Source organism: Thermobia domestica, chromosome 12, assembly GCF_964235325.1.
Source record: "Thermobia domestica chromosome 12, izTheDome1.hap1.1, whole genome shotgun sequence".
NCBI lineage: Eukaryota > Metazoa > Arthropoda > Insecta > Zygentoma > Lepismatidae > Thermobia > Thermobia domestica.
Window position 1 is genome coordinate 52,257,681 of NC_137465.1, and position 72,089 is coordinate 52,329,769.

Sequence of the window (72,089 nt, forward strand, 5' to 3'; positions counted from 1 at the left end):
CGTATTCGATCAATATTTAAACGCAACATATCGATCTATAGTAATATCAGAAAATGAGAGTGTCATAGTATCAAAATTTCCGTGTACAAGGTCACATTCAGTGGTTCAAGGGTTGATCATATCGTCGCTAGCCCTCTAGTGTCAAACGTCAGTACTAACCGTCATTCTTATGTCGATGCTCTTAGTGATTTAGTTTCCATGGAATTGACCCTTCTTTTCGAAATAAAACCTAGTAAATATAATTCCCAGCCCAAATGCATATACAGTTAGGTTAAGTGACCCAAAATTAATGTTTTCTGAAAATTACAGCATTCTACTTAGTCTAGAAATCAAAATATTTAAGTAAATAAACAATACATAATTTCTTAACAGAAGTCGGGCGATATGATGCTAGTTCTTCGCTTTGAAATTATATTAAATGTTCATTTCTTTTTTTTTTTTTTTGTGGCTGCAGAATAATTTCATTGTTGTCAGAATTTCATAAACATTAAATAATATCGTGGAGAACTCTACTTTCGGTGAACATACATATATTTTTGTTTTGACGTGAAGCTACTAAGTATAACATAGTATTGTTTGTGTGGTGAAAGAGTCTTGAGTTCGAGTGAGGTTGTCGTGCAGTGATCGGAATGGGAAATGTTTGTAGTGACTATAGATTTTAAAGTATTATGATGAAATGTGTATGTAGGCTGGGCGTAGATAGAGGAGACAGGGTGTTTGTAAAATATAGCGTCGTAGTAAATGAAAAAGATGATGATATGAATATGATATGAATATTAATATGAATATTAATATGAAGTATATGAATATTATAGTAGATGAATATAGATGATAGGACACCCATATAGATATATATATAGTAGCTCAGTGCATACTTCACCACGTGTTGATATATATTCGTATACGTATTGAGTAGATACGTGTAGCTACAAACATCTCAGGTTCTGACCCCTGCACCGGAATATGACGCGGACAGGAGGGCGATATATAGTCGGACTATGGCAATACTTTGTAGTTTAATGTGATAGTAATGATCAACTATAATATCATCTGATGGCATGGGTAGCATCGTACAATCGCTGACTAGACATATTGAATAATCAATTATGCAAAAGACAATAGTAGCTGTAGAACTTGGGGCTATAGTGAATTATATTTTCTGATCGGTTTTAAAATAGAATATCCTGCTCCGTGAGATTTTTTTTTCTTTCTTCACGTTACCTACTCGGGCTAGCTTACAATATTCATGGAGGCGACAGCTCTGACAGGGTTGCAGAATCAAAACATTTAGTTATTGAAATTTATTATACTGTACCCGGGCATCGACCCCTCCCCCCTTGAATATTTTCGTTTTCTTCTCTTAGTTTCCAAACTAGATAATGATGGAAATTAATCGATGCCTCAGAATTTAGCGCATTCTGCGAAGGGGAGCTATCGGTGAAGTTTGGCAATAGAAATCACCGATCCAAAATTCAGTTTATTTAATTTTTTTTATTTTGGCAAATCACTAATTAGGGATATCTTAGCTATTACTCTAGTTTCATTACTATTCTGGAATCTTTTAGTTTCTGAGAGGTCGGATGATTTTTTCTTTCCTTTTGAAATTCTAAATTAACGCCTTCTCTAACCTTCCGGAGGATTCCGGGATCTGCAAGGGTGTTGACCGGATACGGTGAGTGGTGGGATTTCCCTAAAGCCTTTGTCTTTCCGAAAATCCCATCGGGGACACAGACTTGTCTCATCTTCGCAGACATCTTTTTCGGCTATTTATTTGGTAAGCCGAACCCCTTTTGCCATAAAAGAGAATATTTGGTTATATTATGTTGTATACGTAAATTCGACCACTTATCTTTCGTAGTTGTAGTGTTCTGTCTCCTCTCTCTTTACCTATACTTCTTCTACTTCTTCCCTAGATTTTTTTTTAATTTTTCAACCTTCCCCCCCCCCCAGATTTTGAACTTGTCGTTTACAATTTATTTAACGTACAACTCTGAACTGAAATTACCAGCTGAGACGTTGCAAGACACAATTCATGGATAGAGTAGATAGTGATTGGGTCCTCCATCACATTTTGACCTATTGCCAAAATGAATAACGACTTTATATTTGACGACACTTCAATTACGTTTTTTCACCGTCGTCTCGCTAAGTTTTTTTTTCATCGGTCACTTTCCTTCCGTTTTGGTTTTCGTTTATCTTGTAGTTAACCTGGGCCCAGAAATTGTATTTTGGTTTATCTATTTATATCTTTAGGAATGTTCTGTGTTACGTGCCTGCCTCACAAAGTTTTTTTTTTACGATTCATGCACGAATTGACTATATGAAATTTGAAATTTATAGATGCGCGGTATCAGGTAAAAAAAAACAATTCTTTTCTTCATATGTAATGTCGGAAGTCATTTGTTTTTTCTTGTACAATGTTTGCAACCTTATTAGAAATTATAGTTGGGGTTATTACTTTAAATGTGTGCGCATTTATTAAATATAAATATATATAGAGAGAGAGATAAATGAATACGTCGAAATGTACATGTGCTTAGTATGTGAATATGATGTTAAAGTAAAGTATGATATTGAATGTATTATATAGATATATGTCAGAGCGCTCGTGTCTGTCCCCCAAACGTGTATTGGTTGCTATAGTTTACCAGTAAGTTTTCCGACGAATATAAGAATATAGATTTTTGTCAAGAATACCGCCGTGCACTCAAATAATTTTCCTTTCTTCTGAATAGATGTAAATCATAACCCATGTAATTATTTAATGGCATGTATTAAGAAGTAACGGCAGGTCTAAATGTAACCCACGTCATAATGAATATTATTCCTGAGCTACCAACCTAAAACCATTGTGGAAAGTGTACCTTTAATCCCTCTCACCTGCATATGTATCCTATGACTTGACCAGTGTTTTTCCTTAATTTAAATCATTATACTCCTTACACCTGTGGAAGATCATCTCAAATCCGAACTATATATATGTATACACAAAAGTGATCCTGGACAAATGAAAGGTCTCATGACGTGTCCCAGTGAAGAACAAGTAACTTAAAATTACCTGATTAATAAATTGTGAATGGACTGACTAAGAGGAGAAGCATCCTCTGGCGGAAAGTGATTTTTCAAAATCCCTAGATGGGTATAAACGTTGTAGTACGCGAGTGCAGCTATAAACTGCTAATAGTCATAAACTAAATATAGTTGATGAATGGTTTTATAAACCAATAGTTATATATATATATATATATATATAGATATATAAACACAAACTAAGTTAAATGGAGCGAAATGTTTTGGACGCTACGAGTAGTGCGCGATTTGTGATTTGAACGCTTGGAATTATTAATATTTCATTGTTCAATGTGAAGTAGAGACTCATAAGTGCTATTACAGCCAAAAGCTTTATTTCTTTTCTTTTCTTTGTCTATTTTTTTTTTTGTAAAACAAGTGTCTTCTTTGCGTATGTCGCAAATCATAATTTTGCTTTAGCATGCCTAAGATATAATATATGTAATTATTTTTTTTCTTTTTCCATTTGTCAATATGATCAAATATATAAAAATTTACTAAAATATAACTCTATGTATTCTATTAATATATAACCAAGAACTTGTGCTTTGAAGATTTTCTTTGTAATTATTTTTCCCTTTCACTATGAATGTAATAAACTATTTGTACCCTTGTAGCTAGTTGGTTTCCTTTAAACATACATACACTGTCCTGAGTGAGTGAGCGAGTGAATGCATAATAGGTTTAATTTAAGTAATTTTAGTAATATCATTTGTCATATTAACATCTATAATATATGTGTCATATTTTAATATATGTGTTAAGGTAAATAACCTAGGTCATGAAAGACCGCTTCTAACAAATTTAAAGTCGGCTCTAGGAGTGAGACGAAAATAAGAGGAATGAGCCGGAAAACGACATTTTTTCCTTTCAGAGAAATTGAAACTCCTGTTGATGCAATATATACATATATTGAGTTTATAAGTTTATTTTTTTTTTCTTAGCTAATTCATATGTGTGGTCGATCCTAAAGAACAGAGTTCAGATGCTGGATGGTTATCAATCACCGGTTGGAATAACATTACAGAGAATGATTTCGATTTTCTCATTTCCTGGTCTAGGTCTGGGCAACCCCACGAACGTGGTGCCTGGAGCTAGGTCTGGGTGGTATGAGGGAACATGTGTCTATTCCGAAGCATTCCAAAATTGATTAGTCGTTAATAACGCTAAAAATGATTCATCTTTCAACGACCTTCCAACTTCTTACTATATTTCCGGAATTATCCAGTAATCTTTTTCTTATTAAAATACCCTATTTGTTTGTTTTCTTCTTTTTCTTCCTTTTTCTACCTCCTTCTTTTACCCTTCTACTTTCTTCTCTTTCTTTTCTATTTCTAAATGAAAGAAAACGTAATAATGACTAAGAGTAGTCGCTATTGGCACGGTCAATAAGTTGTTTCGATGAGTTTTCTTCGGGAGTCCGATATGGGATAATTAACCATGAGATGAGTATGCATGAATGGACGAATAATAACAAGAAAGTTTATTGAATTTTACTTTATTGGAAAATAATAATGATTTCAATTAGTAGGTGATGTTTCGTAATCGCCCTCGTTACAAGTTAATTTTAGCAACTTCTCTACTCTACATGCAGTTCCACTTCTTCTTCGTTTACTACTTTTTTTTACGTTTTCTTTCAACGCCCCTTGACGTTCAGGTATACACTAGATAAAATGGGCTTCAATCCTGTTTTACAGTGGATAAAGCGACAAACTATGGTTTAGTCCATCCCTTGATCATATCTTGGATTCGCCACTGTCACTATGTTTGTGTCTCTATACCTCTTAAACCACACAACCGATCTCCATCAAATTTTCCGTGTAGATGAGGTTCGGACTTGGGACGTTTTTTAATATTTCAATTTGACGCTACAACGTAAGGTGGGGAAAGGGGAAATATTTAAAATGATCGAACATGGCTGATATTAGTGTCGAATATGTCAAATCCATAGTTTTCAGTGGTCGCTTAGATGAACAGTAACACTTTCAATGTCGTTTAAATCCAAATTCAGCCCAGCAACTTGGGGGAGGGAAAGGGGGTGTAGTGATCCATCATGACCGACACTACAACTAAAATTTTCTAAAATATAATTTATCTTATTAAAATGTTAAATCTTCATGTTTATTCAATTTATTCAATGTTTATATGTTATTGCTTCAATATTTTTTCATTATTTATCAAGATTTCATGAACTGAAAAGCGAATTGCGCTATGGAAATAAATCGCGACACAAGAAGAAGAAGAAAAAAAATAATGTAGCGTCGAAAATATAAATCAGCTAGATATTGAATTTAAAATTTTAAAACGAAAACGTAAAAAGTAACAGTAAGAATTTAACCAAAATTCTGAGGAATTTAGATGTAGTTTGCAATCAAGACGTTCTTATCTACATTGTTTGAAATGATATACCCTGTATGTACAGTATGTTCAGAGGGCCAATCATTAGACAGCAGTAGAAAGTAAAACAGATTTTAAGGTATAGTCATTGTTACTTTTACAAAAAAAATGTTATTATAAAATAATAAAAATGTAAAATAAAAGATGATGATACTGATACTGATGATGTGTTTCTGTATGATGTTCACTTTCCTTAAGACTATGGCTGCGTAAATGTGTCACTGATTGATGACCGCGAACCCCCCGGGCCCAGACGGGTAAGCTGTCAACATTCACTGACCCATCCACTACACCAATCATCTTCGGAAAATAGAACTCAAATCGACCCAAAATATGAAGATTTCTAAGCCTCCTTCGTTCTCACTCGCAGTCCAGTATCCCGATCCGCAGTTCATGGCCTGCATCACATCACGAGATAGGTTACAAACCACAATCCGACAGAACAAGACACTGACCCAAGAGTGAAACTGACGGTGAGTGCTTCGAAAATCTAAATGTTCGTATTTACTAATCCAGAAAAAAATCTCAAATCGAATCTAAAACGCGCAACGGGACGGAATTTCGAGAAGAAAACTGAATGCCAAAAATGAATTTGGTTGATCTTATTAACGAAGTGAAATTTCCTGGCAGGTCTGTGATTCCAACCCCGGTCGCACTAAGTGAAATCGATTCTGTACATTTTCAAGATGCTATAATTTACTTCCGTTACACTATTCACGTACTGCTTTTGAAACTCTACATTCTAAGTACTAACAATACTACTGAAATTAATTTACTACGTAATTTTTAGTAATTAGCTCTGCACTGGATAATAAAAAAAAATTTGTTTCGACTCGCATACTTTATTTACACTAACTTCCTGTAAGATATGAAAACAAGCCAAACGAATCAGAAAACAAAAGTCGCAATAGTTATTCAATGCGAATTGAAACTTTACATAGCTGAATGGATAAGTCTATCATCGAATTACATATTCTCTTCACATCTCATGAACAATTCCTACATGCGTTTAGTTTAGTCGCTTAAAAAAACAATTTAAGTATAAGGATATTTACTACAATAATCACTTAAGCCTTGTACTACACATATATGCTACTTATTAGGGCTGTGTGCTATATACTTTATTTTCTTTCCTTCGTATTTTCTCTCTTTAGTTACCGTTGTGCAAGTGGGGTCAGCGCGGAGGATTTACACCAATAGGGTGACCTCCCTTGTATGAGCTCAGACCTATCCACTTTTATTTTCACAACAAAACATTTCTATTGAGACAATACGTACATTTAATAAATTCACATGGAAAGGAAAATATACTTAACCTAAGTCCCTAATCTAACTATCTAAACTAGCTTAACCTAAGACATATAAAAATCACTTTTATCCAACAGATTCGTAATATATAGCACACACACTGCCTATTACCGAGGACGTATTGGACGCTTACCATTCAGCTTTAATTTTCTACAATGTTAAAAAAATCCTAAATATGTTCTTAAAATGTTTAGCTTTTGTTTTCTGGTGAAAGGAATTCAAAATACAGAGCGAACGTGTCACAGCTGATGAGCATCTCCCATTATCAATAGTTGTACTAGCACCCTTGTTATTAATGTGAGCCGAAACTTTGTAAACATTCGTCTCATCGTATTCAACCTAAAGTGAAGGTGAGCACGAAACCAGAGAATGGATTTAATTCTGTGATATAGCAGTACGGAAAAATAATAAATAAAAAAAGAATATACGAGATTACATATTCAAAATATAATTTTGGGGTGAAATGTATGTACACGAAAGTACACACATTTCATGGACTGTTTGTAACAATCGCCCACACTGAAACTCCAAAAGAACAATTCCCCCCGTTGAACGAGTGATTTATGTCACATCTCAAAGTTTATATATTGTATAACTTAGGGGAAACTATGCAGCGTTTAGCACATATTAGGCATCACAACACCAAAAGAATAAGCCATAACGAAATCCGACGATATAAGAATTTAGCAGGTTAGTTCGGCCGAAAACAACAACTTGGATTTTACTTCTTACACACTTATTTGTCAATATCCTCCATGAAAAATAGAATAATGTTTACTCTCCTACCTTGTCAGTCCTGGTTGGGTTTTCTCAAAGAAATATCTTGCACCACTACTCTGGCTGAGTAGTTTCGCGGTGCGTTCTAAAAATTGGAGTTCTGCTTCAAATCCAGACAGCTAAGCTTCACCAACACAATGGCTTACGTCAGCCACTCACGCCCTGGCGTATGAATTTGCTCTCACAATCGTATAACTTATCGTCCTTTGAGCACAGCAAACACACCCTGCATACATAGACTGTCCAAAGACATGAAAGGTATCAATTATTTCGTGTTGTTACTTTTAAATACTTCTATTTTTCCACGTTTTTATCAACGAAGATAATTGTACGTCCATCACTTAACAACGCTTCTGGTAAAAGACAAAGACAATGGGAAGACGATCCCTAATTGGAGGTTCATTGTGACGTAACTATACGATGATAGGTGTATATCTCAAGATCAAAGAAGCCGAAAAATCTCAACCATACCTGTGATTGCGGAAGATCCAATCACAGATAATTTAGATTAAACAAAGAGATGCTTCACGAAGCTACTATGGCTGACTTTACAAATGTGAAATTTTAAAGAAGATTTTTTGAGATAAAAATTTTGAATTCTTTTGAAGATCCCCTAAGCCAAAAATATGAATGAAAATTGACTGGAAAGGATTAAAACGACCAGATATAACCTTATTTCCTAAAATAATATTATATTTTAGCTAAATATACGAATATTGTTCAATGTAAATATATTACCATATATTTCCCTCTAAATATACTAAAATCATTAGTTCCAGGAACTTAACGCAAATTTTGCGATCTACTTAAAATCGTGTCATCGATTAATTATATATTTAAAAAAATAATAAATATTTAATTCATATATATACTGGTTGCCCAAAACTTCCGGGCCATGTTACATTATACTATGTATAAGGTAACATCCTCCGGGAGCTTCGGGGAAAAAATCTAACTTAGAAGTTCCAAGTTAAGCTCCTTTTTTTCTCTCTCTCTCTCTCTAACCTAACATTTTAGTCAGAAAATACTCTAATGCAATGCAATCAATATAAGAAATGTTTTAGAAAATTTTGCAGAGACCTTAATCCTAACAAAGAATTTATAACTACTCTATATGAAAGAAATAAAAAATGGACACAAAAATTGACACAAAACAAACAAAAATTACCTTAATCTAAAATTAACCTACGATTCTCTTTCTCCTTTTTCCTTTTTTTTACTATGTTTTGTTTCCGTTCAACCACCCAACAGCTCTCTCCTCTTTTCTTCAGAGCATCGAAATAAATTTAGGTTGTCGAAACTCTGAGCACCAATATTTTCTCCTTTTAAACTTTGTAATCTAGCTGAATTTCTAGTTATAGCGGAACAATGTATGGTTCCAGATAGGTATCCATAAACTTTGCAAATACTTTCTTTGGTATGGATGACACGTGATGTGTTTTAACCATTACCAATGAGCCTTCAGTAATGGTGTCCTGATGTTTCTGCTGTTTTCGTTCTTTCTTGGGCACAGTTGCTGGACTAGATATGACAAGCTTCTTGTCTTCACTGACGGGGAGTGATTCTTTTGGCCAGATAAAATTCTCTTTGAAGCTCTTGGACGCAGAGTATTATAGGAAACGCTCTGCCCGTGTGCATCCAAGTGCATCACACCAAGAATGGTTACACAAATCTTGGGCGGCTTTTAGAAAGGTACTCCATTTGGATTGATTCTCGCTACAATAGAGGCGGAGAATGCGGTGGACGTCACGATGTCCGCGTTCGATAATGCCATGGGAGGAAGGATGGTATGGCGTGGTAATTATGTTTGATTCGATGTTTTTGACAAAATTCTCGCCAGACGCGCGACAAGAATTGCGGACCTTGGTCACTCACCAAACACTTAGGATAAGATAGCTGATAGTAATATCTTTTCTCAAGGACAGCCACAATCTCCCTCGTGTGAGCCGTCCTGAGGGGAAAGAAACACACGAAGCGACTGTAGACGTCCAAGATAGACAAGATATACTTGTAACCCTGACTCCTAGGAAGGGGCCCGACCAGGTCGAGGCATTGCTCTTGTCAAAAAATTTATAAAATGATCCTCTTCTGCCTCAGGAATTTCTGGAGGATAACGGCTCAATAGGTCAGCGATTTCATTATCAGAGCCCTTGATGTGAACAAATTGCAGATCGAAACGTTGCAGTTTGAGCAGAAGACGAGTAGTTCGAGCATCGAGATTTCTCAAACTGAAAGCATATGTGACTGCAGCATTGTCACAGTGGACCGTAGTCCGTCGACCCAAAATGAAGTAGGAGAACTTCTCGCAGAGGAAAAGAACAGCTGCCAACTCTAACTGAAAGACTGATAAGGAGGCCTCATGCGGCTTTATTCGCCGACTCGCGTACGCCACAACCTCCGGCTCATCCTGTCCCGGGGAAAATTGAGCCACGTAGCCAGCAAATGACTCCGCCGAGGCATCACTGAACAGATGAAAATTCAAATTGAAATCAGGTTGAGCAAGAGCAGGAGGACTACTTAGAAGTTCTTTTAGATGATCGAACTTTCCTAATAACTCCGAAGAGTATTCTACCTTCCGGTCCTTCCTGGGAAGATCGTAAAACGGAGCAGTTAAACCTGCGAAGTTTTGAAAATGTCGCTTTCGCCATCCCACGAGACCAAGAAATCTCCGTAGAGCCTTCTTAGTTCGTGGAAGGGGAAAGTGACGGATGGCCTCATTACTTTTAGGATGTATTTTCACAGAAGATCCTGAAACAAGATGACCGAGAAAAGGAATTTCGAATTTGAAGAAGTTGCATTTCCGAAAATTGAGAGAAAGATTAGCCGAACGAAGAGTGTTGAAGACCTTTTCTAAATGCTGGAAATGTTCGTCTATGGAAGATGAAAAACGAAGAACGTCGTCAAGGTAGACTATAAGAAAATTTTTGAAGGTATCTAATCCAAAGAAGGTGTGCATGACAGACCGAAAAACCGCTGGTGATGATTTCAAACCCATTGTTAAACGAGTCATTTGATACTGGCGTCCTTTGTAAACAAAACTAATATATTTGTAAGAGTCTGGATGGATCGGGACACTATATGATTGCGTACAGTCCAACGAGGTGAAAATGGTTGCACCACTGACTCGCGCGATTAGATCGGAGATCGGCTCGACCTGAATCTTTGGTGCCATCACAGACTCGTTGATACCACGCAAATCAATCACGGGCCTTAGCTCTCCAGACGCCTTGCACACAATATGTACAGGCAATCTGTAAGGTGAAGGACCTTTAACAATAATTCCAAGTTTTACCCACTTATCTAAGACTTCCTCGAACTCTTTCTGAAGATGAATAGGTACAGGATACAACCTTCCTACCACCGGGACGTCGTCGGAAAGCTGTATTCTATACGGCTCGACCTTTATGATACGGGGATTCTCTGTGAAGAGACACCTGAAACGAACTAATAAAGAAAATAACATCTCCTGAGTATCCGAATCGAGATCGGTTCTCTGAGAAACAAAGTCCCGAAGTTCCTTCTTCGTAACCGATGGCCGAAATAAAGAGTCGATCTCTTTATCTGAAGTTAGTTCTGCGACAGTAACCTGGCAACAATGCTGCTGTTCCATGTCAATAGAAATGATCTGTCCCGAGTCTGATTCAAGCGAAATTTCTTTAGATTTACAATTTAGAGAAAGGTTATATCGAACGAAAAATGGAAATCCTAAAATACAGTGTGCTTTTAATTTTTGAACAACATAGACTGGGACTTCAAAAACACAATCTCGGATAGTGAAGTTTAAAATCTGAAAACCTTTAACTTGGAATGATTCGTCTCCTGCAAAACCTTTTAAAGAGATATTAGTTTTCGGTCGAGGTTTGGCAGAAGGATAGATCTCTTTTATTCGTCTCCAAACATCTCCTGAGAGCAAATTCGTATCCGCTCCAGAATCTAGGATACAAACCAAAGATAACTCTCCTACCGAACAAGTTAGAGTGGGTGAGGGATAGGACAAAAGAAGACCCTTTTCCGCACTGGAGTCACACTCCCTCTTGTCTATCACGAAACGAACCGAGAACAGAGGCGTGCCCGATTTGTTTCCCCGAATTCCGGACGTTACCAAAACATCTAATTTCGAATTTTGAGGTTCGAGATTAACTTCTGGACAGGTTGACGCCAAACAAAAAATTTTGATGTTCCGTTATCGAACTTTCTTCCTTTTGGGGAGTCGAGGAATTCATATCGCAGTCCACAGTCTCCCCTAATGAGGGCTGCGACATGCATTTCCCGAACTATTCCCATTCGCTTCAGATGACTGCGCCATCGGCGGCATGAACGTCGTATACGGTGAAGGCGAACCAGTGGACATAGCCATGTTCACCGCTGTGGAAGGTGTGGATGTGGGAGTTGCCACTCCTCCTCCAGGAGGCAAATTCGGCATGTATCCCGGATAGGCTTGCGCTCCCGGTATGTGGTTCGAACTCGGCGCGCACTGTTGGGATGCACCTCGATGACATCCAAAGTTCATCGCTCCCGATCGGTAGTGAGGGTTGGAAACATATGGAGCATTCTGGTTTCCGTTCCCCCAGTTTTGTCTTCGGTTGTTGTACCAGGGTCTTCTGGCCGGAAAATTTCTTCTCCGACCTCGGTTTCCCAAGAATCGATTGCCATTTCCATTTCCCTTGGAATCACCACTCTTCTTTCCTTCATCCTCCTCCGTCTGCGACGAAGTGTCTTTAGTCTGTTGAGACTTCCCGTTCTTTTCGGTCTTTTTCCCCATCTTGACCTGCCGAATATTTAGACGCTTGAATTTCTTATCCGTCACTGGTTCCGGATGACCTTCTATTTCGGCTATCTTGACAATGAGATGCTGGATATTCTTGGGCTCCACGGCTCGCAACAACTTAGCATCTCCAGCTGGCAGACAATCTAGGACAATATCAATGAGTTCTGTCTCGTCTGGATGTTGTGCCACAGCATAATATTCGGCTATGACCTTCCAGGCAAAGTCAGTTAGCCGGTTATACTTGGACCGGTCAAACTTCATCCTTTGGATGAATTTTTTTGTAGGCGTTCCATCCTGGCCGAGAAATAGTGCTCCTTAAATAGACGCACAAAGTCAGCATAACTATTGATGTCTTTGCAGACCGTTTGGTACCAAGTCTTGGCCCCAGCCGACAAACAACACGGTACCAAAACCATGCGTTCGTATTCCGACGCGGAGATTATCTTAAGTGCCTGTTCTAAGTTTTCTAGAAAAGACCTGGCCAAACCATATTTTCCAGCGAAGTTCGGTAAGTGATTTATTTCCGACAGCCTTAGATTTAACGCTCTATTTCCAGAACATCCCTCATATCTGCTGAGATTCAGGGGAGAGTTCCAGCCAATCACAGGGCTCTTTGCATTAGAATAATTTTGACCAAAATTCGTATAAGAGGTATAATTTGGTCCAAAAGGTAAGTTGCCTGGCATTGATACCACTGTGACTTCATACTCCCTCCGGAATTCCAACAAACGAAGGAGTCCTATCTGCAACAGTACTGGACACTACATTACTTAATCTACATATATTGGAAGTCGAGACCGAAGCCTGAGACCACGTCAATAATGGATTTAAAACCCTAGAGGCAACCTGACCACTCATGATATCCCCACAAGTGGGACTGGAATTGTTCGTGACCAAAGAATGTGAATTTAAGTCAAACGGCCAGACATTCTTAGTGTGAAAGTCGGTCGGCTGACAGACAGAGACTGTCCCCGTTGGGACAGTACGAGTCTCCCCAACCGAAGAGACTGGTACATCCACTCGGGTGTCAGAGTCTGTTCCGTCAGAGTCATCCCCCTCACAACCAACAAAGTCACGTGACCGCTTGCGACCAACACGACCTGGTTTTCTTTGCTCCTGATCCTTCACCAAAGTTTGGATCTTAGCCTCGAGTACGTCATAGGATTTCTGGGTGCTCGACTCGAGATGCGATAGCTCTTTGGCGATCTGATCACATCTGCGATTTTGTTTTTCCACTGACAACCGGCGATTCTCCTCGACGGTGTCTACCCGCGTTGTTATCGTATCTTGAAATTCCCCCACCGAAGTGTACAAATCGCGAACTTCGTTCCGGAGGTCCGATACGTCCTTGTTTACATTATCGACTTTTTCGTTTACAATCTGCATAATTTCCGACTTTAACATATCAAATTTTTGATTCATCGTGAACAAGTTATTGTCTACTCTTTCAAATCTCTGGTTCATAACACTGTCAACCTTTTCAAATTTCTGATAAAAGTTAGAGTCAAAGTCCGACTGAAACGCTCTAGCATTTCCGCGAGGTCTACTACGGGTGCAGTTGGACCTGCAGTTCCCGTAATATCTCCACCATCATGCAAAAGTTTCTCTCCCGAGTCGTGTGTCGTGGTGTTCCGTTCACTTCCACTTTCCTGTGACTTTAAAAACGAGCGCACAGTCAGCTGTTTGGCCACACACGTTTTACAAAACCATGGCTCACTACACTTATTTAATTCTTCTACCTGCTCATCGGTTATATCATAGCACTGTGCATGCACCCATCCAGAGCAACCGTCACAATACACACTGAAGCCCTGTATTTCCTCACTACAACACACGTATTCATCCCGGCTACGGGATTCAGTACTTGACCTGCTACCAGCAGACATCTCCATTTCATAAAATTGTTTTCCCCAAGTTACACATATACAAACTCAAGAGAGACTACACATCGTTCAAGGAGTCGATTATCACAACAGTCCCCATTACATTACACTACTCTTTCAATGTGATTCACTTAGCACTCGCGAAAGATTGAAATAACAGATCCTGGCTGGATCGCCAATTTTACAAAAAAAAGTTATTATAAAATAAAAAATGTAAAATAAAAGATGATGATACTGATACTGATGATGTGTTTCTGTATGATGTTCACTTTCCTTAAGACTATGGCTGCGTAAATGTGTCACTGATTGATGACCGCGAACCCCCCGGGCCCAGACGGGTAAGCTGTCAACATTCACTGACCCATCCACTGCACCAATCATCTCCGGAAAATAGAACTCAAATCGACCCAAAATATGAAGATTTCTAAGCCTCCTTCGTTCTCACTCGCAGTCCAGTATCCCGATCCGCAGTTCATAGCCTGCATCCCATCACCAGATAGGTTACAAACCACAATCCGACAGAACAAGACACTGACCCAAGAGTGAAACTGACGGTGAGTGCTTCGAAAATCTAAATGTTCGTATTTACTAACCCAGAAAAAAATCTCAAATCGAATCTAAAACGCGCAACGGGACGGAATTTCGAGAAGAAAACTGAATGCCAAAAATGAATTTGGTTGATCTTATTAACGAAGTGAAATTTCCTGGCAGGTCTGTGATTCCAACCCCGGTCGCACTAAGTGAAATCGATTCTGTACATTTTCAAGATGCTATAATTTACTTCCGTTACACTATTCACGTACTGCTTTTCAAAACTCTACATTCTAAGTACTAACAATACTACTGAAGTTAATTTACTACATAATTTTTAGTAATTAGCTCTGCACTGGATAATAAAAAAAAAGATTTTGTTTCGACTCGCATACTTTATTTACACTAACTTCCTGTAAGATATGAAAACAAGCCAAACGAATCAGAAAACAAAAGTCGCAATAGTTATTTAATGCGAATTGAAACTTTACATAGCTGAATGGGTAAGTCTATCATCGAATTACATATTCTCTTCACATCACATGACCAATTTCTACATGCGTTTAGTTTAGTCACTTAAAAAAAACAATTTAAGTATAAGGATATTTACTACAATAATCACATAAGCCTTGTACAACGGTATGTTGTACTATTATTTACCTGTACCGGTCTTAGAAAGATGATCAGAGGTGCGACAACGGAGCATATTTTGTAAAGAAGAAGAAAAATTGTATTGTAAAGATTATTAGTGCTCCTTAGTTACCAAAAAGTTGTAATATAAATGAGAGAGGTTGTTGGGTAAAAAGATTACGAAGTTCTCCGAAGGATTGATATCCAAGAAATTAATGGTTTGTAATAGGAATATTAAACGAAGGTATAAATAAATAATATTTACGTTTCAATGTTCTGTTATAGTTATTGTGGCTCAAGAAATACTTATTAAGAACCAGTTACATAATTAAATGGTGCCTTCATACCGGGAGTTAGTGTATCATTCTGAAGTACAGTAACAACGGACACAATTGAGCCCAATATTTATGTTACTATATTAAGAAGCGGAAAACGAATAAACCGAGGTATGTCGGAAACTGAAGGTATACAAGACCGACCTATGCAAAGTGGTAGTCATGCTCCTGATACCGTGACAGACCTTTTAAAGCAGATATCCTGTCAAATGAACCAACTTCAAAAGAATCAACAGGAGTTCCAACAAAAAATGGTTACTCAACAACAATTTGAGGAGTTCCAGCAAAATATGGTGACTCAGCAGCAGTTTGAGAAGCAATTTGAGGAGTTCCAGCAAAAAATGGTTACTCAACAACAATTTGAGGAGTTCCAGCAAAATATGGTGACTCAGCAGCAGTTTGAGAAGCAATTTGAGGAGTTCCAGCAAAAAATGGTTACTCAACAACAATTTGAGGAGTTCCAGCAAAATATGGTGACTCAGCAGCAGTTTGAGAAGCAATTTGAGGAGTTCCAACAAAAAATGGTTACTCAACAACAATTTGAGGAATTCCAGAATGTAACCCATCAACAATTGGAGGACTCCCTAAAGCAATTACAACTTAAAATTGAGGAACGACTGGAAGATAAAATGGATCAATTACAATGTAAAATAGAAGGTCAATTGGAGGAACAGATTTCCACGAGATGTAAGCAGTATGACCAAAAGATGGAACGAATATCCCAAAATTACACTGAGATGCAGGATGTGGTCAAAGCCATGGAATCGGTAATTAACGAACACACTTTTCACATCCGAGAACTCCGGGAGGATATGAATTGTTGCCAAGAGTGGTACCATACTACTAAGGAAGAGCACGACGGTGGACATAGACATCAGTCTCACAGTGGACATAGAAATCAGGTCATGTATAATGGATTAGAACCAGTAATCTCTCATGATGGTGGTTATAGAAATTAGTCTCCTTTTAAGGAACCAGAACCAGTAACACCTCATCGAGTTTTGGAGGATAGTGAGTCTTCGGGATACAGTGAAGGAAGTACCGAAGTTGGAAGAAGAAAGAAATATTCACCCCGTAGGAATTCAAAATGTTACGGTAAATATTCAAAATCACATAATAATGACAAACCTTTGCGATTTAGCGAGGTAAAATCATTGACTAAATTTAGCGGTGGACCTGATGATATTCCTGCACGAGTATTTATTGAAAAGTTTGAGGATGAGTGCGACTTAATAGGCATCAAAGAGTCGAAATTCTTGAAGATACTTCCACACGTCCTACAACCCCCATGCTTAACGTGGTTCAAAGCCATTCGAGAAAACCTACATGCTTATTCAGATTTTAAAGCTGCCCTTCTGTCTAATTATGAAAACGACTTTATGCTTGCTAATAGGGATGCTTTATTACGTACCAAAGTTTTGGATCCACGAAGCCACAAGAATGTTACGGAATTCGTAGTATCAACATAAAACGAATTAAAAGCTTTAAATCCTAATCATCCCGAATCGCGCATAATTGCTTCGATTCGCATCCTATTGCCGTTCAGATTGCAACAAATGTTAATGTCTGCACAATGTGTCAATTTCAGTCATATGGTCATGTTAGTGCAGAACTTCGAGAGTCAATATTTGATGCAGAAAAACAATAAAAATCCCAACAGAGGTCAGGGTAATGTTAGCCGCAATCCTATTAATTATACTCATATTCGCAATATAAGTGTACAGAATGGAAATGGCTCCAACACACAAGGAAATGGCAATCGTCGTTTTAATGAACGAGCGTGTAATCTAAATAGTACCGGTAATTCAACTCAACCTAATGGAAGATATAATAATAGGAATTTTAGAAATAATCACCGGAATTATAATCGAAGTAACAACAATTACCATAATTTTGCACAAAATCGTTTTGCAAATGACAGGAATTTCGTAAATAGGAATCAAAATATGGTAACATCCTGTGAAAGACAAAGAAGTACTATAGATTGTGCTATCCAATGCTGCTTAAATGCGCCCATTGAACGAATAACTTGAACCATTAATAAGGCGTCCGACAGATGTGTATTAGATCGACTTTGCTTATGTCTATGGTTAATGTGTTCTTTATTCAGTTTATTATTTTGGCAGCCTACCGAAAACACTAAAAAGAAATGGATGGACTTAGTCAAAAATGTAGTCCCTCCTGAGATCATAAGTAAAATTAATATAAATAATGTATAATAGAGAGAACTCAATCTCAAAACGAGATAAACATCGTATTTCATAATTATATAACTTATTTATTGTATTTTTCTTCATGTTATTTTATCTTCAACTATTTTTCTAGTGTAACAATTATTTTCTTCAATGTTAAAGTATGCTATATTGTTTTATTGTGTTCACAACACTATAATTACTCATTAAGCCCTTTATGCGTTCTATATGTATATTCACGTAGAATGTTTATTCCCTGTTTACATTTGGATCAATTCTATTAGAGAACAAATTTATATTTAATTCAGTGCAATTATATTTAACTTCATGAATTAAACTATACACATTATAGTAAAAATATCCTAGTGAATCTAAAAATAATTGTGGACCGTATTATTATAGTTATTTTCTGTTGATGCACCTTGTTATTTATATTATAATGTAAGGCCAAAGAATATGCTTAATTATGTGATTAGTTTATGATACTGATGTAAAATGTAATTCTATGTATATACAAGGGCTGATCAAAATGTGTATTCTTATACGGTCCAGGATTCTTTTCATTTATTGTTAATAAATAAATGAAATCCATGTTCGTGGCGCCAGATAAAACGGTATGTTGTACTATTATTTACCTGTACCGGTCTTAGAAAGATGATCAGAGGTGCGACAACGGAGCATATTTTGTAAAGAAGAAGAAAAATTGTATTGTAAAGATTATTAGTGCTCCTTAGTTACCAAAAAATTGTAATATAAATGAGAGAGGTTGTTGGGTAAAAAGATTACGAAGTTCTCTGAAGGATTGATATCCAAGAAATTAATGGTTTGTAATAGGAATATTAAACGAAGGTATAAATAAATAATATTTACGTTTCAATGTTCTGTTATAGTTATTGTGGATCAAGAAATACTTATTAAGAACCCGTTACACTTGTACTACACATATATACTACTTATTAGGGCTGTGTGCTATATACTTTATTTTCTTTCCTTCGTATTTTCTCTCTTGCAAGTGGGGTCAGCGCGGAGGATTTACACCAATAGGGTGACCTCCCTTGTATGAGCTCAGACCTATCCACTTTTATTTTCACAACAAAACATTTCTATTGAGACAATACGTACATTTAATAAATTCACATGGAAAGGAAAATATACTTAACCTAAGTCCCTAATCTAACTATCTAAACTAGCTTAACCTAAGACATATAAAAATCACTTTTATCCAACAGATTCGTAATATATAGCACACACACTGCCTATTACCGAGGACGTATTGGACGCTTACCATTCAGCTTTAATTTTCTACAATGTTAAAAAAATCCTAAATATGTTCTTATAATGTTTAGCTTCTGTTTTCTGGTGAAAGGAATTCAAAATACAGAGCGAACGTGTCACAGCTGATGAGCATCTCCCATTATCAATAGTTGTACTAGCACCCTTGTTATTAATGTGAGCCGAAACTTTGTAAACATTCGTCTCATCGTATTCAACCTAAAGTGAAGGTGAGCACGAAACCAGAGAATGGATTTAATTCTGTGATATAGCAGTACGGAAAAATAATAAATAAAAAAAAGAATATACGAGATTACATATTCAAAATATAATTTTGGGGTGAAATGTATGTACTCGAAAGTACACACATTTCATGGACTGTTTGTAACAATCGCCCACACTGAAACTCCAAAAGAACAATTCCCCCCGTTGAACGAGTGATTTATGTCACATCTCAAAGTTTATATATTGTATAACTTAGGGGAAACTATGCAGCGTTTAGCACATATTAGGCATCACAACACCAAAAGAATAAGCCATAACGAAATCCGATGATATAAGAATTTAGCAGGTTAGTTCGGCCGAAAACAACAACTTGGATTTTACTTCTTACACACTTATTTGTCAATATCCTCCATGAAAAATAGAATAATGTTTACTCTCCTACCTTGTCAGTCCTGGTTGGGTTTTCTCAAAGAAATATCTTGCACCACTACTCTGGCTGAGTAGTTTCGCGGTGCGTTCTAAAAATTGGAGTTCTGCTTCAAATCCAGACAGCTAAGCTTCACCAACACAATGGCTTACGTCAGCCACTCACGCCCTGACGTATGAATTTGCTCTCACAATCGTATAACTTATCGTCCTTTGAGCACAGCAAACACACCCTGCATACATAGACTGTCCAAAGACATGAAAGGTATCAATTATTTCGTGTTGTTACTTTTAAATACTTCTATTTTTCCACGTTTTTATCAACGAAGATAATTGTACGTCCATCACTTAACAACGCTTCTGGTAAAAGACAAAGACAATGGGAAGACGATCCCTAATTGGAGGTTCATTGTGACGTAACTATACGATGATAGGTGTATATCTCAAGATCAAAGAAGCCGAAAAATCTCAACCATACCTGTGATTGCGGAAGATCCAATCACAGATAATTTAGATTAAACAAAGAGATGCTTCACGAAGCTACTATGGCTGACTTTACAAATGTGAAATTTTAAAGAAGATTTTTTGAGATAAAAATTTTGAATTCTTTTGAAGATCCCCTAAGCCAAAAATATGAATGAAAATTGACTGGAAAGGATTAAAACGACCAGATATAACCTTATTTCCTAAAATAATATTATATTTTAGCTAAATATACGAATATTGTTCAATGTAAATATATTACCATATATTTCCCTCTAAATATACTAAAATCATTAGTTCCAGGAACTTAACGCAAATTTTGCGATCTACTTAAAATCGAGTCATCGATTAATTATATATTTAAAAACATAATAAATATTTAATTCATATATATACTGGTTGCCCAAAACTTCCGGGCCATGTTACATTATACTATGTATAAGGTAACATCCTCCGGGAGCTTCGGGGAAAAAATCTAACTTAGAAGTTCCAAGTTAAGCTCCTTTTTTTTCTCTCTCTCTCTCTAACCTAACATTTTAGTCAGAAAATACTCTAATGCAATGCAATCAATATAAGAAATGTTTTAGAAAATTTTGCAGAGACCTTAATCCTAACAAAGAATTTATAACTACTCTATATGAAAGAAATAAAAAATGGACAAAAAAATTGACACAAAACAAACAAAAATTACCTTAATCTAAATTTAACCTACGATTCTCTTTCTCCTTTTTCCTTTTTTTTTACTATGTTTTGTTTCCGTTCAACCACCCAACAGCTCTCTCCTCTTTTCTTCAGAGCATCGAAATAAATTTAGGTTGTCGAAACTCTGAGCACCAATATTTTCTCCTTTTAAACTTTGTAATCTAGCTGAATTTCTAGTTATAGCGGAAACAATGTATGGTCCCACATAGATATCCATAAACTTTGCAAATACTTTCTTTGGTATGGATGACACGTGATGTGTTTTAACCATTACCAATGAGCCTTCAGTAATGGTGTCCTGATGTTTCTGCTGTTTTCGTTCTTTCTTGGGCACAGTTGCTGGACTAGATATGACAAGCTTCTTGTCTTCACTGACGGGGAGTGATTCTTTTGGCCAGATAAAATTCTCTTTGAAGCTCTTGGACGCAGAGTAGCATAGGAAACGCTCTGCCCGTGTGCATCCAAGTGCATCACACCAAGAATGGTTACACAAATCTTGGGCGGCTTTTAGAAAGGTACTCCATTTGGATTGATTCTCGCTACAATAGAGGCGGAGAATGCGGTGGACGTCACGATGTCCGCGTTCGATAATGCCATGGGAGGAAGGATGGTATGGCGTGGTAATTATATGTTTGATTCGATGTTTTTGACAAAATTCTCGCCAGACGCGCGACAAGAATTGCGGACCTTGGTCACTCACCAAACACTTAGGATAAGATAGCTGATAGTAATATCTTTTCTCAAGGACAGCCACAATCTCCCTCGTGTGAGCCGTCCTGAGGGGAAAGAAACACACGAAGCGACTGTAGACGTCCAAGATAGACAAGATATACTTGTAACCCTGACTCCTAGGAAGGGGCCCGACCAGGTCGAGGCATTGCTCTTGTCAAAAAATTTATAAAATGATCCTCTTCTGCCTCAGGAATTTCTGGAGGATAACGGCTCAATAGGTCAGCGATTTCATTATCAGAGCCCTTGATGTGAACAAATTGCAGATCGAAACGTTGCAGTTTGAGCAGAAGACGAGTAGTTCGAGCATCGAGATTTCTCAAACTGAAAGCATATGTGACTGCAGCATTGTCACAGTGGACCGTAGTCCGTCGACCCAAAATGAAGTAGGAGAACTTCTCGCAGAGGAAAAGAACAGCTGCCAACTCTAACTGAAAGACTGATAAGGAGGCCTCATGCGGCTTTATTCGCCGACTCGCGTATGCCACAACCTCCGGCTCATCCTGTCCCGGGGGAAATTGAGCCACGTAGCCAGCAAATGACTCCGCCGAGGCATCACTGAACAGATGAAAATTCAAATTGAAATCAGGTTGAGCAAGAGCAGGAGGACTACTTAGAAGTTCTTTTAGATGATCGAACTTTCCTAATAACTCCGAAGAGTATTCTACCTTCCGGTCCTTCCTGGGAAGATCGTAAAACGGAGCAGTTAAACCTGCGAAGTTTTGAAAATGTCGCTTTCGCCATCCCACGAGACCAAGAAATCTCCGTAGAGCCTTCTTAGTTCGTGGAAGGGGAAAGTGACGGATGGCCTCATTACTTTTAGGATGTATTTTCACAGAAGATCCTGAAACAAGATGACCGAGAAAAGGAATTTCGAATTTGAAGAAGTTGCATTTCCGAAAATTGAGAGAAAGATTAGCCGAACGAAGAGTGTTGAAGACCTTTTCTAAATGCTGGAAATGTTCGTCTATGGAAGATGAAAAACGAAGAACGTCGTCAAGGTAGACTATAAGAAAATTTTTGAAGGTATCTAATCCAAAGAAGGTGTGCATGACAGACCGAAAAACCGCTGGTGATGATTTCAAACCCATTGTTAAACGAGTCATTTGATACTGACGTCCTTTGTAAACAAAACTAATATATTTGTAAGAGTCTGGATGGATCGGGACACTATATGATTGCGTACAGTCCAACGAGGTGAAAATGGTTGCACCACTGACTCGCGCGATTAGATCGGAGATCGGCTCGACCTGAATCTTTGGTGCCATCACAGACTCGTTGATACCACGCAAATCAATCACGGGCCTTAGCTCTCCAGACGCCTTGCACACAATATGTACAGGCAATCTGTAAGGTGAAGGACCTTTAACAATAATTCCAAGTTTTACCCACTTATCTAAGACTTCCTCGAACTCTTTCTGAAGATGAATAGGTACAGGATACAACCTTCCTACCACCGGGACGTCGTCGGAAAGCTGTATTCTATACGGCTCGACCTTTATGATACGGGGATTCTCTGTGAAGAGACACCTGAAACGAACTAATAAAGAAAATAACATCTCCTGAGTATCCGAATCGAGATCGGTTCTCTGAGAAACAAAGTCCCGAAGTTCCTTCTTCGTAACCGATGGCCGAAATAAAGAGTCGATCTCTTTATCTGAAGTTAGTTCTGCGACAGTAACCTGGCAACAATGCTGCTGTTCCATGTCAATAGAAATGATCTGTCCCGAGTCTGATTCAAGCGAAATTTCTTTAGATTTACAATTTAGAGAAAGGTTATATCGAACGAAAAATGGAAATCCTAAAATACAGTGTGCTTTTAATTTTTGAACAACATAGACTGGGACTTCAAAAACACAATCTCGGATAGTGAAGTTTAAAATCTGAAAACCTTTAACTTGGAATGATTCGTCTCCTGCAAAACCTTTTAAAGAGATATTAGTTTTCGGTCGAGGTTTGGCAGAAGGATAGATCTCTTTTATTCGTCTCCAAACATCTCCTGAGAGCAAATTCGTATCCGCTCCAGAATCTAGGATACAAACCAAAGATAACTCTCCTACCGAACAAGTTAGAGTGGGTGAGGGATAGGACAAAAGAAGACCCTTTTCCGCACTGGAGTCACACTCCCTCTTGTCTATCACGAAACGAACCGAGAACAGAGGCGTGCCCGATTTGTTTCCCCGAATTCCGGACGTTACCAAAACATCTAATTTCGAATTTTGAGGTTCGAGATTAACTTCTGGACAGGTTGACGCCAAACAAAAAATTTTGATGTTCCGTTATCGAACTTTCTTCCTTTTGGGGAGTCGAGGAATTCATATCGCAGTCCACAGTCTCCCCTAATGAGGGCTGCGACATGCATTTCCCGAACTATTCCCATTCGCTTCAGATGACTGCGCCATCGGCGGCATGAACGTCGTATACGGTGAAGGCGAACCAGTGGACATAGCCATGTTCACCGCTGTGGAAGGTGTGGATGTGGGAGTTGCCACTCCTCCTCCAGGAGGCAAATTCGGCATGTATCCCGGATAGGCTTGCGCTCCCGGTATGTGGTTCGAACTCGGCGCGCACTGTTGGGATGCACCTCGATGACATCCAAAGTTCATCGCTCCCGATCGGTAGTGAGGGTTGGAAACATATGGAGCATTCTGGTTTCCGTTCCCCCAGTTTTGTCTTCGGTTGTTGTACCAGGGTCTTCTGGCCGGAAAATTTCTTCTCCGACCTCGGTTTCCCAAGAATCGATTGCCATTTCCATTTCCCTTGGAATCATCACTCTTCTTTCCTTCATCCTCCTCCGTCTGCGACGAAGTGTCTTTAGTCTGTTGAGACTTCCCGTTCTTTTCGGTCTTTTTCCCCATCTTGACCTGCCGAATATTTAGACGCTTGAATTTCTTATCCGTCACTGGTTCCATAGGTTCCGGATGACCTTCTATTTCGGCTATCTTGACAATGAGATGCTGGATATTCTTGGGCTCCACGGCTCGCAACAACTTAGCATCTCCAGCTGGCAGACAATCTAGGACAATATCAATGAGTTCTGTCTCGTCTGGATGTTGTGCCACAGCATAATATTCGGCTATGACCTTCCAGGCAAAGTCAGTTAGCCGGTTATACTTGGACCGGTCAAACTTCATCCTTTGGATGAATTTTTTTGTAGGCGTTCCATCCTGGCCGAGAAATAGTGCTCCTTAAATAGACGCACAAAGTCAGCATAACTATTGATGTCTTTGCAGACCGTTTGGTACCAAGTCTTGGCCCCAGCCGACAAACAACACGGTACCAAAACCATGCGTTCGTATTCCGACGCGGAGATTATCTTAAGTGCCTGTTCTAAGTTTTCTAGAAAAGACCTGGCCAAACCATATTTTCCAGCGAAGTTCGGTAAGTGATTTATTTCCGACAGCCTTAGATTTAACGCTCTATTTCCAGAACATCCCTCATATCTGCTGAGATTCAGGGGAGAGTTCCAGCCAATCACAGGGCTCTTTGCATTAGAATAATTTTGACCAAAATTCGTATAAGAGGTATAATTTGGTCCAAAAGGTAAGTTGCCTGGCATTGATACCACTGTGACTTCATACTCCCTCCGGAATTCCAACAAACGAAGGAGTCCTATCTGCAACAGTACTGGACACTACATTACTTAATCTGGGGATTTAAAACCCTAGAGGCAACCTGACCACTCATGATATCCCCACAAGTGGGACTGGAATTGTTCGTGACCAAAGAATGTGAATTTAAGTCAAACGGCCAGACATTCTTAGTGTGAAAGTCGGTCGGCTGACAGACAGAGACTGTCCCCGTTGGGACAGTACGAGTCTCCCCAACCGAAGAGACTGGTACATCCACTCGGGTGTCAGAGTCTGTTCCGTCAGAGTCATCCCCCTCACAACCAACAAAGTCACGTGACCGCTTGCGACCAACACGACCTGGTTTTCTTTGCTCCTGATCCTTCACCAAAGTTTGGATCTTAGCCTCGAGTACGTCATAGGATTTCTGGGTGCTCGACTCGAGATGCGATAGCTCTTTGGCGATCTGATCACATCTGCGATTTTGTTTTTCCACTGACAACCGGCGATTCTCCTCGACGGTGTCTACCCGCGTTGTTATCGTATCTTGAAATTCCCCCACCGAAGTGTACAAATCGCGAACTTCGTTCCGGAGGTCCGATACGTCCTTGTTTACATTATCGACTTTTTCGTTTACAATCTGCATAATTTCCGACTTTAACATATCAAATTTTTGATTCATCGTGAACAAGTTATTATCTACTCTTTCAAATCTCTGGTTCATAACACTGTCAACCTTTTCAAATTTCTGATAAAAGTTAGAGTCAAAGTCCGACTGAAACGCTCTAGCATTTCCGCGAGGTCTACTACGGGTGCAGTTGGACCTGCAGTTCCCGTAATATCTCCACCATCATGCAAAAGTTTCTCTCCCGAGTCGTGTGTCGTGGTGTTCCGTTCACTTCCACTTTCCTGTGACTTTAAAAACGAGCGCACAGTCAGCTGTTTGGCCACACACGTTTTACAAAACCATGGCTCACTACACTTATTTAATTCTTCTACCTGCTCATCGGTTATATCATAGCACTGTGCATGCACCCATCCAGAGCAACCGTCACAATACACACTGAAGCCCTGTATTTCCTCACTACAACACACGTATTCATCCCGGCTACGGGATTCAGTACTTGACCTGCTACCAGCAGACATCTCCATTTCATAAAATTGTTTTCCCCAAGTTACACATATACAAACTCAAGAGAGACTACACATCGTTCAAGGAGTCGATTATCACAACAGTCCCCATTACATTACACTACTCTTTCAATGTGATTCACTTAGCACTCGCGAAAGATTGAAATAACAGATCCTGGCTGGATCGCCAATTTTACAAAAAAAAGTTATTATAAAATAAAAAATGTAAAATAAAAGATGATGATACTGATACTGATGATGTGTTTCTGTATGATGTTCACTTTCCTTAAGACTATGGCTGCGTAAATGTGTCACTGATTGATGACCGCGAACCCCCCGGGCCCAGACGGGTAAGCTGTCAACATTCACTGACCCATCCACTGCACCAATCATCTCCGGAAAATAGAACTCAAATCGACCCAAAATATGAAGATTTCTAAGCCTCCTTCGTTCTCACTCGCAGTCCAGTATCCCGATCCGCAGTTCATAGCCTGCATCCCATCACCAGATAGGTTACAAACCACAATCCGACAGAACAAGACACTGACCCAAGAGTGAAACTGACGGTGAGTGCTTCGAAAATCTAAATGTTCGTATTTACTAACCCAGAAAAAAATCTCAAATCGAATCTAAAACGCGCAACGGGACGGAATTTCGAGAAGAAAACTGAATGCCAAAAATGAATTTGGTTGATCTTATTAACGAAGTGAAATTTCCTGGCAGGTCTGTGATTCCAACCCCGGTCGCACTAAGTGAAATCGATTCTGTACATTTTCAAGATGCTATAATTTACTTCCGTTACACTATTCACGTACTGCTTTTCAAAACTCTACATTCTAAGTACTAACAATACTACTGAAGTTAATTTACTACATAATTTTTAGTAATTAGCTCTGCACTGGATAATAAAAAAAAAGATTTTGTTTCGACTCGCATACTTTATTTACACTAACTTCCTGTAAGATATGAAAACAAGCCAAACGAATCAGAAAACAAAAGTCGCAATAGTTATTTAATGCGAATTGAAACTTTACATAGCTGAATGGGTAAGTCTATCATCGAATTACATATTCTCTTCACATCACATGACCAATTTCTACATGCGTTTAGTTTAGTCACTTAAAAAAAACAATTTAAGTATAAGGATATTTACTACAATAATCACATAAGCCTTGTACAACGGTATGTTGTACTATTATTTACCTGTACCGGTCTTAGAAAGATGATCAGAGGTGCGACAACGGAGCATATTTTGTAAAGAAGAAGAAAAATTGTATTGTAAAGATTATTAGTGCTCCTTAGTTACCAAAAAGTTGTAATATAAATGAGAGAGGTTGTTGGGTAAAAAGATTACGAAGTTCTCCGAAGGATTGATATCCAAGAAATTAATGGTTTGTAATAGGAATATTAAACGAAGGTATAAATAAATAATATTTACGTTTCAATGTTCTGTTATAGTTATTGTGGCTCAAGAAATACTTATTAAGAACCAGTTACATAATTAAATGGTGCCTTCATACCGGGAGTTAGTGTATCATTCTGAAGTACAGTAACAACGGACACAATTGAGCCCAATATTTATGTTACTATATTAAGAAGCGGAAAACGAATAAACCGAGGTATGTCGGAAACTGAAGGTATACAAGACCGACCTATGCAAAGTGGTAGTCATGCTCCTGATACCGTGACAGACCTTTTAAAGCAGATATCCTGTCAAATGAACCAACTTCAAAAGAATCAACAGGAGTTCCAACAAAAAATGGTTACTCAACAACAATTTGAGGAGTTCCAGCAAAATATGGTGACTCAGCAGCAGTTTGAGAAGCAATTTGAGGAGTTCCAGCAAAAAATGGTTACTCAACAACAATTTGAGGAGTTCCAGCAAAATATGGTGACTCAGCAGCAGTTTGAGAAGCAATTTGAGGAGTTCCAGCAAAAAATGGTTACTCAACAACAATTTGAGGAGTTCCAGCAAAATATGGTGACTCAGCAGCAGTTTGAGAAGCAATTTGAGGAGTTCCAACAAAAAATGGTTACTCAACAACAATTTGAGGAATTCCAGAATGTAACCCATCAACAATTGGAGGACTCCCTAAAGCAATTACAACTTAAAATTGAGGAACGACTGGAAGATAAAATGGATCAATTACAATGTAAAATAGAAGGTCAATTGGAGGAACAGATTTCCACGAGATGTAAGCAGTATGACCAAAAGATGGAACGAATATCCCAAAATTACACTGAGATGCAGGATGTGGTCAAAGCCATGGAATCGGTAATTAACGAACACACTTTTCACATCCGAGAACTCCGGGAGGATATGAATTGTTGCCAAGAGTGGTACCATACTACTAAGGAAGAGCACGACGGTGGACATAGACATCAGTCTCACAGTGGACATAGAAATCAGGTCATGTATAATGGATTAGAACCAGTAATCTCTCATGATGGTGGTTATAGAAATTAGTCTCCTTTTAAGGAACCAGAACCAGTAACACCTCATCGAGTTTTGGAGGATAGTGAGTCTTCGGGATACAGTGAAGGAAGTACCGAAGTTGGAAGAAGAAAGAAATATTCACCCCGTAGGAATTCAAAATGTTACGGTAAATATTCAAAATCACATAATAATGACAAACCTTTGCGATTTAGCGAGGTAAAATCATTGACTAAATTTAGCGGTGGACCTGATGATATTCCTGCACGAGTATTTATTGAAAAGTTTGAGGATGAGTGCGACTTAATAGGCATCAAAGAGTCGAAATTCTTGAAGATACTTCCACACGTCCTACAACCCCCATGCTTAACGTGGTTCAAAGCCATTCGAGAAAACCTACATGCTTATTCAGATTTTAAAGCTGCCCTTCTGTCTAATTATGAAAACGACTTTATGCTTGCTAATAGGGATGCTTTATTACGTACCAAAGTTTTGGATCCACGAAGCCACAAGAATGTTACGGAATTCGTAGTATCAACATAAAACGAATTAAAAGCTTTAAATCCTAATCATCCCGAATCGCGCATAATTGCTTCGATTCGCATCCTATTGCCGTTCAGATTGCAACAAATGTTAATGTCTGCACAATGTGTCAATTTCAGTCATATGGTCATGTTAGTGCAGAACTTCGAGAGTCAATATTTGATGCAGAAAAACAATAAAAATCCCAACAGAGGTCAGGGTAATGTTAGCCGCAATCCTATTAATTATACTCATATTCGCAATATAAGTGTACAGAATGGAAATGGCTCCAACACACAAGGAAATGGCAATCGTCGTTTTAATGAACGAGCGTGTAATCTAAATAGTACCGGTAATTCAACTCAACCTAATGGAAGATATAATAATAGGAATTTTAGAAATAATCACCGGAATTATAATCGAAGTAACAACAATTACCATAATTTTGCACAAAATCGTTTTGCAAATGACAGGAATTTCGTAAATAGGAATCAAAATATGGTAACATCCTGTGAAAGACAAAGAAGTACTATAGATTGTGCTATCCAATGCTGCTTAAATGCGCCCATTGAACGAATAACTTGAACCATTAATAAGGCGTCCGACAGATGTGTATTAGATCGACTTTGCTTATGTCTATGGTTAATGTGTTCTTTATTCAGTTTATTATTTTGGCAGCCTACCGAAAACACTAAAAAGAAATGGATGGACTTAGTCAAAAATGTAGTCCCTCCTGAGATCATAAGTAAAATTAATATAAATAATGTATAATAGAGAGAACTCAATCTCAAAACGAGATAAACATCGTATTTCATAATTATATAACTTATTTATTGTATTTTTCTTCATGTTATTTTATCTTCAACTATTTTTCTAGTGTAACAATTATTTTCTTCAATGTTAAAGTATGCTATATTGTTTTATTGTGTTCACAACACTATAATTACTCATTAAGCCCTTTATGCGTTCTATATGTATATTCACGTAGAATGTTTATTCCCTGTTTACATTTGGATCAATTCTATTAGAGAACAAATTTATATTTAATTCAGTGCAATTATATTTAACTTCATGAATTAAACTATACACATTATAGTAAAAATATCCTAGTGAATCTAAAAATAATTGTGGACCGTATTATTATAGTTATTTTCTGTTGATGCACCTTGTTATTTATATTATAATGTAAGGCCAAAGAATATGCTTAATTATGTGATTAGTTTATGATACTGATGTAAAATGTAATTCTATGTATATACAAGGGCTGATCAAAATGTGTATTCTTATACGGTCCAGGATTCTTTTCATTTATTGTTAATAAATAAATGAAATCCATGTTCGTGGCGCCAGATAAAACGGTATGTTGTACTATTATTTACCTGTACCGGTCTTAGAAAGATGATCAGAGGTGCGACAACGGAGCATATTTTGTAAAGAAGAAGAAAAATTGTATTGTAAAGATTATTAGTGCTCCTTAGTTACCAAAAAATTGTAATATAAATGAGAGAGGTTGTTGGGTAAAAAGATTACGAAGTTCTCTGAAGGATTGATATCCAAGAAATTAATGGTTTGTAATAGGAATATTAAACGAAGGTATAAATAAATAATATTTACGTTTCAATGTTCTGTTATAGTTATTGTGGATCAAGAAATACTTATTAAGAACCCGTTACACTTGTACTACACATATATACTACTTATTAGGGCTGTGTGCTATATACTTTATTTTCTTTCCTTCGTATTTTCTCTCTTGCAAGTGGGGTCAGCGCGGAGGATTTACACCAATAGGGTGACCTCCCTTGTATGAGCTCAGACCTATCCACTTTTATTTTCACAACAAAACATTTCTATTGAGACAATACGTACATTTAATAAATTCACATGGAAAGGAAAATATACTTAACCTAAGTCCCTAATCTAACTATCTAAACTAGCTTAACCTAAGACATATAAAAATCACTTTTATCCAACAGATTCGTAATATATAGCACACACACTGCCTATTACCGAGGACGTATTGGACGCTTACCATTCAGCTTTAATTTTCTACAATGTTAAAAAAATCCTAAATATGTTCTTATAATGTTTAGCTTCTGTTTTCTGGTGAAAGGAATTCAAAATACAGAGCGAACGTGTCACAGCTGATGAGCATCTCCCATTATCAATAGTTGTACTAGCACCCTTGTTATTAATGTGAGCCGAAACTTTGTAAACATTCGTCTCATCGTATTCAACCTAAAGTGAAGGTGAGCACGAAACCAGAGAATGGATTTAATTCTGTGATAGAGCAGTAAGGAAAAATAATAAATAAAAAAAAGAATATACGAGATTACATATTCAAAATATAATTTTGGGGTGAAATGTATGTACTCGAAAGTACACACATTTCATGGACTGTTTGTAACAATCGCCCACACTGAAACTCCAAAAGAACAATTCCCCCCGTTGAACGAGTGATTTATGTCACATCTCAAAGTTTATATATTGTATAACTTAGGGGAAACTATGCAGCGTTTAGCACATATTAGGCATCACAACACCAAAAGAATAAGCCATAACGAAATCCGATGATATAAGAATTTAGCAGGTTAGTTCGGCCGAAAACAACAACTTGGATTTTACTTCTTACACACTTATTTGTCAATATCCTCCATGAAAAATAGAATAATGTTTACTCTCCTACCTTGTCAGTCCTGGTTGGGTTTTCTCAAAGAAATATCTTGCACCACTACTCTGGCTGAGTAGTTTCGCGGTGCGTTCTAAAAATTGGAGTTCTGCTTCAAATCCAGACAGCTAAGCTTCACCAACACAATGGCTTACGTCAGCCACTCACGCCCTGACGTATGAATTTGCTCTCACAATCGTATAACTTATCGTCCTTTGAGCACAGCAAACACACCCTGCATACATAGACTGTCCAAAGACATGAAAGGTATCAATTATTTCGTGTTGTTACTTTTAAATACTTCTATTTTTCCACGTTTTTATCAACGAAGATAATTGTACGTCCATCACTTAACAACGCTTCTGGTAAAAGACAAAGACAATGGGAAGACGATCCCTAATTGGAGGTTCATTGTGACGTAACTATACGATGATAGGTGTATATCTCAAGATCAAAGAAGCCGAAAAATCTCAACCACACCTGTGATTGCGGAAGATCCAATCACAGATAATTTAGATTAAACAAAGAGATGCTTCACGAAGCTACTATGGCTGACTTTACAAATGTGAAATTTTAAAGAAGATTTTTTGAGATAAAAATTTTGAATTCTTTTGAAGATCCCCTAAGCCAAAAATATGAATGAAAATTGACTGGAAAGGATTAAAACGACCAGATATAACCTTATTTCCTAAAATAATATTATATTTTAGCTAAATATACGAATATTGTTCAATGTAAATATATTACCATATATTTCCCTCTAAATATACTAAAATCATTAGTTCCAGGAACTTAACGCAAATTTTGCGATCTACTTAAAATCGAGTCATCGATTAATTATATATTTAAAAAAATTTTAATAAATATTTAATTCATATATATACTGGTTGCCCAAAACTTCCGGGCCATGTTACATTATACTATGTATAAGGTAACATTACTGATTCTTATTTATATGTCTAGGGAGAAGATGAAAATAAAAATGTATCATTGAAGGAATTACCGGTTCAGGAAGTGGAATCTTTATTCCCTCCTCTTATCTGCTATCCACTCGTAAAATGAGGTAAATTATACATACTCATCTCGATCAACAGATCAACTAAATTTGCTGCGACTGAATACCTCGTTCAATTCTGTTACTTATTTACATTTGATTCTTACTGTTTAGCAGTTAAAAATGATGGCACTGACAAAGATTGTGGCATACAAATTTAGCTAATTCCACTTGTTTGGTTACTATAATATGCACGTAGCAATTCAAATCTAAATACGCATAGTAATAATCAATATAAATGCTTCTTATGTATATTTCTGTCCACTTCTGACTTCTGTAGTTTCATTCTTACTTCAGCGTATCATCTGAGTTAGCTGCGTTAACCTGTAACACGACATTGAGAAATTCAATTAATAAAAGGATACGGCGAGATATAAATAAATAAATAAATAAATAAAGGAATAGATACATATATGTAAATAAGTACGGCAAAGCTATGTAAAATAAAATTTATAATAAATTAGTTGATAAAAGTAAAATAATAGAATATAAATAAAAGAAAGGATATAAATGGTAAATAAATAAAAGAATACTTACAAGTCGTGGTTAAACAGCATAGTATGTTGAGTATGGGATACCTGAAACGAAGATGAGATTTATAACAAATATGGTTACAAATATATAATATTCGACAAAAGATACTATATTTACTACTAATTGTACATAAACTACGTGAAACATCTAGTATTACTATATACTTAATATCCTACACTACTGTGCAAATATGCGTTAACATACTATAGCTAAATCTAAGCACATTAAATAAAGAAAGGTACTACCGTATGCCAAAGCTCACAATCTATTCTACTTAATTACAATTAAAGAAGATACAATATTAATCTTGTGTGTTTTATGTTTTATTATGTTTATGGATAATCGAAGGCAATATAAAATTACATAAAATTCACAGTCATATATTATTTTAATGGTAATTGTATGTTTACTGTTTTACTTTTGAATTAATTAGCTAATAAATAACATATGATAAGTTTATCTGTATGAAGTAATCCAAATATGTTCACTGTCGGCATTTATCTTCGCGACTACGTTCTTGGACAACATACTTTTAATTTTCCGTGGCGATCGCTGCGGTGGCGACTAAGAACACTGGGCCAAATTAGATTAGTTTCACGCTATGGACAGGTAAACTGAAAGAAAATAAAAGGTCAACGTTGCGCGGGAATATGAAGTTTTAGTACAGGGAAGATATATAAATATGATCGAAAATAGTGTTGAATTCAGGCATGTCCAAAGGGGGCTAAGCCCCTCTAGAATACATATGCGCCCATCCTAGAATATCTGTACACATGCATTGAAACATTTGCTTTTTTCTGATTTTTTTGGGAAAGAAAAGCAAAGATTTTTTAAAACAAAATTAGTTTTTTTCTTTTGCGCAACCTAATTGTTCTAATTAACAAACCGCGTTCTCGTATAAAGCCGAAGTTAAATAAAAACTTGGGTACTAAATACAGACACATACAAACGCTTTACAACGTTACTTAGGGAAAAATTGCAATATGTTGCTAATTGCCACCAACTACACAATAACAAGTTGCGAGTTTTGTTGCGACAGATTTCTGTTGCTCTATTGCAATCTAGAACGGAGCCTTCCCTTAAATTTTTATTGTCCTCCCTTGTGCAAAGTCTGAATTCAACACCGATCGAAAATGACCAACATGAATGTCGAATCCATAGTTTTCGAGATCGCTGAGACGAACAGTGACACTTCCGATGTCGTTTAAATCCAAATTCACCCGATAAGCTATAAATGAAACATATTCTCCCGTGCGAAGAACGGGTATTCTGCTAGCTTTATATATAGAGAGATTGTGGTAGTGTTACCAATCAAATTCATATCATGTGATAAGTTGGTCAACTTAGATAGATAAATACTTAACAATAATAAGACTGCTTCTATTTTGGAAAAGAAATTTTTTTTTAAATATTGGGAGCGCGGTGGCTCAGTGGTACAGCGTTCACCTCCGGTGCTTGAGGTCCCTGGTTCGATCCCAGCTCGCGCCGTGTGGACCTTGTGGTGGACAAACACCGTGCTCGCGGGTTTTCTCGGAGTTCTCCCGTTTCCTCCCACTTTCTTCATTTCACAAACCTCTCATTATCACTGTCTCCTTTAGTCTAACCGGCATAATCGTGGGACGTTAAACTCAGATTTCATTTCATTTTTTTTAAATATTAGATATATTTATTGTCTACCTAGGTATATACATGGGTCAAATGTGGCATTTCGTTGGAGGGAAAAGGGGGAAGAAGACGAAAGGTGTTCAAATATTCCAAGGGTTATAGCACACAAAGAAGCCCGTTCTGGCCAATACATTTTGTAAATGTACTCTTATTGGCTTAGACGAAACAGGATTTCTTACTAGATCGTACTCATGCGTCTCCATCGATTTACGTATTGAGAACATTTATAGTACATATTCGGTGAATATTTGTCCATTACTTAATGCATTTTAGAAAAAAATTGAACTTTCAACATGTTTATGGTGTAATTTTGGTTTACACAAGGAAAAGTGATATCTTTTTTATTTGCCTATTACATAGAGGAATAGTTCTCTTTCATTTTGTAATATGAAACAGTTTATAACACACTATCGAAACGTTTACTGACATTCTATGTTGAAAAGTTTATTTCTGCGTGCGGTAATCCATTTCAATTTTAAATCTAAAAGTTTGGAAAATGGTTTATTGTCATAGTGTGGCCTTTAAGTGAAAATATCTCAACCTCATTTCTCTATTCTAAATGGTGTGTAAAAGTAGCGTGATTGAATTTTCTATACTAATAGTACCCGAAGTGATGCAAATTAAACTGAATAATTTCTCGGATAAATTCTTTTCATATTTACACAAAAATAGATGTTCACACTTCTTACCTAATATTGTATACTAAATATTGAACAAGTGTTATTTTTCATATTAAATTCTCAAATTGATCGCTGTTGTATTACTGTTGAGTGAAATTGGAAGTTAACGATGGATACAATTTGCTTCTTATTGCAAATATTTTACTGCAACGCTACCATATGTTACTGTTTATGGAGAAGTCTATTATCAGCTTCATGCAACATAAAAGTGGAAACTAAAAGTGCAATTTACTGCTTTAGAAGCCATATTTGGACGCAGGGTCAAAATTAAGGAAGTCCTAAAGAGTCACGTCTCTTTCAAGAAATAACTTCCTTCATAGGCGCCATTTTTCGTTTATAAGCAAGTTAAAATGTCAGATTAACTTGTTACAGTGTGGAATGATTCATACCAATGTTTACAAACTTTTTACCTTGATGCAATAGTTGCTCAAATGTACTAAAAACATGTAGTAACATTGTTCTCGCTGTTTTACGTTACTATCACTAATTATACGTATTTAAATTTTAAAATAAAAGATTGCAATAAAATGTTGATCATGAAAATATGGTGTCAGTATTATTACTGTTATTTTATGAGAAACGTGTTATTGTTGTAGCATATATGTGTCCTTCGACGCATGTAGATGTTATTAGGTACCCATAATTCCACTGACATTCAACAACAACAAGTTACTGTACTGGATTTTTAAAGCTATGCCAAACTTTTAGGTTATTTTATGGGCTCAACTCTGTCGCAAAACACATCCAACATTTACTTTCATGATCTTAGTCAAGATTTTGGGCCTGCACAGCGCAATCACCGCCCACCGTTTCTATGAAGTGGGAAAGATAAGAAGATTGGACAAGTCCATGGTAATACATGGAATAACATCTGGGAAACATATACAGCATAGTATGGTCAAATGTAGAAATCTTAAAAAAAATAATTGTACATAAGTGTATGTTGGTCTATTTTTTTAATAGAAATGAAATTTGCACTATAATTATGGTTAACTTTGGTTAATAATCACTTAGATCGTCACAATACTTCATAGATCGTCACAAATACAGGTAAGTAATAACTTCCATAATATGTTTAGCTTTCGTTATGTTTTCATTGAAATCTTAGATGTATGATTCCATTACCATAATACATTTACTATTCCTAAGATTTCTAAAATACATATTTCTAGTTCTAAGCATTGCATTAGTTCTAGATTGGTTTTTATTAAATAACATATATATTTTATATTTTAATAATCCTTTCACCTTCCAGCTGCATTAAGATTCTGCACATCGCATCCTTCCAAAAATATTATTAATGAGGTAAGTATCGTAAATATTCAACATTCCCTGCAGAACAATTAATTAACGTATTATTTATTCATCTTATACCGTATATATATATATATATATATATATATATATATATATATATATATATATATATATATATATATATATATAATATATGTGTGTGTGTGTGTGTGTGTAATTTCTTTCTTCTGTATTCTCTTTTATTATTATATTATTAAAATTCTTTTTCTTTAATAGCAGGTTTGTTGACTGCAAAAGACAATATTACTAAATATATTTTAAGAAGTAACTTATGAAGAAACGCGAGGCTTCATGTGTCATATTCAAGAAGATCACACAAAATGTATGTGTTTGGAACCATTAAAATAAATTTGTTCCAGAAAATGATATCCTAGTAATGTTACATCACTATTGTATCATAGAAACCCAACTTTAGAACTCTTTGCTAATCACAATATATATATATATATATATATATATATATATATATATATATATATATATATATATATATTTATTAGCCCTTAAGAGATCCGGGGTTTTTGGGCTATTTTTTAGACTTTCAGACAAGCAGCTACTGCATCGTCACTATTTATCCTAGAATGATGGTTCATACCTCATTCTCTTCAGAATAGAGCTGACTTTCAAATGATACCACTTGCATGCTCATACCATATACCAGGAGCGGGAAAAATGATGTCAAAGGGAAAATTTAGGAGGAAATTTTTTTCTCGCACTTTGCGCCCTCCTGGAGCGACCCTGTGTGAACGTAGCCATCTAAAAATATCTGATAAATAGTACTTGGTATACTGAATGTGTGTGTGCCAAATTTCAAGTTTCTATCTTGAAACCAAGGGCGGGAGAAATTTTATTAGGAATTTCCACCATTCCCCAAATTACCGTAAAACACCATGATCTCAGGTAAAACATTTCCTGAGACATCCCTAATTACCCTGTCATGTTTCGCCCATCATTCTCTTCAGAATAGAACTGCCTTTCAGGCGGTATGACTCACGTGTCTCCATCATGTATCTAAGGCGGAAAAATGAGGAAAAACGGGATTTTTGGGGTATAAATATCCTTTTTTCAACTTTTATCCCCCCTGCGTTCAACTTAAACGCAGAGATCTGAAAAAAATCTGGTAAATACTACTCGGTGGGCTGAATGTTTATGCACAATTCCAATTTTCCAGGCGCAAAAGTAAGCCCGCCAAAAAAAAAAAAAATACCGTCCATGTCCCATATTCCGTATACAGAGGGAAATTTTTAAACATTCCCTGAGACATAATTACCCTAGGGTCATGTTTCGCCCATCATTCTCTTCAGAATAGAACGGTCTTTCAGGCGGTATCTTTCACTTGTCCCTATTATGTATCTAAGGCGGGAAAATCTCGTGAAAGGGGTTTTATGGTAAACATTTCTCTTTTTCAACGTTTAGCCCCTCTGTACCCCCCTGTTTTAACGCAGAAATCTGAAAAAATCTGGTAAATACTACTCGGTGGACTGCATGTTTGTGCAATATTTCAATCTTCTACGTGCAAAAATAAGCCCGCCAAAAATACTTTACATAAACCCCCACAAAATGTATTACACGAAAATATAAATTTTAGACTTATGACGTCATCACCTCCCATGTCTCGACACAGGAAGGTGTGAAACCATCCGTAATGTCCTCTGCAATACCTCTGGACTTGAAAAACAAAAAAAGCCGGATGAAAAAGCTCAAATAGAAGAGTTATAACGCAATGTACCATGAAACACCCCATATGGTACAAATTGTACCATGGGATCCCCAAGAGAGTTAGCGCATAGAATCAAATTCATTTTACTTTGCTAGTAAGTGTATATGGATGAAGTACTAAATTTTAGAGGTATTGTTCGAAACATAAAAATTTTGAAGAATAAGCTCGGTTTTATGTTCTAAAATTTACATAATCATTTTATCGATAGTCGGTAGCAGAACGGTTCATGGGGAGAGAGAAGTCTCCCCGATCTGATATTTTAAAAAAAAAAAAAAAATGCAACTTTATTTATTTCTTATTTTCTGCGCAAAACAAATAATTTAATACTATACATATTTTTACCTTCAACAGGTACATTTATCTCTGGACAGCTATTCTTGAAGGAGATATTTTAATTAATCTTCTTAAATTCATCAACTATTTTATCTATATTTATCGATTAGAACATTTTTTCCAGGTAATTTTTGATTCTTCCAAAATTAATACTTGTTTACCTATTTTCTTTGTGAAGGCCTTGTTTGTATATTGGTACACTTCTGTTGTAGTGTAGTATGTATTTGTTGTTAATGTTCCAAAGGCAGTGTATTCGAGTGTGGTAAATAGCTCTTGCAAAGGAATGGATGTGAAGAACATGTAAATTTTGCTTTATGGTGATAAATGTTCATCATATACAGTTACTGTATATCAGTTATATTATTTTATATTAATTTAAATTAACAATAAGATTCAAAAAATATTAATTTATGTAATTTTAATTTTAGTATCTGGTGGTACAGACCACAATCCAAATTGCCCCTTGTCCAAATATTAAGTAATGCGCTGAGGTGTTGGTATAGATTAGCAGCGCATTACAAACATTTTCTAAAAACGTATACTATCATGAAAGCAATATCGAATCAGATAAACATTTTGCCATCCATCCTGATCTTGTATTAAAACAAGGTCAGACAATTTAATTTGATAGGTTTACCACGCAAAACTCAGTCATCTATAAACTGGCGCAAATCCCGGGAGATGAAGGGGACATGTCCCCATCAATCTTGGAACTGAGGAACTGTTCCCCCTCAATAATCTGATTTGAAATGTGTTTTGGGGGGAAAATGTGATGATTTGTGTCCGACTGCTAGAAAGGAATATGAGATAAAATTGATGTCCACTGGCTTGTTTCATTTTTTTTAAAAAAGAATCGTATTCTTTAACTCTTCCTCCAGAATAAGCCTGAAATCTGCCCGCCTCCAAATGTTGAAGACAACTCTGCTCTCTGCTCCCGTAATCCTCAATAGCATTGATTTTCAACTTTAGAAATATTTTGAATATCGCTTTAAAAATTACAGGAAAGGTCTTACCCGTTCCCCTCCCCGCAGTGTTAAAGAAAAATTTGCGCCGCTGATCTTGAGGTTACGAGGATCCTATTTACAAAGATATTTGAGCAAGCAAGTCATTAACAAGTGGTTGTATACTTTTGACGACGGAGACATAGGTTCTCTACTTCTAGATACCCTAGATACTCTACTTCTTGAACAGTGTAACATCGACTGGATCGTAATCTGAAAATACTTATTCAACAGAGAGAGAGTGGTTGTTTCGTACTTGAAAAGACCGTAGACAAAGAAACATTTATTGGAAAAAACTGAAAATACAAAAAAAAAATAAAAATAAAAATAAAAATAAAAATAAATAATAATAATAATATGAACAAAATATCGATTATTGTTACATAAATTTGGTTTTAATTCGTCAATCGATCAAAGCTATCACTACCTTTTGAGCATAGAACTGATCCGGTATAATGTTGCAAAACAAGTCAACTGCTATAAGTCCGTCGTAAGTTAGAAAGCAGTAAAATTGCGAAAAAGTATAACTCTCAAAAATTACTTAAGTTTTAATCGAAAACACTGAAGTGACTTCTTAAGTGAAGGAGGAGGATAGGAAGCTAGATCGATTCGACTCTCTCTCTCTCTCTCTCTCTCTCTCTCTCTCTCTCTCTCTCTCTCTCTGAGCGGTATGCTTGACGCTTCATTCGGGGAAGAAGTTCACTGAAGTAAAAATAGACACTGTAACGACCTGATTTCGTTATAGTTTCTTTTCGTTTATTTTATTTTATTTTGCTTGATTATTTCCTGATCAGTCAAATGGTGTTATAATTTTCCAACGTTAAATAATTAATTTTCATTATATTTCTAGTGTGTTGCTATTTTCTCTATCTGCACCACATAATAAGAATTGGACTCTATAGACTATGAATTTAATGCCAATTTTGTTCTTCTTTTTAACTATGATTTGTATAATAAGTGTACTCAATTATCATCAAATAATAAGATTTCCTAAAATATTTTGTTTCGGTATAATTATCGTTATCTATTTAGATTATTTAGACCACATAACATTGGAAGATAATAATTAATTGTGCTTAGATCATTATTTCTTTAAAATATGGATATAGTATACGTAAGACCGTCTGAGTTCCAGAAGAAGCTGGACGCTCATACTTTTAGGGATTATTCATTGAGTATCTACGAACTTAGAAAGGGGGTAACAAACCCACTTTCATTTACTTATCCAATGATACGAAAATAAAAAAGAACGTACCTATTTGCCCTTGTACTTTATATGCTATAGCGCATTACATTATATGCAACAAGGATTTTGGTCTGCATCATGATATAAATTTAAAAATATTTAACATTTTTCGAATCGAAATCAACAAAATTTATTCTAGAAAGTAAAAATAGAATGTTAAGCACATATAATGAAGACAACGCAGTGATTTAATTTGGTAACGTATAAATATATAATATGAAGTATCCTCGCGCACGACAGGGTGTTCTCATGTATACTATTACCTAAAATATCTTGAAACTAAAGTTATTTTGTATTATTAGTTGACATATCTAGTGAAATGATCAACTTCAGCTAAGTTTCTTGGGCTCATTCTCTTTGATGAGCTAGAAATTGTAAATTCCTTTAACGAGTCATGTTCAACTGACCGTTCGAATACTACATTAAAGTTATAGATATTCAAACTGATAAATTTTGTGCAACAGTAAGCGGAAAAGTTTATATAATGGGCATGAATAGCATAATAAATGAATTAAAGATCTTGAAATCTGGGATTCAAATGCAAAAGAATGACATCGATTACGGTCAGTTGTTTCAACATCTCTCTTCTTGTACATAAAGTCTATCACTTCTGTAACATCTCCTTATCTGTGTCTTCGATCCGATGCTTTCCCCTACTGCAACGTAGCTGCAGATGCGTAGCAATGTGACAGGACCTCGAGGAACGAATAGTGACAACGTACCCGTTTAATGATAGATTGGTACACAACAAGACAGTCTTACTCATACACAGTTAACTGCATCTCTTTATAATGCAGAAATGGAACTTTTCATTGATAAGGCATTTTCATGAGCACTGCCCAAATTAACACTTTTCTACGGGACACTTGGGCGCAAAAACATGTACAAAAATAATATTTCTTTTTTTTCTTTTCTTACATAGCCGAGCTGAGAGATGTTTTCCTGTTTGGAGAATAAAACTCAGTTTCCCAGATCAATAGTAATCACAAGAAGCGGATTACTGATCTGTTACGAATGAGCGAGGGAAAGCTTCAAGTAATTTCCTGCACGCACGACAGATGTGGCAAGAACTTTTGCCTTTATAATATTCATATGACCAGTGACCTGTCTTGGTGCCAGATTCACACAAAGTCTTCTCTTTTGGTCAATCTGCTAAGGCAAGCCTCAACTTGTATACCCCTGTTGTTAGTATTTCATTCTGTTATTGATATATCATCCTACTAGATTTCCGAGTTAACAAAAATAAAGCAATTCCAGGTATGCGTATAGTGTAGGAATATCACGCTTACATCTTACGAACCTTTTAGACATAGCTCAAAGAAATACAGAGATATAGCTCCAATCTCGCAGTTATCCACGTTAGTGTCCTGTCAGAGAATAGGGTTGGATCTTTGTCTATAACAGTACCACAGCTAACTCTGTAAACTCCACCTGCCGTCATTAACTTTACAAGTCCTTTATCATCATTCAGATGTTATTTCTCGTCACGCGTTATCACAGGCTGTATCTTTGCCTAAAGTCCATTTCATGGGGTACTGACATGAGTACTGTTATGAGGAAACTTGACGAAAGATGAAAACACGACTATAATTTTTCCTTTTTGTGGTTTTCGAAAGGTTTTAGCTTGGTTATGGAGGATTCCTGTTTGAAGAAAAAATACTCATGATCTTACTAAATTCATCGTGTGAAACAGGAACCAAAATTGAGTGATCTGCGTGGCATTCGGCTGCGATGATACTTAAGCTATTCATATCATTTATTAGGACGACTTCAATGCGATGTTCAGTTGGTATTATAGGCAAAGCCACCTGTAACCACATTGTTTCAGACATAACTTAAAATTTCCTAACTTTTTGGTGTATAATTTTAACAGGTCAGTTTTCTTTATCTATTTTAACATTAGGTTTAGATGCCACCTGCAACGTCACAGTTTCTTGATCGTATTCCCAGTAAACTAGACAGAGAGAGCAAGGGGAATGCAGCATACCCTGCGCTCATAGAAACCAGTGGTGTTAGGCGAATAGTGTAGTCGGTCGTATTGCTGATACAACACTCTTGAATTTCTCTTGTATTGCTGATACAACACTCTTGAATTCACACTGCCAACTTGTTTCAGTCCCTCCCCAACCAATAAGTTGTGGTGGACAACATCCTGTCTGTGGGTTTCCTCGGGGTACTCCTGTTTACTCCAACATTCTCAATCCACTAATTCTTCCATTATCATTCACTTCCCTTAATCATCCGTCTTCCTTAGCCTAACGGGCACAAATGTAGGATGTTATACTCAGAAGAAGATTTTGCTTCAACCTATTCAACCTACTCGTTTCCTCCCGTTGTTGATCAACCTGTCTTCTTGTTCCTTCAGTCTAATCATAAAAACCCACATTTAGTCCTATAAAGGAAACCAAGTAGTATGTGTTCCATTGGCCCTCACACAGTCAGTTGAATGCGAATGGAAATAAGGCGAAGGTCAGTTGTTGGTGTGGGTATATCCAACGTACTACTTGGTTGTGGCAGTTCACTTACACCGTGAACTTGCATAAAGACAGAATGAATATGGGACCTCCACAGAGCGTCATAAGGGCGTGTAAGCTCTACGAGTTCAAACTGGGGTCAAATGATGCTGCAGAGGGGCGGAAGATATGCCAGGCCTTTGGTGAAGGTGTCGTGACTACCCGGACAGCACAGCGGTGATTTGACAAGTTTAAGGACGGTGGCGAAATACTCGAAGACGCACCAATTGCCTTTAGCAATTGAGGCGAACAGTGGCAGACATGCAAGGAACTGGAACTACAATTTCATGTAAGTGAAGAAACCATTCGGCAGCACCTCCATCAACTTCGGAAGCACTACAAGTTGGGTTGATTGGTAACACATGATTTGACTCCATGCCAGAAGGCGATGCGAGCAGACACCTGTATTTCTTTGCTGTCTCGTCTGAGGAAGGAGCCATTTCTTGACAGAGTGTTGACATGTGATGAGAAGTAGGTCTTGTACGAAGCTCCACGGGGACGTCATCATTGATTAACATTCCATGAACCGTTTCCAAAACAGCCGAAACCAGCACTACACCAGAAGAAGGTCCTCCTGTATGTTTGGTGAACTGATCGCGGCATTGTGCATCGGAAACTGCTACCAGATGGTCAGAGTATCAATGCAACTGTGTAGTGTCAGCAGTTGATCCGTGTTCAAGAAAAACTCAAAACTCTCAAGTCAGAACGTTTGAATTGCAAAGGGTTCCCCTGTTACAGGACAGCGTGGCTAGGATGATCCGGGACACCATTCTGCGCCTTAGATTGGAAATACTATTGCATCCGCCATATTCCCCGGACATTGCACCGTCCGAATATCACCTATTCTATTCCTTGGACATCCACATTAGTAGAGGTGATTCAAATTCTTAGTAGAGGTGCAAAATGTACCTTATACCTTCTTTACTTCACGGCCCACTAAGTTTTACAGCGTTGAAATCCATGGCTTTCCAGAACGTTGGCAGGTCATCTATACCGATGGTTACTATTTATGATCTACCAGGTACCCTTAGGTGACATATCGATGTTCGAAGGTTATGGGTGAAAAAGCGACACAACTTTCTTGATTACCTTTATACATCGGCGATTTAGATATGACTAAATTGATATGTCATTTGGCCCCCTCGAATCTCAAAAATTTAAGTTGAGTTTAAGATGGAGACCAGTGATTATATTCTTTTTCTACGTATGGCCCTTGGGACTTTTTCTGTTTCCCAAAGTTTCGATGTAATCTAACCAGTAATCCAAAACGATAGAATGTTTGCAATGCCCCATTCTGTATATCACAGACGACAGATTTCACATTTTAAAGAACTAAACACAGAACTAACGAAGTAAAGATAAATAACTCAATGTCTGATTATTATTTTCTTAACAGAGTACAAAAGTGATTTTTATTAGTACTGGAAAATTTAGGAATATAAAAAATTGAAATTTTCTTCGCAATATATTCTACATTGCTGGTCTTTGTTTAGTTTTGCTACTAATTTCTTTTATAGTGGCGAGTACCTATATACCACTATAGTTACCTTACAGATCACTTACATTAACTAAATTAGTTTTAAAAAAGTGGTTATCTTAGTATTGCTCTGCACTTATTGCAAAAAGTTATACTGACGATCTGTTACATCGCTATGCAAATGACGAAATATGCAGTAGTCGCAATCATCACCATAAATAATCAATCAGTTATCTCGTGTGCGTGCATTTCCTCGGGGTTCTCCCGTTTCCTCCCACTTTCTTCATTCCACCATTTCATTAATTTCTCATAATCACCGTCTCCTTTAGCCTAACCGCCATAATCGTGGGACGTAAAACTCAAAAATTTCATTTCATTTCATTTCAGTCAGATATCAATAACTCATTATCTGCAAATTAAGTAGTTCGTACCTAGGTACACTTGTGTCCAAAATTGTTGTCGCATGTCTTTAGAAATTACATAAATAGAAATAACTCTCTTTCTTGTGATAGAAAATGTCACATTTCTTCTTCGAAATAAGCAGAAAAACAAAACACATATTTCCAAAAAATATTTCAATAAAAAATTAAGAAATAAGCAAGTTATAATTAAAAAAAGAAATCTCCGAAACTTTCATCGAAAAATTCTAAGTTCCATTTTCGTAAACGTGGCAAACGCGCAGCGAAATTTACAAAGAGGGAGGGAATTTTATGCTTTGTTAGAAATACAACGTAAATCTGTCATAAGGTTAGTTATTATACATGTGGCACAGATCTAACAATCATTGCTATTAAGCATTTTACATTTAAACAAACGACTAAATAGAAATAAGCTACAAAATGTGCGAAGCGATCAGGCATTTTGTGTTAGTGGTTTCGTCACATAGTCTGCCAAGCTATAGTCTTTACCATGCCGTTGTAGAGTAGTCGGTTAAAGCATCTTCTTTATATACTTTATTTTTCCACGATCATCACTTCGAATCCCATACCCTATAGTAACTTTTTTTTTTTTTTTTTTTTTTTTTTTTAGAAAAGCTTGATTCTGTGAATTCCTTAAGGAACAATGTTTTGTTCTAATAATGCTCCTTAGTATTATTCTCTTCATTCTAGTTTATTTGAATATTTCCAAATAATTTAGAATTATGTCTTTAAAAACATTAAAACTGTCAAGAATTTTATAAAAAGTGGAAGCTTCATTTATAATCATTTTCATAACCGAAATGAGAAACTTACAAATAGTGGAATTTTAATTAACGTATGACTAAACTTTCATAAAACAGTAATTAAATAAAACATAGTTTCTGCAAGTAATATGCAGGTAATAGGCAGAAAAATGAACGTAAAATATTAGATGTTGATAAAAAATTAGTAGGGATAGTTCTAAAGCCAAGTAGAAAATTATCTCTGCTTCATGAAAATAATAAACATTTTATAAAAATAATGGTATTTTTGCTATATCGAAAATGTGTTTAGTAAATTAATAAATAAAATACAATTATATAATTCAATCACTCTTACTCGATAGCTTGAAGAGAAACTGTCGGCCACGACCCTTCGGTTTTCTTCATAGCACACGAAGGGACACGAAGTTGATCCGAACCAAGGGAAAAGGTGTAGAAAAAAGTAATGGCACTCAGGGCGGGATAGGTATTGCCTGTCACATAAGAAAATGCATGTTCGCAGGATAGCATCTGTTGCTTCTTGATGCGATGGAAAATACGGGAAAATCGGTTCAGTTAATGTAATTGACCATTAAAACTTTTAAAAGCTGTGGATGCTGGTAAATTAACAAAATATATTACGTTTGCAGATGCAATTTACACAACAAATAACACGAATAGTGTGAGAAGCAGGGAAACCAGAGAAACTGTTATATGGTAAGACAACAGAAACAAAAATCACATACTGGATATTTAAAGTATATAGAAAAAAAAAGCACCTGAGTATGTGGCGTAGTAGATAACGTTCTAATCTACCAATCAGTTGATCCATGTTCGAGTCTTCGTCAAGTGCATGGGCGTCTTTGGCGGGGGGTTGAAGGGGACGCGTCCACCTCAATATTTTGAAGTACAAAATATTCAATATTTTATTCTAATTTATTTACTAACGACAGAATAACATATAAATAATAATTACACTATTTGGAATATAATATTTTGGCTATGAAAGAATTATAACAGACTTGATATACCTCAGGGGTCCGTGAAGGTAATCAGAAAGCTAACAAATGGAATCGAAGATAATAAACAGGTTGGGCTTGGTAGTACCATTTAAATCACTTTTCTTGATATGCCAGAGACGCCAGTGGTCAAGTGTGTTTTGTTTTTTCTCGCCGAAGAAACAGCCATTACTTGTAATATTTACATTTTTTCTTTTCGTCAAAGGAACAGCCATTACTTGTAGTACTAGAGTTTTATACAGGGTGTTAATGAACTATACCGACAAACTCTAAGAGGTGATTCCTTACATCAAAATAAGAGGAAAAGTTCATATGGACCTGTGGGGAAAAGTGCATAGTTTCAGAGCTAGGGCTGTCCAAAATCGCGAAAAAGCAAAACTTCAATATGTCCTCTTTCGAATTCCAGAAATTGTAGATGGTGGTCCTTATCAGGTAAAAGAAGTCACACATACGCAATCCAGAAATGCATATTTCATTAATTTTCAGTGGGTGTACAAAGTATTCCATACAGGGCAAAATACATTCAATCAACCGAATTTGGGATTTGACTGACTTTATGATTGGTCCAACGTAGGCAAAGATAAGCCCTGATAGCAGTGAACACAGAAACCTTTAGCGCGATGTCGAAAGTGTTAAGGATCGTCAGCAACACGGTTTTTCGTATTGGGAAAACGCATGTTGTAATGTTTTCTTTCACACTTATAAGTGAAGAGAACGTGAAATATACAGTGAGGAAATCCATCGAATCACACATTAAACACAAAAAACATGGAGCTGCCGGTTCTTAACACTTCCGACTTCCCTCCGAAGCAGTGGATGTCCATTATTGTTAAGGCTTATATTCTGCCTACTTTGGACCCTCCTTGACATCAGCGTATATCTGAAAACTCTATTGAGAGCATATCTGAGAATTGCACCCTGTAGTTTTTTTTTTTATCATTTTGCTTTGACGGCAGATTTTAGGGAAGGGGGAGAGCAGGAGGGGAAATATATGGAAATGAAAAAAACTTAGTAACTCTTGAACTACTCGAGAGATCTCGATCAAACTTTCAACATAGATTAGGTTCGGGCCTGGGATGTTATTGCCATTTCACGTTTACGATGCAACGTAAGGGATGGGCAGGGGTAGATATATGTTAAAAAATGAAAATAAAAGTTGTGTCTTTGTGACTTCATCACGCTTAAACACCCTACCGATTTTAATCAAATTTTCAACATAGACGAGGTTCAGACCTGGGGTAGTTTTATCATATCAATTTGACGGTAGAACAAAGAGTTAGGGGGAGGGGAGGGGAGAGATGTATGAAAATGAATAAAACAACTCTTGAACCACCCAACTGATCTCTATCAAATTTTTAAGATAGATGACGTTCGGTCCTTCGATAATTTTTATAATCTAATTTTGACGGTGCAAGGTGGGGAGGGGGAGATATGTAAAAAAATAAAAATAAAACTGGCTGTCTTTGTGACTTTATTACTCTTGAACCACCCAACCAATATCGATCAAATTTTCAACATAGATGCGATTTGCGCCGGTATTTACTGGTATCTATTTACTTTGACGATAAAAAATAGGGGAGGGGAAGGAAGGAGTTAAAAAGTAAGTGAAACTTAACTCTTGAACCAAACGATCAATCTCGGTCGAATTTTTAAACATAGATGAAGTTAGGGTCAGAGATTTTTTTATCATTTCATTTTGACAGTAGAACTTAAGGGAGGGGAGGGGATACCTAAAGTAAATAGAACTTAATAACACTTGAACCACCGGACCGATCTCGATGAAGTTTCCAACCTAAATGAAGTTCTAACCTAAGATGGTTTTCGTCATATCATTTTGACGGTGTAACTTTAGGGAGGAGGAGGGGAGACATTTAAAATGATCGAAAATGACCGATATTAGTCATCTATAGCTTTTGAGCTAGCTGAGATTAACAGTGACACTACCGATGCTGTTTAAATCCAAATTCAGCCCCACAGTTTGAGAGAGGGAGGAGGGGGAGATATATAAATACGATATAAAATGACCGATATTAGTGGCGAATCTATAGATTTCCAGGTTGGTGAGACGAACAGTGTTACTTCCGATCCCGTGCCCCGCAACATGGGGAGAGAAGGGGGATATATAAAAACCATCGAAAATGACCAATATAAAAGAGCGCTTTAGTAATAGTAAAAAGTGACTGACTAGCGGAACTATGTTTTCTTAATTTACCCCAGCGAAGCAAATAATTGATGCTAGTGTATTCTAAAACTCAAAAATAGAATTTACAATTCGTTTAAAAATATAGGCTGGAGCAGTCTTTAAAGGTTAGGTACCAACTAGTGAAATAGCCATTTATCGAACGAAAAGAATATGTTTATGGAAATATTATTTGCGAAATATTCAAACCTGTTCCCCAATAGAATAACATATCAAGCGAAGTGAAATGAAAAAGATCCAAGTGCATCCAACTGCTATCTTCTAGATTTAATTTAAACAGCTAAAATGCTTACTCACTTTGGCCAGTTTATGAACACAAAATGGGAAATTAAAATATTGTAGTAGTTGCCTTACTTTCTTTCCTAGAGTTGGAATTTCCAAAAAACGATGGATCACGTGGTCACAGATTTGTAAGGAGGAGTTTAAATGTTGAGTTTCATCTCCTTATGATGAGACATTCATCAGAGTCTTTTTTGGAGTATATTTTTAATATTTCCTTTCCTCGCTTAGAACATGTATTGTATGAAAGTAACATGAGAAAAGCCCGGCCAGAGTTAACTAACATGGGAAAACCAGAGTTTGGTAAATGAACTTCGTAGCCATCCTTCGCGAGGCAGTAGTGCACATTTAAAATGTTAATATAACAAACTGGAGGAGCGCAATAGTCAGAAATAGTGGAGGAAAGGCGTCCTAAAGATTCTAACTCAGCGCATGTATGACACGACGTATAAAGTTCTCAAGTGACGGCGTGGCAGAGTTAGGATGATCCATGGCTCCCGTGCAAAGAGTCCTGGGTTCGATTCCTGCTCGAGTGAATTTTATTTGTTTTTTGCTTTAACCAATAAAGTAACCATTTTAAACTACAAGTAAAGATATTAATTCATCATATGTTTATAATACATAAAACAATAGAATTGTTCAAATCAGTTGTAAAATCTTTGAATATTCTATGTTAACTAGCAATAGAATATAACCTATTCCGCGTAGTATATTGATGCCACGGGTTGTATTATAAAAAAAACATGACATTTTTGAGTTTTACGTCCCACGTTTATGCCGGCTAGGCTAAAGGAGACGGTGAAGATGAGAAATTAATGAAATGGTGGAATGAAGAAAGTGGTAGGAAACGGGAGAACTCCGACGAAACCCACGCACATGGTGTTTGTCCAGCGCAAAGTTCACTTGGCGGGAGCAGGGTTTGAACCCGAAACCCCATGCACCAGAGGTGAACGCTCAACCATTGAGTCACCGCGGCCCGGAGTTATATTATGGTTAGCAGAGTCGTTGTGTAAAAAAATGTTCTTGACGCTTCGTGTCGTATCTGTAAACAGTGTGCGAATTGACCGGACATTTGCAAGGGAGGATGGATTGTACTTCAGACGACAATAGCATGACAAAGTATGACAGTTGTAGCCAGGGGCGTCATTTAGGGAGAGCAGGAGGGGCAATTACCCCTCAAGAGTTTGAGGAATAAATATCCTTTAATCGATTGTCTACTAATACACTAGAACTAAACGTAAAAACCTTATGTCGGTGGTGCTCTTGCCCCCTCAATTGAAGTCTGAAATGACGCCGCTGATTACAGCATATATCCAGTATTACCAAAGGGAATTTCTCCCTCATTACCCTTGTAATTCGCACAATGTTCACAAATATATACACGAAGCGACAAGAACATTGTTTGCACAACGACTGTGCTAACCATAATATAATGCGTGATATCAATATACAACGCGGAATAGGGTACAATTAATTGCTAGTTAACACAGAACATTGAAAGATTTTATAACTGATTTGAATATTTCTATTGTTTTATGCATTATAAGCATATGGTAATTAATATTTTATGGCTACTTTATTGGTTAAAGCAAAAAACAAAAAAGTTGAATCGAGCGAGGATGCAACCCGGAACCATTTGCACGGGGTCATAGATGCTCCTAACTCTGCCACGTCGTCACTTGATAACTTTACGCGTGGTATCATATGCGAGAGTCGGAATCTTTAAGACGCGTTTTCTCCACTATTTCTGGCTATTGTGCTCTCCCAGTTTGTAATATATACACTTAAATATGCACTCCTACCTCGCGAAGGATGAACCTGAAATTCATTTACCAAAGTCTGCTTTCCCCTTATTAGTCTTGTGAGATACAGTTTTTTAAGCATAAATTTTTCCACTCTCTTTCTCTATGGACTTTAGACGAAAGTAACATAATAAAGCCTTCGTTCGAAAAGGTTGATAATTATGTTTAAAAACTAATTTGAAACGGTTGTAATGCTTTTTGTGATGATGCAATAGATAACAAAATAATATGAATAAAACAATTGAAGAAATCCCCTCTACTACTTCTTAAAGTTGGAATTTTTGAAAATGTTAGGATATATGTCTATTTATTTATAATAAGACATTTGTATCGAGTTTCACGGCCGTAACTTGAGAAGCTCTGAGATATTTTATTATTGGCATAATTTTTTAATCCTTTATCACCTTTAATATACGCGCGTTAATTAAAGTAAAAAAATACAGAACATTGTTAAAAATTACCTATCTTAACATTTTTGTTTTATTGGATCAAAAGATTCAATATATTTTAGGCAAAATTTTTTTGTACGCCTTATACCTGGAGAACTACATATAGTGTAGCCAAACTCATACTATCATCCAACTCAGTATCATTTGCCTATTTCGCAAAAAAAAAAAAAAAAAAAAAAAAAAAACGAAAACTCGATTTAGGGGCCGCTCATAAATGTTGTGACCCCTGAAAAAAAAATCTAATATATTTCATTCAATCAAAATTTTTCTTCTACACCTTTATCTGGAGTTCTACATATAGTGTAGCCAAACCCAAACTATCACATAACTCAGTGTAATGTGCTTATTCTGTCGAAAATACGAACACTTGATTTAGAGACCATTCAAAAAATTTGTGCCCTTGATTAAGAAACTAATTATTGGCCAAGATCGCAATCTTTTGATTCATTTTTTGGATCATTCCTAAAATTCTTCTTTTATTTTTTTCGTTTCGATTTCGATAGTCAAGGTTGATTTCATTTACGCAATATACTAGTTGAAATGCCGGTTCTTGTCACGGGAAGATGACATGTATGGAACATATTTGAAAGGTGTATTTGGGGACTCTTCCCCCTTTAGGACGCCCCTATGAATTAAAGTGAGATGATAAAAACTCAGGTAGACGCAAGTCACAAATTCATTTTAAACGATGTAACCTTTTTAAAATTTGGTTATTTTATGAACAGACTATGGGAAACTAGAATAATATGGAAATTGATATCCTCATACTTATAAATCGAAATGTTCAAAAGCGCTGGGACTCATACCAACTTAGATTTAATAAGGAACTTATATACTGAGTTTCATCTGTTAAACTTGAGTGATTTCCAAGATATATTTTGGGCATACATTTTGAATATCTCTAATCTTTTAGCAAACATATTTTAATGAAGGTAACATGATAATAGCTAGACATAGTTAGCACTGTCTTCCACTGCAATGTTTTATTCATTTATTTATTTATTTTACTTTAATAAGGACGAACACATATAATAAGGAGGGAAACATGATCCAAAGTATACATAAAAATAGAGTATCTTACGAGATCTTTAAGTTAAGAATATGAAAGTCACCGTATATATTCCTAATTTAAAATATATAGGCACTCGTTCTAGTACAATTCCGTTTTCACGTAGGGAAGGAGCAATTTCTACCATGACTTTTTTCGCATTCGAATACAAAACAGTCTCATCATGATAGGAAAATTTCTTAAGTGTTTAAATTGAAGTTATAAACAGTTAACTCGACATTGCTTTTGTCATGTCCATTTCATTAAAATGCTCTGGGGGGATAGTCGGTTTAAAAATTATGCAATATATATATAGACAGTGGCGGATCCAGGATATGATCAAGGGAGGGGCTAAACCATAATTTGCCGTTTTATCCAGTGTAAAGCTGAATTGAAGCCCATTTTATCCAGTGTAAACCTGAGCGTCAAGGGGGGGGGACTACAGCCCCGTAGCCCCCCCTTAGATCCGCCCTTATATATATATATATATATATATATATATATATATATATATATATATATATATATATATATATATATATATATATATATATATATATATAGTATATCACGAATATGGACTGATTTGGAATATGGAATCTGGTAAATAAACTCCTTATTAAAACTCGATGGACACAAGATCCAAAGTTTCCGAAAATTTCGCTTTTAGGATGAAGCGCAACTATTCTTCTATGTTTTCTCAATAAACAGTATAAAATTGTAAAATTGCATCGATATTTTCTGTTTCACCACGAAAAACGACTCAACCATTTGAAATGAATTTGTGCATATAGCAAGCACTTGAGTCGAGCTTAGTTTTCATCAGTTCACTTCAATTCAAATACGCATTCTGAGAGGAGAAAGAAGGTCCAAACAACCTTCAAAATATTTTTCAAATAAAACTACTCTTCCCGTACAATGAACGGACATCTTTGCTATTAAAGAAATAAATGTAGAAATTTTACGTTTTTCTCTGAAGCAATCAGATGCAGGTTAAAACACAAGCACGAAATGCACCCTTGATATATAGATTACAGCCTACTATTTCCTAGCGATGGCCAAAATTTTTCGCGATCCGGAATCCAGAAAATTTATTTTCCGGAATCGGTAAGTTTACTTTCCGGATTTCGGAAAAATTTCGATGTCGGAACAATTCCGGAATCTGGAAATATTCCGGACTTCGGAAAAAATACGAAATTTTTCTGACATCGGAATTTTACTGAAATCCGGATTTTTCCGAATTCCGAATTTTTTCCAAAATCGGAATTTTCCGAAATCTAGAATGTTTCCGATTTTACTTTTCGGATTCCGGGAAGTAAAAGTTCTGGAATTGGCCATCGCTATTTCCTATTTCAGTTGTACTTATTTTACCGGTAAATTGTAGACATACATTAAATAGGATTTATTGTTACGAAGAAAATTAAAAATGAATGAAATCGGGTCTATATGTGATTTAAAGTGGTTCAGGTATATATACTTTAAAGGAATGTTGCGTTCACTTGCGGCTAAGGGGTATCCTTGTGAAAGGAATGGGGGCACTTTGGATTCGATTCAGTCCGGTAGCCAGCCCAAAAATGTAAAGGGGGTCCGGCTGAAGTTAGGGGAGGCCCGATCCAACCATATTATAGTTCATCACCATAGTTCATTTGCAAACCTACCGTGAAACTTTTAGGGGGCTGCTAAAATTTAGGGGTGCCGACCCCCCTAGACCCCCTGGATACGGGCCTGATTCGATTATCGGTGAATGTGCATTTGTTCAAATTAAACGCTAGTCTGTAAGTCTACGTCTTATATAACCTCGGTGCTGGAAGAAGTATTCTAGATGTCATTGAATGAAACTGAGGTGTATATATATATATACTGTTACTAGTTCTGAAGCTAAGTGTGTTGGGTTATCGAAACGCCTGGAGAATACAAGTTACATTATGCACATTCAAAGGTAAAGCTGAAAGAAAACGCCTCTGGCTGTGTTTCGTGTGATACTGTAGGGCTATTAAGTAAGGACTCAATTCACACTACCAAATATCTGATATGACAACCAATCAAAATTCGATAAAAGGGAGTTCGTCTCTAGTAAATGCCACGTAATACATGGGATTTCTTTTAGATAGACATTCCCTTACATTTGAGTGGTAGACGTCATGGAGGAAGCAAGAATTCATTTCATAACGCTTCTTGACGAAGGTTACAGCGCTAAGCAAGCCGCGGAGCATGTAGGCATTCACCCTAGAACTGGTCAGCGGTGGGCACATAGATATCGTGTTACCGGGGAAACAATTCGTCGTCGTGGTAATGGGAGACGCCGAGTTACCACAAATGAGCAAGACCGTCGTCTGGTTGAACAAGCCAAGGAAACTCCCCATTCAAATTCGCGTCAACTGCGACAAGCCGCTGACTTTCCTGGATGACGTCAAACAGCTATTAGGCGACTCAGGGAGGCTAATCTATTCGCTCGGCGTGCAGCCATTAAGGAATTTCTTTCTGCGGAACACATCAGACGACGACGTCAATTTGCAGAGGAAAATATGCATCGGAACTGGACAAATGTCATTTTCAGCGATGAATGTATATTTTCTTCTGTAAATGATGGACCAGTCTGTGTCTTTCGTGAGAGAGGTTCCAGGTTCGATCCTCGATACATATGACACAAGCGTTCCAGCGGACGCATATCAGTGGCTGTCTGGGGCTGGATGGGTATCTTCACAGGATTGATGGGCGTCTTACAGGTGCGCAGTATAAGTTCATCTTGGAGAATATTATGCTGCCATCTGTTCGCGAACGTTATCCTGAGGGAGCAATCCACTTTCAACACGACCGGGTCACCTGTCCATATGTCACGAGTTGTCCAAGAGTGGCTGGCAGAGCAAAATGATGTAGAGGTAATCAATTGGCCTCCACGCGGAGCACATCTTAACCCAATAGAAAATGTCTGGGCAGAGGTAAAGAGATGTTTGAGGGAGAAATGGGCTAATGAAGTTCCTAGAACTTCCAATGAGCTCTGGGATTCGGTCGTTAATGCTTGGGAAGATCTTGCTACGAATGGCACGGACTATGTCCGTCGAATGATAGAACGAATGCCTCGTCGAATGTTAGCGGTTGTTGAAGCAGGTGGTCACTGGACATCATATTAAGAACGTGTTTAGTTTCAAACAGCCCTTTTAAGGGCTACATTTCATCCATAAAATGTTATGTGAATATGTGATTAAGCATGCAGAAAAAATTGTGATGCAATCATCGAAATATATTTTTAAAAAATAAAATGTGCTTTGAGTGGGATTCGATCTCGCAACCCTCACTACCTAAAACCGAAACGCTACCTCTACTCTAGCCTCTCACTAGCTGTTACGCTTACCAATTCCTTGCACAATTGCTGCCAAGCCGCCAAAATTTCATACATAACATTCCTTCGTAATTAAAAATCATATATAAGAGAGATACCTAATTACTACCATTGTTTGGCATTATTAAGAAGACGTCTCTTGCATTGAAAACGTAGGGCTTCATTATTGACTGATGAAAAGGAAAATGCAATAGTCGAAAATCGTATTTTCTTTGCAAGTAATTTAAACAAATTCCTATTCATAACCAAACTTGAAATGAAGTTGGGTTGAGTTGACTTTAAGTTTAACGTCCCGTTCAGCAGCGAGGCTATATTAGACGTGGACCTACTAACTCACGTGGAATCCGAACCACATGAGCTCCCACCGGGAATCGAATCCGAGTCTCTACGCCATTAAAATAAAGTGGATTCATATCTCTAAATTAGGATAAATTTCTTAAAGTACTTTTGAAATTCTTAACTAGATTTTTGCGTGTTTCCAAAGCAAATTTGATAAACCTTACTGAATTTTGATTATTATCTTTTTTATACTTCTGAACCATACCTATTATTTGGTATCAAATATACAGAATGTTTCAAAACAACACCGATAACGTTTGGGAGGTGATTCCTGAACCAAAACAAGACAAAAAATATGGACCAACCTGGATTTACAAATGTTTCCTTTCGGAGTTATAGGCTGCCTTAAACATGAAAAAACAAAAATGAATTTTAAAGGTCCATAGGTCCAAAACTATGGGACCTACCGTAGTCGGGTCAAGACTTCACTTAGAAACTAGTACGTGAGTTATCCAAAAATGCATGTTTCAGAATCTTAAGGTACTCACGCAACAATTTCTATAGAGGGAGTTTGGCTAAAGGCATATGATTTGAAGTACTCACCAACTACCTCTCTAAAAATTGTTGCGGAAGTACCGCAGGATTGTGAAAGTTGGATATTTGGAGAGAGCACATATAGTTCCTAAGTGAAGCCTTGACCCGACCACGGTGAGCGCCATAGGTTTGGACGTATGGACCTTTGAAGTTCATTTTTCATATTTTTGGCATACGATAACTCCGAAAGGAAGCATTTGTGCACCCAGACTGGTCTATACTTTTTGTCCTATCTTGGTGTCATTAATCACATCCCAAATATTTTGTCGGTGTTGCTTTGAAACACCCTGTATAAAACCACTTACTAGAAGGATTGCACATGCTAATATTCAATCTTACCTGAATAACTGAATCTCTGAAATTAGGGAAATTATTTGATTATCAGTATACATACAATATGGTATTCACATTTATTTTAAACGTTCATTTAGAATAAATAATTTATATTTACTGTCTTCTTTGAGCTGTATAATGTTTTGTAAGAGTATGTTTTGACTTCACTCTTGTATTCAATGTGGGATCAAATTATGGTGATTGCGTTATGTGTTTTATTTATTTAAAAGATTTTAGATAAAGTTCATAACCCAAAAGATCCAGGTGCACTGAAACATTAACAAAAAATGAACAGAATATTTATCAATTCAGCCATGACTATATATTAAAAATATGTATCCCTGCCTCCGCGTAATGGGATGGAGAATCTCTAGCCAAGAAGGCATATATGTAATTGAAACACAGAGACTCCTGATTTTGAAGCGCCAGTGCTAACTGCACACCTACATTCATTAGTTACCATTCATGTGATAAAAGTTTTTGAAACAATTGTTTTTATAAAATATTTATTATTTTCTGCGAGAGTTAATTTAATTATGTTCCCTCTTCAAAATAGTGTTAAATAATAAATAATAATTTAACAATAGAACAATGCTTAATCCCACACCCCTTAGCAGTTAATACACTCTAGAGCAGCCTAATCATTAGATAGCTAAGGACTCTCTTCCTACAACTTTTACAGTATAAACTCTCAAGCTGATATAACATCTATAACAAGAGTTATACATCATATTAAATTAGAAATGAGTGTGATTATAATAATTGCTTGTTACGTTAGAAAAAAGTTTCTTTGATTAATATCATGGGAATTTTCGTGTACAGAAAAGAAATAAAGAATTACGCTAGGAAGCCAATTAACTCGTTAGACAAGAAACTTTGGTATTTTCGTCACTTAGAATATAGACGTCCTCAGATTTCTGAATTAAGAATTGCAATTAGGACTCCATCAAAGTATTTTGAATTTGTTTAAAATTGTCTCAATGCTCAACGAATTATATTTCAATGGAAAGTTTTGAATAAAAGTCTAAAGATGACACTGCTTTTTTTACTTTCTTGTGCACTCCCCTTACGAACAATTTGTTCGGCATACCTTACATAGTACGGCAAAGTACTAGGTATCCCCTGTAATCCATAATGTGTAGGAAGTATAGATTTGAAGTCATTCTTTGTCTGAACGAAATTTTATTCAGAAATATTTCGCTAAAACGTAAATTATGACTACCACCTCAGCAGATATGTCTACAATATTAGAAACAAAAATCAGTAATCGGTGAAAGCACTGTTTCTTTCAGAATTAATGTTCCGGGGGGGGGGGGGGGGCACACTCACAAGGAGAAGGCAGACTTTGGTAAGTAAACCTTGGGCTACTTTTTGCGAGTTGTTAGTGCACATTTAAAGAATTAATATTGCAAACTGGAGAGCGCATTGGCCAAAAATAACGGAGAAAAACCGTCTTCAAGTTTTTTACTCGCTGCATGAATTGTACGACACACACATTTACCAAGTGTCGGCGTGGCAAAGTGAAAAAAAAATCTTTGACTCATGCGTAAAGGGTTCCGGATTCAATTCCTGTTCGAGTCATACACTTTTTTTTTTGCTTCAACCAATAAAGTAGCCATTTTTAACTATAAGTAAAATATTAATTCATTATATGTTTATAATGAATAAAACAATAGAAATTTTCAAATCACTTGTAAAATCTTTCAATGTTCCATTTTAACTACGGTAGAATCAAAATTGAATCTATTCCGTAAATATTATTGTTACCGCAGTCGTTGTGTAAAAAATGTTCTTGACGCTTCATGTTTACATCTGTAGACAGTGTGCAAATTACAAGGGAAATGAGGAGGAAATTTCCTTTGGTTATAGCAACATCCAGTATTAGCAAAGGGGATTTCCCTCTCAACTCCTTTGTAATTCGTACATTGTCAACAGATGTAGACACGAAGCGTCAACAACATTTAATACACAATGACTGTCGTAAGCAGTGGCATATTTATTGGGGGCGCTTCCGGGCTTAAGCCCCCCCCCCCGAAATATTATTTACTATATTAAAGTAAATGAAATATCTTCGAGAATTTTCACATTTCCAGGACCAAAGTTGGCAAAGTCCCCCCCCCCCCCGAAATAAAATCACAAATACACCACTGGTCGTAACCATAATATAACTCATGATATCAGCATGTTTACGGAATAGATTAAATTTTGTTTGCCAGTTAACATGGAACATTGAAAGATTTTACAAGTGATTTGAAAATTTCTATTGTTTTATTCATTATAAACATACGATGAATTAATATTTTACTTATAGTTACAAATGCCTACTTTATTGGTTGAAAAAAAAAAGAGATGTGGGACTCGAACCCGGAACACTTTACACATGAGTTACAGATCTTACTCACTCTGCCACACCGTCACTTCGCGAGTAGAAAACTTTAAGACGGTTTTTTTTTTTTTTTGTTATTTCTGGCCATGGCGCTCTTCAGTTTGTAATATTAACTCTTTAAATGTGCACTACAACCTCCCCCCCCCAAAAATGGCTCCGAAGTTCACTTACCAAACTCTGCCTTCTCCTTGTCAGTATTACGGGGGGCACTGTCAGAGCTTGTCCGGAAGAAGCACTGGGTGAAAGATAACGTGTTAAGTATGAAGCGTTTAAGATCAATCCTTCAAGCACTACTGAAGGGGGATTTCTAACTTAATTTCATACATATACCTTAAAATAAAAGATTTCGACTAAAATTGCCACTTTAAAAACTTCATTTCAGAGAATGACTATGAGAAACAATAAGGTCACTGTAAAATACATTATAAAACACACACACTCAAGACTCTATCTACCTTCAAAATGACATTTCCAAAAGTTCAGACGCAACTAAATAGTTTTTTTAGACCTGAAAAAGTTAACCATTCTGAAGTTCATGCAAATATTTAATCTTTCTTCCGAAATAAACTCTTTCAAGTCACCTCCGACTGGGATTTCTCCTTGAAGTGAAAACTGTTCCTTCGTGATTATAAGGTTCACGTACGCCTTTTCGACGCAAACGATCCAGTTCGGATTCCCGGTGAGAGCGCATGTGTATCGGAACCCACATTAAGCTGTAGATCTACGTCTCATATAGTCTCAGTGATCAAAGAGACGACAAACTCAAGATCAGCCATCAAACCGAAAACTTATTTACGTCGCCTTTTCATCCTCATCAAGGAGTATTAAGCGCTTTTTTATTAAAAAAAAATATTACATTTACAATCAAACAAATTAACTTGGTGTGCTGTCTTTAAAAAAATATTTAATTTTAATTTCACATATATATTAGACAACTTCGCATAAAATCATACTTGTAGATCTTCATATTGACCAACACTTTTTTAAATCGCCAATTGATATATATTTTTTGTATTATATTAATTATTTCAACTACATTTACGTATAACTTGCAGTTCATATGTAGAGTAAACAAAAAAGCAATCCTATTATGGTCATTTTTATGCAACAAAACATTGAATGATGATTTTAAAATATTCTGCATTCAATTAGAAGAAATTTTCGATAGAATAATTTTGATACTTTCATACTTGTTTATGTAGTAATGTAACGATTTATCACAGCATTGTGTACAAAAGGAATTAACAAATGTAGTTACTTTTCCTAGAATATTTAAATTAATTTGTTTTGCAAAATTATACAACAAATATAGTTAGCACAAAATGATGCATAATAAATAGGAAAGTAATGTTTTATTAAAGTTGCGGGCATGTTGACTAAACTTTTATTAAATTTTCATTTTCAGGTTGTGACAATTAAGTTCCTTCTTTTTATTGAAATCTTGCTAATTGTAATATTTGATAAATATAAAAGTTTGAATTATACTTTATGCACACATTCAAATTGAATAGCATTAAATTAGTAATATTGAGAAATATTTTTTAGATTAAAAGAGATTGTTGAGTTGAGTTTAACGTCCTGTTCAGCAGCGAGACTATATAAGACGTGGACCTACTGATAACCGTGAAATCCGAACCACATGAGCTCCCAAAGGGAATCGAACCCGGGCCTCCTACGCTGGATTAAAAGAGAGTTGTTTAAAAAATATCACTAACAAAATGTGAACATAATAATAAATAAAAAAAAACTAGTATGCAGGATTTGAACTGCTGATCATCACCAAACGTGAATATTTAGTGAGTGCACACTAATTGATTGCTCCACGATTGCTAGTTTATTAAATACATCTCGATAACACATATAAACAAATTATACGAAAAGGGGTGGTTGCTTCATTTTTTAGTTTATTTAAATGGTTTTCTGAACATAATTAGCACTGTCGTCTTGTCAATGTTTTGTTAAAATTTGCATCCTAAGGGGGAAATGGAATTTTAAAATTTAACCTATAAATAAAGGATCTCGAAAGTCCCTCATGTTATATAGATGAAGTTTTATATATAAACTCCTCACTAAAATAAATGGTTCGGTGTAATCGAGTTTTCGAATATTCAGCATCTACAGGAAAAGGTATAAAGGTAATTTATATAATACTTTCTCAACATATGAATCGAAGTTTTCTGTCTCCTCATCACAGGTAAACACTGAACTATGTAAAACGAATTTTTGAAAATCAGAATCACTTGGCTAGAGTTGAGTTGATTTTGAGTTTAAAGTCCCTTTCAACAGCGAGGCTACATGAGACGCGACCTACTGATTAATGTGAAATCCGAACCACATGAGCTCCCTCCGGGAATCGAACCCAAATCATTTGGCTAGAGTCGTGATTTCACCACCTCACTGTCGCCAAAATATATATCCTAAAGCAGAAGGAGATTCAAAATACATGATAAAATAGTGTATCCTGCAAGTCCGTCATTAGGGACTTGAATCTACTTATATAAATTCGTCAATGAAGTAAGTGAAGACTTATTCCAGCGTTTAGGATAGCTTGGCTTCTAAAAAGAGAAAGGGCAATTTGTAAAAATTAAGTTGATGTTGATTACCTCATCACCACGTACTGATGATTTCAGGGGGTAGCAGAGGGGCACATTTTCTCCTGGGACCAATGAAATTCTTACTACTCCCGTCCAAACTTCCGAAGAAACCAGTACTTTTGCAATGCTACTTTAACCGTGTATATTGAAATTCTCTCCCGGGAGAAATAGTTTGTACTCATCACTTTCATCACGGATAATGACTGAATCGTTTGGAATTAAACTTCGAAGATAGTCGAATCAGTTTTCTTTTTTATCATATTGCTTTCATTAGAATCGGTATCCTAAGGAAGAAATCGGCTTCAAATTTGTGATAAAAATATAGTATCTTCCGAAACTCTTAAAATAGGCAGATTAAATTTTGTTTATTAACTCCTTTTGAAAAGTAAGATGACACTTGTCCCAATAAAGGGTATGACTCACATGCGAAATTCTTGGCGATCCTTTGTATAGCCATGGTTTAGCCCCTTCTTGATAAAAACGGAAGTATTGTTTTATTAAAATTAATGATATGTTGATTAAGTTTTATTAAAGTTTCATTTTCGCAAAGAAACTTTATGACAATGAAGCTGCTACTTTTGATAAAACTCTTGATAATTTTAACACGTCTAAAGGCAAAAATTTGAATTGTTTGCCCATATTTAAATTACTAACATAAAAAGAATAATATCAAATACCTTTTATTAATAGAAGAGAGGTGTATAACAAAATCTCGCGAACAAACTTTTAAAAATACTGTAGGCACGAAGCTGGAACTAATGATCGAAAAAAAAAAAAAGAGGGCACTAAATCATGCTTTAACAAATCACCCTACTACTTGTTGAAAAACACTACAACGAATAGAGAAAACAAGCGTTTCTTTAAAAAAAAAAACTATCGGGTATGTGATTTGTACTGATGGTTATGGAAAAAATAAAGAATAAAGAGCAAGTGCTAAGTAACTACTCTACAAAGGTAAGTTAAGAGCGAACTACTTGCAGACGCATATAAGGAAACCACTAACACAAAATGCATGATCGTTTAACATATTTTCTAGCTTATTTCTATTTATTTCTTTGTTTACTTGTAAAATGCTTAATATCATTATTAGAGTTATTCCATATGTATAGTAACTAACATTATGACAGATATACTTTGCATTTTTAACAATTTCTGAACATGAATCTTTGAACCTTATGCGCTCTGAAAGGAGATTCAAGTAGAGATCTTAAAGATAAAACATGTCTAAAATTTCAAAAGTGAACTTGACTCCCTCGTGTACTGAATATGCCAGTTTTCAGTTAAATATCAATTCACACATAGTGTATCATGCCCATGTCATTCCCCTGCCATGATCCGTCCGTGTCACTGCTGTGGCCATTGTCACATATCATGCCGTTCTGTGGCGTGCCACTATTTCTTTCTACACCCTTTCCCTTGGTTCGGATCAACTTCGTGTCCCTTCTTGTGCTACGAAGAAAACCGAAGGATCCCAGCCGAACAGTTTCTCTTCAAGCTATCGAGTAAGAGTGATTGAATTATGTAATTGTATTTTATTTATTTATTTACTAAGCAAATTTCCGATATAGCAAAAATACCATTATTTTTGTAAAATGTTCATTATTTTCATGAAGCAGAGATAATTTTCTACTTGGCTTTAGAACTATCCCTACTAATTTTTAATCGACATCTAATAGTTTACGTTCATTTTTCTGCCTATTACCTGCATATTACTTGCAGAAACTATGCGGAGTAAATGTTTTTTTTTTATTAGTTACTGTTTTATGAAAGCTTAGCCATATGTTAATTAAAATTCCACTATTTGTAAGTTTCTCATTTCGGTTATGAAAATGATTATAAATGAAGCTTCCGCTTTTTATAAAATTCTTGAGTTTTAATGTTTTTAAAGACATAATTCTAAATTATTTGGAAATATTCAAATAAACTAGAATGAAGAGGATAATACTAAGGAGCATTATTAGAACAAAACATTGTTCCTTAAGGAATTCACAGAATCAAGCTTTTCTTAAAAAAAAAAAAAAAGTTACTATAGGGTAGGGGATTCGAAGTGATGATCGTGGAAAAATAAAGTATGTAAAGAAGAAGCTTTAACCGACTACTCTACAAAGGCACGGTACGGATGGCACCTTGGTAGACGTATGTAGCGAAACCACTAATACAAAATGCCTGATCGCTTCGCACATTTTGTAGCTTATTTCTATTTAGTCGTTTGTTTAAATGTAAAATGCTTAATAGCAATGATTGTTAGATCTGTGCCACATGTATAGTAACTAACCTTATGACAGATTTACGTTGTATTTCTAACAAAGCATAAAATTCCCTCCCTCTTTGTAAATTTCGCTGCGCGTTTGCCACGTTTACGAAAATGGAACTTAGAATTTTTCGATGAAAGTTTCGGAGATTTCTTTTTTTAATTATAACTTGCTTATTTCTTAATTTTTTATTGAAATATTTTTTTGGAAATATGTGTTTTGTTTTTCTGCTTATTTCAAAGAAGAAATGTGACATTTTCTATCACAAGAAAGAGAGTTATTTCTATTTATGTAATTTCTAAAGACATGCGACAACAATTTTGGACACAAGTGTACATACTGCGATCTTGAAATAACTACTTTTTCTTAACACAGTAATGGAAAAAGATATTTTCGTCCATGAATTGTACTCGTTGTAATGGAGGTTAGGGTCTCCTTTTAGAACCACGCCTATATAAAACGTGAACCTACACGTTAAGGTGTAATTCGAACCACAATAATGGGTTCAAACTTCAAGGCTCTCGTACCAGGAATTGAATCCGGGACCCCGTGAACCAAAGGAACGTTTACTAGCCATTAGACCAGAGCTAATTCTCCCTGAATTCTATCATTTTCTTCCATCAATTGTAGCAGTAGTAGATATTGGATGAAAGTGAAAACTTCGGAAAAAGTGAGACACGAACAAACTCTCACAGCCTGGTAACGAATTAGGGAACCCTAGCTTCAAAGATAAGCATTGCACCACACAGCTGCCATATCCCCTTACATCGCTTGTCCACTTTGAGAACGAAAGATGCTATACACTCTTAGTAAAGAATGAAGCTTTCTTTGTGGAGTTATAACAGTGTTGAACGGCTCACATTGATATTATATGCAGCACTTCAAATGAAATGAAATGAAATTTCTAGTCTAATATCTGATGATTATGCTTCGAGCATAAGGGAGACAGTGATGATGATAGTGAACGAAATAGTGGAATGAATAAAGTGGTAGGAAACGAGGGAACCCCGAGAAAATTCATGCACACGGTGTTGGTCCACCCCAAGCTCACTTGGCACCGTCTGAGATCGAATCAGGAACCCTCACAACAAATGTAAGTTCTCTACCACTGAGCCACCCCAGTCCCGTAAATCCTCAATAGAAAACTGTATTTTCTGTAATTTCGCTCGTTGAGTTAGAGGTTGAATTATGGTTTAGCGTACCTCTCAGGCCCGAAGCTATGTGAGCTTAATGAAGGATCCGAATCACATATGCTTCCGCCCGAATCGAACTTAGTTTTTCCAGGTCGAAGACGCATATACTAACTATAGAGCCACGAGCGGGTTCTGCACGGCCGGATTCAGGATTCTCTGAGAAGGGGTGCACCAATCACTACCAGTACATTTGAATTAAATTTGAGTTTTTAAAATATTCTTAGGCGTCTGTGATGTGAATGAGGAATTACTTTGGAAATGCTAAGTGTCTGCTCTCGATGAATTCTTTTCCTTGAACCTTCAGAAAATTGGCTCAAACTATTGACTTTGCAAAACTCACTTCTAACTTCTCACTTTAGGTAGTGTATATTCACAACGAAGGAGGGGGGGTTGCAACTGCACCTTTACACACCCCCTAAATCCGGCTCTGGGGTTCTGTATTTTAGGATTAGGATTAGGATTTAGATTTCTGGACTTTCAGCATGTAAGGCCATTTAGCCCGTCACGTTTGAGGGATGACGTCCCTGGACAAGTACACTATCCGGGGTAAAGGAAGAAAGGAAGCGGCCTGGGACCTATAAGTTAGGTACCACACCGGCATTTGCCTGGTGTGAATGTGGAAAGCCCAGAAAAACCTCATTCATGGTAGCTGGCCTGAAAACGCGTTTTACACTTTTTCGACCGAGTGCCCCCACCGGAAATCGAACCGTAGCTCGTGCATTAAACAATTCTATGTTTCTTTATTTCCCTTACACTTGTTTCTGCGCTACGTTCCAAGTGAATGTAAGTCTTTATTACTGTTGGGACCGCGGTGGGTCAGTGGTAGAGCGTTCACCTCTGCTGCGTGGGGCCCCTGGTTCGACCCCACTCCGTGCCAAGTGAACTTTGTGGTGAACAAACACCGTGTGTGAGTGTGTGTTTTTTCTCGTGGTTCTCCCGTTTTCTCCCGCTTTATTCATTCTACCATTCTCATTTTTCATCATCACCGTCTCCTTTAGCCTCACCGGAATAAACGTGGAACGTAAAAGTGAAAGATTTTATTTCATTTCAATTTATAACTGTCATTACTTTATGCAGATCTTGAATACTTATTAATTATACGAAATAAGGATTATGCATTTCATATTCTTTCTCTCAAAGAGGTTCGAGTAGAGATGTCCGAGTAGAGACATAAGTAACTTCACATTCGACAGTGATTACAAGGGATGATCTTCTATGAGCGTAGAGCTGTTTTTCTATGTTTTTGAGCAAAGACTTAGAAGAATAAGGGAAAAGGAAAGAAAAGAAAAAGAAAAAAAGAAAACATGAAGTTATCTACTTTTTGAAGAGCTTAGTATTCACTGAGGTCAGATGAAAGTATATAATTACAAATATGTACTCAAGAATTATACCATTGTTTCTTTCCTTAAAATGAATCTTAAGCCTCGACTTTCTGTTCATTAGTTTCAAGATTTAGCAGCTTTCTCGTAGACACATAGCTGAGAAACTCTTAAGCATGCATCCCAACAAACACGGTCAACAAGTTACACATACATCCACAGAAAAAGAGATAGTGCCACATTCGTATACGAGTAGTTCCATCAACAAAGGATCACTGTCTATTTCTATCCGCCATGATGAAACGATTTGCCTGTGTTCATAGCTATGATTTCTGCTACCTTATGTGTAACTCCTCTTCTTGTTTCGTTCGTCTTCCTAGGGGGAATTCAAATTTCAACAAATTACATATACCAAACAACATACATATATACACCAAGTATTGCATATTCAATGGTGTTCTTTCTAATTAGAGAGGTCTTTTGACGTGTAATATTATTCTTGAATGTGCTAAGTCCCAGAGGCTTGTTTATAGGAAAATATTCATCTATTCATCCGGCTGGCGTTGGTTTGTGAATAACAAGAGACTCGTGTGGGATGGTATGTGAGGGAGTTTAATGCATTGCACCAGGAAATGATTACTACCTTAGACGGAAGTAAGCCTGTATTATAATTAGCTGTTGGAAGGTTTCCTTTTTCTTGACCAAACCACATCTTATTACACTTTTGAGCTGAGCTGATTTTTGAGTTTAACGTCCCTTTCAGCAGCGAGGCTATATGAGACGGGACCTACTGCTTTACGTAAAATCCGAACCACCATAGATTTATTATGTTCCTCACGACGAGAAATTTGAGATTCAGGTACTGCATCGTCTCTGGAAAGTAGAGTACACTTTTAAAGAATCCTAATGCAAGCTAGGACCGAAGGAAGTTTGTAGACCATTCCTTCGACAACGTACAGGTTTTGTCCATAAAGTAATGAGACTGGGTCTGATAAAAAAGAATGTATTGATCCCATCGGTACATATTGTTAAAATTCTTCAAAATAGTTTCCTTGGATGTAGATACATAGCTCCCAAAGCGATTCCCACGCTGCGAAGGCTCTCTGGATATCAGCTGCTGTAACCTCTTTCAGAGACTCTGTGTCAGCCCTTGGATAGCGGGAACTCGTCGAAACGGTGACCTTTCAAGCTTCTCTTGAGCTTTGAGAACATAAAAAAGTCTGGTGAGTTCACATTGGAACTATGCAGGCAAGGTTGCAATCCAATCCGGGCCAGGTAGGCGATTACAACGAAGGCGATGTGGGCTGGTGCGTTGTCATAGTAGAGCTTCCACCGAGAGGAAATCTCCTTTTGTTTACGTTTGTCGGCTCTGTGCAGGCGCGCAAGGACTTGTTTGTAGATAAGGGTGTTAATGGTTCGTCCCGGAGTAACAACAACTCAAAAACAGCTTTGTGTCACGTGTAATCTTCACTGCGTCAGAGCTCGAACTCGACACCCCCGATGCGTTTTTTAGCTTTGACTCCCCACCACGAATCTCTCCCCCGAGGAGCGCGCTGCTAGCGACTGAAGTGCTGCGTGGTGGCCACTCTCATTACTTTACTGACAAACTCTGGGTGGGGTTATTAAGCAAGTTAGACTGGGACAGGGTATCCGGTGGTTTCCCCTTATAGTTCCAGAAGGGATTAGGCACACTGGTACTTAAGAGCTAGCTTATAGGAACTGGTTGAGGATTAATATTCGGAGTACCCGTATGCAAGAAATGTGTAACTATGGATTCATTAAGCAGGTAGTTGTTTTTACGAGTCAATTAATATTCTTGCGATAGAGCTATGACTTCCTATAGTGTTAAGGAGTTCCCCTGTCATGCTCCGTCCGTGTCAGGTCCACTACTATACATACATACTAAACCATACCGTGCCGTACCGCTGCTGCTTTCTACACCATTTCCCAAGATGGATTGCAAAGAGAAAAACTTCGTGTCGCTTCGTGTGCTCGGAAGAAAGCCGGTGACGAGCTACGACCGGGCTGGTTTCTCTTCAAGTTGGCCTGTCGGGACACGACATGGGAAAGGCAAACTATGAGTGAATTAACCTTGAAAGATTTTTTAGAGTACGCAAAACCAGTTAGTAAAGTCATCCGACAATAAGAAAGAAATCAACACAAACATGACATAAAAAGCAAATCTTTATACGCGGATAGTCACTAAGTGAAATTTATTATCCCACTTTACCCTATTTCAAATACGACTCAGAGCTTCAGCCAGTTTCTATCAAATGGCATGTAGGAATAAAGGTGATTGTGTTGGTTACATCAGCTGCTATATGCCTGACAAAGTCATGAAAGTGTGTAGCCCTACCTTCATTCCGTCTATGGACTACATTGGCTGCTCCGACTAGCGGCATTGTCAGGTTAGTAACACTGGACACCTTACCAACTACGCAACGCACCACGACTCTGTACGTACAGCAGTATATAAAACGAAGTTACATTTAACTCCTATCCGTACACATACAAACACAAATGAACTTACCTTTCATGTCAAACAGAAATGGAAAATATAATGTATATACTGATACTCCTTCAAAGTTATGCTAGCAATCCAATCCCAAAAGGGATGTAAACAGAGAGGGCTTCTAAAACAGTTTTTTTAAGTATAAGAAACTGTTTACTTTCCTTCTTAGGGTAGTTTTTTTTTTATCTTTCTACCCTCTCTATCAAAGAGTACCACCATGCCTTCTGCTCCAACTCAATCAATATCTCATAGAAATAGAAGGGGATTGGGTTCCTTTGGCGATTAACAAGCCGAAACTAAGGGTGTTGAGTTATGTTTCCCTCTCTCTCTCTCTCTCTCTCTCTCTCTTACACGGTCGATACGGATTGTGGACACAAGTAAAGGAGCCTTATGTTAGTACGGAAAGTGTACCCAGTGTGCTTTGCAAACTATCATATTTCATAGCTTGCTACAATCCTTAATGGGGGGACGGGCTATTATATGGACTTCGTTGCCCTTATATTAGGACACGTATTAGATTTCAGCTAGAGAATGTAGAAGACGAGGAACTGCGCTGGTACTTGCGGCAACTAAAACTGAACGTTAGAATAAAGGCTTTTTTTTTATCAATCTTTCCAATTATTTTTAACTTTTATATACTTGTATAATTGCCAAACATTATAGTCGATTTTATACGTTCTGGGAGCATGGTAGCTCATTGGTAGAGCGCTTATCTTTGGTGCGTGGGGTCTTTGGTTCGATCCCCGACCAAGTAAGAGTAGGATGGACAACATAATGTCGAGTACTTCCGTTTCCTCCTACATGCTTATCCCACCAAATCTTCTATCATCATTTGCTTGCGTTAATCATCATCTTCCTTAGCTTAAAGGGCCTAATTGTGTGACATTAAACTGACAGATCTCACTTTCATTTTATACGTGCTAGTGGCGGCTTTTGAGGGAAGTCACATTAGTAAAAAAAAAATCTTTGCTACAAGCTAGGAGAAAAGAGTTTACTTAACATACTACTTTTTCTGTATAGTTTTCTGAAGTTGTACGAGGATAAATCAAAAACTATCCGCAATGGAGCTATAACTTTTCTTACATTGTTGATACAGACCTATGCCGTCGTTTATTTTATTGTTATGCTGTTGTGGTCATGCTATTAAAATTTGATTCTAATTCCCTCCATTTGTCTTCCTTTTGTTGCAGATAGGTCACATGGCCGCTGCATGAGAAGTTTGCACCAAAGAGGAGCAACGAGCAGTGAACGCGACATGGTTCTGTTAGACAGACGAATGACTGACTATTGACGAAGTAACACAACGTATGGAAGTTAGTCATGATTCTGCGTACGAAATCATCCACAAGAGAGTTGGGTTTCATAAAGTCACTCGTCCGGCTCCTTCCTCCTTCAAAATATTTTTGAATTTTTAGATCCATTCGTACACAATCCCTTGATGATGCAAGACACTGTTCGCGTATTGTGCCGAAAGTCGTTGATAAATTGAGGCCCCTGATACATACCTTCCGACCACAAAAACCAGGTCACTGTTCATTGTTCGTTTTTGGTGCAAACTTCCAATTTAGCAGCCATGATCTATCTGCAACAAAGGGAAGATAAATGGACGAATTAGGATCAAACTTTCATAGCATGACCACAACAGCATAACAATAAAATATACGAGGGCAGAGGTCATATCAACAATGTAAGAAAAGTTAAAGGTACATTGTGGGTAATTTCTTATCCTCATTACATATGAAG